The 72089-nt window shown below is 42.3% G+C and overlaps 1 pseudogene; it reads left to right on the forward strand.

Moving 5' to 3' along the window:
- Window positions 1-23773: 23773 nt before the first annotated feature.
- On the forward strand, window positions 23774-52685 carry LOC121677131 (annotated as a pseudogene).
- Window positions 52686-72089: the final 19404 nt, after the last annotated feature.

A 72089-nucleotide genomic window follows, 5' to 3' on the forward strand; every position in this document is an offset into this window, starting at 1 on the left:
TGAAAGGTTTAAAGACTGATGGCATCATCAACATCACCTCATTTTTCCTCGTGATTTTGCTTCTCTACACACACTGGGGCTTATTATTAATTCATTGAGCTATTCTCCACCCCCATCCTCGAGTCTTATCTCTCTCCTCCTTTATCCCTTTCTTCCCTCAGCCATTCCTCTTACGGCCTGCCTCCCTTTCTTCGATACACACTCAAAATGATTAGCACGGATGCCGTGTGGACCAGTCTTAGAAACTGATTGTAGGGCAAAATGCCCTTAATGGCCACTCTGTTCTGTTCCCTGCCGTCGAGCCACGGTACTGTCCGTGAGTCACTGCTCTCAACATTTCAAATCGGAATTGAAACATCAGTTCCCCGAGGAAGCCTTTCATGACCTGCCCCCAATTAGATCTTGTCCCTTTGTTTGTGTTCTCACAACTTACTGTAATGTCTTTCCCTCTGTTATTCGTGGATTGCAATTATATATTTGGGCTGCGGTTTGACAAATGCACATCCCATGCACTGGCTATATGGGCTCAGTGTGTGTGTGTGTGTGTGTGTGTTTGTGTGTGTGTGTGTGTGTGTTTGTGTGTCTGTGTGTGTGTGTCTGTGTGTGTGTCTGTGTGTGTGTGTCTGTGTGTGTGTGTCTGTGTGTGTGTGTGTCTGTGTGTGTGTGTCTGTGTGTGTGTATTTGTGTGTGTGTCTGTGTGTGTGTATTTGTGTGTGTGTGTCTGTGTGTGTGTCTGTGTGTGTGTGTGAGTGTGTGTGTGTATTTGCGTGTGTGTGTCTGTGTGTGTCTGTGTGTGTGTGTGTGTGTGTGCAGATATGAGTCTTTCATTCACCACTGCCTCACTCTCCTTGGTCTTAGTTCAATTCTTGGCTCCTGGCATTGATAAGTGCTAATTCATGCTCATGAGTGCTAATGCTAACCTTATGGTTAGCTTGGTTTTTATTATAAAACTGAGTCTGACTATCGGTAAGATGTTTATAAATTAACTTTTTTATCCCTTCCTTTCTTCATGAATTTTTATTTCACGCATCTGTCAAACAACAACAACAATACACACATACACATGTGCGCGCATGTGTGCACACACACAATGATGATGACTGGAAAAAGGAAAGAAGGATGAAATGGAACTATGGTCTCATAAAAGAAATGTGTCGCTGTGTGGAGGACAAAAGGCAGATAGTACATGATTCTAATTCAAAGCAGAAACTGTCTGCTGCCTAAGAGAAGTGGATTTGGCTTACAGCCTGGAGGAGGAGGAGGGCAGTCTCCACAGAGGAGGTAGCCTGTGGCTGGCATTCAGATTAGGAAGAACTTGCCAGGTTGAGGTAGACGGAACAGTGTTCTCCCTAGAGGGTCACACACATGCAACCGGACAATGTGGTGCGGGAAGGATGCAAACAGAGATGAATAGGAGAGATGGATGCTGGTTGCTTCGGCCAGTGCAGTCACTGGTGGCCTGTGGGAATGGTTAAGCCGAAAGGTTAGTTTGGAAGGTTCACTCAGCTCTCCAGAATTTCAATAGGAATTAAGCCACTGTGTTGATCGTGTGATCTCCAGCATAGCTGTTTCATGGATCCCTGTTTCTGGAGAGAGATCCAGTGTTTGGGGTGGTATGCCTGTAGGCTGGGTTCTTGTTTTTATATGACAACCTCTTTACAGACTGAGCTATGCTGTTCCCCATTTCCCAGAATAGGGACCCTGACCTCTGCTGCCCTGGCTTGGCATTAACTGCTGAGTCTCCTGGATTCTCATTGTCTGTGGTTAGAGGTTTGGCATTTGCATGGTCACTGTTGATACTCCGTCTTGAATGGGTGGCTCATTGCACGTCTTCTGGAGCTGGGACTTCCTATTTCTATTTTCAGATGAGACCAATAAAACTCATCTTATGGCAAAACGATTTCCAAAACTCATTCTTTCCTGTCAAAAATGGAGCTGGCATTTGGCTCGTCATCTCTTTTACTTTTAAAAAATATGAGTAAGTACAAAATTTCCTTACAGCAATAAAGTCTAACGAGGCCTTACCATGTATATATGCCACATGATTGTGTGTGTGCGCATGAGATGTTATATGTGCATGTTTGTGTGCAGGTGTAAACACGCATGCTCATGCATGCAGAAGCTGGAGGATGGTGTAGGGAGTCTTCTTCTCTTATTTTTCACCTTTGTATAAAGTTTTCTTTCTTTTTTTCTTTTTTTTTTTTTTTTTTTAGGGCCACCAGCCAGCTCCCAGATCATGACAGTGAGACGTTTATTAGTTATGGATGCTCGGCCTTAGCTTATACTCATTTCCAGTTAGCTTTTATATTTCAGCTTAAATTAACCTGTTTCTCTTCATCTAAATTTTGCCTTGGGGCTTTTTACCTTTCTTTCCGAATGTCCTGCTCTGTGTCTGCGAGCTAGCAGCTCTCTGGCTGGTACCGGGCATCTTCCTCTTTCTCTCCCTCATTCTCTCCTTTCTTCTTTCATTCCCCTTGAGCCTAGATTTCTCCTCTTATTTATTCTCTCTGTCCACCAGCCCCATCTATTCTGCTCTCTGCCTAGCTGCTGGTCGTTCGGCTCTTTATTAGACCAACCAGGTGCCTCAGGCAGGCAAAGTGAAACAAACGAAACGCAGCTTTACATAATTAAACAAATGCAGCAGAAACAAAGGTAACGCACCTTTACACAGCTAAGGTAATATTCTTCAGCACAGGCAAACGTAACACATCTTTACAGCTAAAATAATATTCCAAAACGTGCCTTAGTTTTTTGAGCCAGGACCTATTACTACATCAGCAGGTCACCATTTCACCTGGCTAGCAAGCTCCCTAGATCTGCTGATGTCCCCCTCCCCCAATGCTGTAGGTTGCAGAGGCATGCAGTCCCGCGTAGCTTGACATGAATCCTGGGGGCTGCACTCGGGTCCTCTTGCTGTCACATCAAGTGCTTTTACCACTGAATCACCCCCTCGGCCTCCCAAGAGTTATTGTATACACCGAACAGCTCCATGACCACAAAAATCTGCGAGGCACAACTACTGCTGCCCTCTTGGTTACAGATCAGGGAACAACCGCGAGAAAGTTTAAGTGTTGTGCCTTCTCATGGAGTCGGTAAGCAGAAGCTGAGTAGAAACCCCGAGTCTCACTAGAGCCTGAGACGTACTGTGTGACAGCATTGTGAACTTTATCTATATGTCTATCACTCTCTCTCCACATATATACACACATCCCTAATCATTGTCCCATATGCAATAGCTGCTTAATAAATTACCCAACACCTTCTTTCTTCGATGCTAACTATATACTGTATACCTCGATTTGCCATCTATGCTTTATTCACCAGATGCTCAGATGTAGGGCATCCCTGACTGATGTCCATACTGCTGTGTGTCTATGCTTGGTCCCATTGCCCTTGCAATGCTGCGGTTCTATGCTCCATCTCTGTTCTGTTGCCCATCACGTCCTACCTGCTCTGTTCTGGATAATCACAAGACAGCATATACTCTTTCGTGCCTACATGTGACACGACGAGTCCACATTGCCACGGTCGAGAGAACTCGCCTTTCATGGCCTTGCCTTTCCTCTACCACCACTCTACGAGATTCCAAAGACTCAGGAAAAGAGTTTTGGAATGGCAAGCATTGAATTTAAAAAACAAAATGAGCAGCCATTGTAGACCTGTGTTGTTGTGCCACGCACTAAGCATTTCACACGCGTCCTGATTAGGAGTCACAGCAATCTAGCTAAGACTTTTCCTCCTGGGTCTACAGAGAGCCAGTCGTTACATTTGATTTGCAGAATCCAAGTGGAAGAGTTGGGTGTATTGGCACACTCTTTTAACCCCAGTACTGAGACACAAAGATGGGATGGTTCCTGAGGTACCGTGGAGAGTGTGCCTTGCTTACTTGGCAAATTCCCGGTCATAGAGAAACCTTGTCTCAAAAACCAAAAAACAGTAGATGGTAGCCGAGTAACAGCACCTCATGGTGTATTCTATACACATATATACAGGCACTGACACAGGTCTGTACCTGTACACACACACAACGCACACACGCGTGTGTGCCTGCAAGGAAGGATGGGGTAGTTTTCTTCTCATTTTATGGGGGAGAACTCAAGCTCAGAAAGTGAAGTTTCTCACAATCAGAAGTTTGCGGAAGCACTACATTATCAAGGCAGACTCTGTAGTATGACTCCAACGCGCTTCTGTCTTATTAGCAGGTGTTTTTAGGGCCTACTGTGAGCCAAGCCTTCTGTTAAGACCTAAGGATGTGCCAGTGCAATAAGATGGCCATGACCCAGCTGCAGAGAGCTCAGGGCACGGCAGAAAAGCACATGATCACTGAGAACACTAAGTGTTATAAATGTCCAGAAAAAAAAGATGAGGTAAGTGTGCTCCTGTGTGTTCCAAAAGTGGTAAATAATAAAAAAAAAAACCTTCTTTAGAAATCTATATCACACTTAATAATTACTCCTTTCCTTTCATCTTTATTCCTCATCTTTTTTTTTTACTCTCATTATTAAGGAGTTATTTGAACAACTAAGGTTTTTAATAGTGTGTAAACCATGTTCTGACTACAAACTCTGAAACTATTGATAGGTACCATCTTAGAGGCTTAGAAAGAAAATACCCATCAATGACATCATGCAATATGTCTAAAGGAAGTTTGCCCGGGTTAGTTTCAATCCAACTGAGTTCCCTTTGCTTGAGAGGGCAGGAAAATCCAGCTCCCAAGCTCTAGTGTGGCAACAGCAGGCTGTGGGCCGTGAGGACTTTGTACCCTGGTTTTGTTTACAGTTTGTCTGAGGCTTCTTGAGCTCAGTCCAGACAGATGGACTCTTCCTCTTAAATATCAGACCTGATCTTTTCAAATAAAACAGCACAGAGCACGTTAAAAGCTTTGATCCAACTGTTTACTTTGCATTTGTGTGTGTTGGGGAAATGGGGACAAAGGAAGGATTTATTAGGCCTTGCTGTGGGTGGCCAGTGCCACCACTGGACATGTGAGGGGGAAATTTGGGAGGACTCTGACCAGGCACATTTTGGCCTCTTGTCGGTATCCGGATGCCTGGGGCTTTCACTAGCATCTGTCAACTAACTGTTCCGAGAGCCTCTTTTTTTATTCCAGCCTTTTTTCCCCTTCACAGAAAATTTCCCCCAAACAGTCCAGTCAACTGATCAGTCCCTTTCTGTGCATCAGGACAGGTGGGAGTGTCAGTCTTAGGACTCATCTCTGGGTGATCCACTTAGCTGTTCACAAGTGACCTCATATTTTCAAAGCACCCAGTGAGATCACCTAGTTGATCCACAGCCTTCTGAAGCAGGCAGTTATGCATGCCTTATGTCTTTCTTCATTATCTGCCTTTCGCACAGCACACACCTACACTCCATGGGCATTTCTATGTTCTGTCCGTGAGAAGGGAGAAGCTAACTGAATCTTGCCCTGTGACCTCAGAAATCCTCTCGTTTCTGCAAAGTGGCTGAGATTTGCCCAAACTGCTGTAGGTCAGAGACGTTTGCAGCTGGTTCCTTGAGTCCAAGGGTTATTATGCATTATCCCGTCACCAAAGGGTAGAGCTGAGCTAAGATTCATGCTATGTGTCTGGGTCCTGAGACACATTTGGTTTGTGCTTCATCTTCCTGGAGTTGCAGGATTTCCAATGGGATATTTGCCCTCTAAGCACCAGCTGAAAGCTCTTTCCTGTACCAAATATCGAGTGCAAGGACAATCACTCTCAAGACACACTCCTTTAGGTCTCCTCTCTGGGTCTGCTCTCTTCTTTATTGGTGTCTAGTAGAGACCAGAAACATCTCTGAGAAGAACTGCAATGAAGATTTTTGAGATGGAGCAAGGGGTCAGAATGTACAACTCTCTGGAGCTCAGCCACCTTCCCCTGAGCTGCAGATCTGATGAGCCCTGACGGGCACTCCGAGTTGGCATCCAGTGTCCGGAGTCTATGCCATCCACGAGGGCTCAACCACCTTCCCCTGAGCAGGAACGGAGATGGGGCACAGAGCTGGAGATTTGATTAGCCCTGACTGTCACTCAGAGTCGGCATGCAGTATCTGGAGTCTACGCCATCCAGGAGGGCTGGCAGTCTTACCGCTCATCTCTAGGTCTCCCTCCTTGCCACACCCACCCGGGCCCCAGATAAAACTGTTGCACATGAAGCCTATGGTCTCTGGAGACTCCAGGGAAGGGAGCATGGAGAGGAATTTAGAAATTCCAGAACAAACTAACACATGAAGCTTAATGAACTGCCATGTTTAATGGAATTAACTGCCTTAAAACAGAAACAGAAACAACAACAGAAACAAAAACCAAAACCTAGATTTTTAAAAAGAAATGAAGCCTTTCAGGGAAAAGAGAAAAAAACACGATTTTTTTCTTTCATGTTTATCAAACGTTGTTTTAAAATTTCTAGTTGATGTGTGAGCGAGTGGGAAGGTATGGAGAGAACTAGGCGCTGTCATTTAATTGCTTGTAATCTAACTTGGCTTTTTGTTCCTATTTTCTTCCTTTCTTTCTTTTCTTCTTCTTCCTTTTTTCTGTATCAGTTAATCTGTTGGTTACATTTTCAGCTTTTCTTTGCTTCTGGTTTCATTTTCAGATGAAAAAATGCTAGGCACACAGGGCTGCTGTCTGGTTGCCATGGTGACCACAGCCTATTATCCTGCCTTGTCATTCATCAAGAAAGAATTGCACTTGACAGAGGCAGAGGGAAATGCCTGCAGTCTGCAGCATAGGAGGGGAGGGGGGAGCTTTTCTTGTCTTCTATATACGTAAAGGCCTTTAATGCCCCTTTAGTTACATGTTTTATTTAGCATTATTTATTACTCGTAACGCTGATAATTGATACCTGTAAAAATACAACCCCTCCCTTCAATGTATTTAACGTGCAATTTGTCCATTTGCTTTGCTTTGCTTTTCCTATTTCAGCCCCATAACCAGTGTTGCACCCCCACTCTCTGCCACCACAAATACCGAGTCCATTCCAGGAATAGAAACAGCCGAAGGATTGCATTCTCCACGGAGAATGGTCGCTGTGAAGGTAGCTAACTGAGCTAGCTCTCCCGACTTTCAGAATCAACAGTTCCTGCATCTTGCTACTCCTAAAACTGATGAGAGCTGTGCATGACCAATGAATAATTGAATCTGACTACTGATTAAATTATTTCTCCAGGTGTGCCATGTCTATGAAATACAGCGCCAGCCAAAGAATTCCAAACTCTGGCACCTCTTTCCATGAGATAATCACATACGAAATCATGGCTGTTTCTTTTACAAATTTGGATCTACATCGAATCCATTGTTCTTCAAAGGCAGGAAAGGGCTCTTGCTTATTATCTGGCTGGTCCTCATTATGACCACCTGAATGAATCCAAAGCACTTCCAAAAATAAAAGGTCTTGTGACTTTTGTATGTGGAAACACCTAGACTTTTGTTTATTTTTTTCCAAGTCTGATATTTTCCACCTCATTATTCAACTCTTAAAATGTTTGTGTCAGGCTGGGCCATTTTAAACACGTTTGCTGATGCCTTTGCTCTCAGGGAACTCTTTAGTTTCCTTGTTAAGGAGAGAAATGTTGTAAAACAGGCAGTATTCTGAGTTGGGTCCTCTAAGGGTGGTGTTTGGACGTCGGCTCTTTTGTGTCTGTGATCAGGGAGAAGACAGACAATGTCTACACGTCACCCTGAGTTGGTAACAGGGCAGCAGTTAGCATAGACGATGCTGGTAGAGATTAAACCACACTGCCTTGGGTATGGGTAGGCAACTGGAGTGAGCAATGTTGATGTCTGAAGTTTCAATTCTGCTCTGTCTGAAGGCAATTTCCCTGCTAGAGGTGGAAGGTAACTAGCACATGCATGTCGCCAGGCAGAATCCCTATTCCACTGCAAACAAAAAGCGGAGACGCACCCAATTATTTGGTCAGTTTGGTTTTTGAGATGGTTCAGATTCTAACCTTCCCACTACTTCCTTAATTATCTTGATAATTTTGGCAAGAGGAGGTTTTGGGGGTGGAGAGGGATAATTCGGAAAGAATTAAATAATTATAGCTGTCAGGAAATCCATCCAGGATTTTATAAATTCCTGCATAACAGTTCAAAATCTCTTGATTTTCATTTCATCTAAGCTAAGCCCACGAGTGCAGGCCTCGCAACATCTGTTAGATACCCAGCCACGGAAAAACTCGGGACCCATGGGATGTGTTTTGTTTGCTTGTTTTTTATCTTTACTTTTAGAGACTAAAAAGCAACAACAATGGAAAAAGAACAGATAGGTGGGGTTTAGAAGCGTCCCTGTTCCTTTCAGGCTCTCAACTTTTCCTTGAACGCTACAGTAACACCACTGTTCATTTCCTGTTAAACTTCAAACCTGCCTTTTGATTTCAAATGTCCCCTAGGCTAATGTTTTCACTGAAGAATGAAATGAACAGGCAGAAACAATTAAGAGAGCAGATACAGTGAAAACGAACACTGCCTGGCGCTTTCACACAACTGGAAGTGGATGAAGGGATCCTGCTTGGAATCCCATCCTCCAGCCGCGGAGCTCCCACCTCCCCCGTCATTTTTCTTTTGCCCCCCGCCCCAATGCACACCACTTCCCCTTTATGGAAGAAAAAGATCGAGGCATACAAAGAAAGGCCTAAATACTCGCAGGCATGGGAAATATTTTCTCTGCCTGTTACTAGGACCGGATAATCTCCAAGAAAGAAAATCCACCTAGACGTTTTAAACCCTGAATGTCTCCCAAAGCCTGTTAAATGTTCACATGTGTCTTCGTGAAATTTGTAATATGGATTGTTTACACAGCTCTGATTGAGGGCATGAGCGCCATTAAAAAGGATCTAGTCGGTTTAGGGACGGAAAATTGTGAAAATCGGGACTGTTACCCACAAGGAGAAGTGTGGATTTTTGCTTTTTTAAAAAAAATAGTATATGGCTCTTGATCTTAGAAGATATTTCAGCAATCAAAAGTGAGCGATTTAAGAGCCTCCAACATTCTACCAGGAATGAACAAGGCGACAAGAAACTCTTCCCCAGACAGATTTGCCAGCACGTGGTGATGGCATCCCGGTTGCTCTATGAGAACGGACACTTTTTTTTTTTTTTTTTTTTTGGAGCCACACTGAGAAATTTTACATGGTAGGAGCTCAGCATTCCTAGTGTGGAGTTTACTTTGCTCAGATGTTAGGCTGTGTTACGAGGGACTGGCTACCCCTCTGCAAGGTGATGTGCTGAAGATGGCCTCTCCTTGCGTGTCTCTGCAGACTGTTCTTATCCGAGAGGAGGCCTGTGGGACTGGTTCAGTCTCAACTTCTTTAGCCCACATGCAATGGGGAGGTGCCTACGATAGACTCAGAATACAAGCCCCCCGCAAAGCTGCAGATAGCCTCTGTGAAGCAATACTACTCCTCCATCCTGAATGAGGAGGGTGGAGGGCCTCCGCCATGGAATAGCTTAACTCTGCATTAGGGAAGAGCTGGCGCTAGTAATGAAAACCAGCTATATACTGGCATTACAATGATTATTATTATTATTATTATTTGAGATTCCAGGATGGGGTAAATTTCTCACTCCCCCAAACAGCTGAGTTCATGGAAAGAAATGGACTTCACATAATAGGAAACATTTCCCTAGGGAAAAAAAAAACAGGCACTTTATATCATTCAAAAGACCAAAAAAGACACACTTCTTCCTCTTGGTTATTTACTTTTTAAAAACCCACAAATAAAACACCTAAGGACTGCGGAGATATGAAGCTCTCCAGTGAGGTATTCTTCCAGAATTTATAAACCAGACCAGAAGCAGCTAAATAAAGGAGTCTTAGGCTGTCTGTGATTGACTTAACCAAAATAGGATTTTTTTCTACCAGGCAGATGACGATCACTTGATCATCATGCTTGTCTTTTCGACACACACTGAAGAGGAAAATCTTAAATGTCTCTGAATGGCTATTTCAACATAACATTAAAAGCTCAAATGGCTAGACAGAAACAAAAGAATAAGAGATACGGCAGGGTGCCAGTAGGCAAAGGGTCATTAAATCTGTGAAAGAACCTAGTGAAGATGCCTATAATGTCACAATTATATGTATGAGTATGAGATTATAATATATTGGTTAAAAAAAAAAAAACTACTGTGAAGTAGATTTCACAGAACCTGAGTCCAGAGTGACTCACCTAAAGATCTATGCTGAGCCCATGATGAGACCTTGCTGGGGAAGATCTTTCTGGATTTAATAATGCGAGAACTCTCAAGAGAGAAACATCATCAATAACGATGGGTGCTAAATCCAGTATCACAGTTCCTTATAAGAGACTGTGAAGGGATAAGACACACACACTGGGGAAGCCATACGGGTGCAGAGGCGGGAACTACCACTAGCCACAAGAGACTGAGAGAGACACACGGGATGGGCTCAGTGTGAGCCGGTCCAGCAGAAGCCACCTCGATTTCAGACTGAGGGCTGTCTGTGTGTGTGACAATGGATTCCCCTTATTTTAAGACACACATTTGTGGCCATTGGTTACAGTATCCCTAGGAAAGCAAGATGGGAGTATCTGAGAATGAGGGTAAAAAGAGGCACACTGACAGAGTTCAAGGAAGGACAGAGTGGCTGAACTCTTAGAAGGTGGTACCTGGAACTAGATCTCATGAACAATGAAAATTCAGGGACCAGTTTTAGCTATAGCATCCTTTCTGCTTCCTTCACCGACTCTGACAGAAAACCAACTTTCTTCCCTCGGTAAGAAATACTCTCTGTTAGCACCTGAGTTTTCTATTTTACAGTTTCTATCATCTCATAAAGATGTATCCCCACCTATATTTACAAGCCCCAGGGGAGGATTATACTGTGCCAATGGGGTCCTGTCCACCTGTAAACTAATCAGCAGAGATTAAGTTATCGAATATGCACATTCCTCAGACGACCTGACGAGTGGTGGATGTGGTGCCATCGCCTGGGTTCTTGTCTGTCTGTAATTATAGAGATGTCTTTCTTGAGGACATTGGCATAACATTGCAGAGATAAGATCTGCATGGCTTCTGAGCTATGTCATTTGTAGGTGGTATGGCATTAGGAAGTCACAAGACCTTGCAAAGTTTCTTTATCTTACTTAAAAAACAATCAAGATAGAAATGACTAGGGATCGAGCTCAGTTCTAGTGTTTGCCAAGGTATGTGAGGTTCTTAGGTTCAATCCCCAGCACTGAACAATGAAATAACAACAACAACAACAACAAATACAGACACAATAGATACTGATCATGTAAACCTGGATGGAATTCAGGAGGCTAAGACAGAGGGTTATGGATTCAAGGCCTAACGGGATGACATAGAAAATTCTAGACCAGACTGGGCAATATGGGACTCTGTCTCTAACTAAAGATTGGGGGTGGTACTAAAATGAAGAAATAAAGATGGAGCTGTTGTTTGGCAAGTATCCTGCTTCTAGAAGAATCTCAGTAGTGTTGGTTAAGGATGATCATAGATACAGAGAGCTTGAGTGGACACAAGAGACAAGCAGGGTCAGTTGCTTTATTTTCACAGAGGGAGATTTCAAGTTTTAAGCTCCTGAGAAAACCAGGACAGGAATTTAGGTTACTCAACTACCAGATTAGTATATTTTTTTGTTGTTATTATACAGGACCTGTCCCCATTTCTGTGGATATAAAATGAGGTCTAACTTGGAAGGTGTCACTCAAATAAGTAAAAAGTGTCATCCTTAGAAAGGATAATAATATTGGACTTTAGGTTTGATAGTGACACAGGATAAAGATTTTTTTTTAAAAAAAAAAAGTTCAAGCTCTCCCCATCCTCCCCTTCTTACTTCTCTCTCCCCATCTCTCCCTACCCCCATCCTGCCCCCACTCCCAAGCTCTCAATTTTTGCCTGGCAATCTTGTCTACTTCCAATATCCAGGAGGATAACTACATGTTTTTCTTTGGGTTTACCTTCCTATCTAGCTTCTCTAGGAGCATGAAATATAGGCTTAATTCTATGGCTAGAATCCACTAATGAGTGAGCACATACCATATTCATCTTTTAGGGTCTGGGTTACCTCATTCAGGATGGTGTTTTCTATTTCCATCCATTTGCATGCAAAATTCAAGATGTCATTTTTTTTTACCCCTGAGTAGTACTCTAATGTGTATATATTCCACACTTTCTTTATCCATTCTTCCATTGAGGGGCATCTAGGTTGTTTCCAGGATCTGGCTATTACAAATAATGCTGCTATGAACATAGTTGAACAAATGCTTTTGTAGTATGATAGGGCATCTCTTGGGTATATTCCCAGGAGTGGTATTGCTGGATCCTGGGGTAGGCTGATCCCAAATTTCCTGAGAAACCGCCACACTGATTTCCAAAGTGGTTGTACAAGTCTGCATTCCCACCAGCAATGGATGAATGTACCCCTTACTCCACATCCTCTCCAGCAAAGGCTATCATTGGTGTTTTTTATTTTAGCCATTCTGACAGTTGGGATGGAGGAAGAGTGGATATGGAATCATGAAAGTATATATCTTAATTAAGGGAGCCATTTGAAGGTAAGCAACAGATTGGACTCTAGAGGGTTTCCCAGGTATCCAAGGAGATGTCCCCAGCTTGCTCCTTGAGCAGCTGAGGAGAGGGGGCCTGAACTGGTCCTTTACTATAGCCACACTGATGATTATCTTGCATATCACCATAGAACCTTCATCTGAAGTTAGATGGAGATAGAGACAGAGACCCACATTGGAGCACTGGACTGAGCTCCCAAGGTCCAAATGAGGAGCAGAAGGAGGGAAAACATGAGCAAGAAAGTCAGGACCTTGAGGGGTACGTCCATTCACTGAGACAATGGGACTGATCTAATGGGAGCTCACCAAGGCCAACTGGACTGGGACTGAGGGAGCATGTGATCAAACCAGACTCTCTGAATGTGGCTGATGAGGAGGGCTGACGGAGAAGCCAAGGACAATGGCACTGGGTTTTGATTCTACTGTATGTACTGGCTTTGTGGGAACCTAATCTGTTTGGATGCTCACCTTCCTAGACCTGGATGGATGGGAGAGGAACTTGGACTTCCCACAGGGCAGGGAACCCTGACTGCTCCTTGGACTGGAGAGGGAGTGGGAAGGAGGATGGGGGAAGGGAAATGGGAGGAGGGGAGGAGGTGAAAATTTGTAAAATTATATAATTTAATAAAAAAAGTTCAAAGCAATAGGTTGGGAGTGGAAAGGTGAGGGACGAGTTAAGTGTCTGCATCCTACTACTTGCTCTGGAACTTATAGGATGCAATTATCTTGAGACAGCATTTAGAACACAGACAAAGAACCCAGGGTGGGATGAGAGCCCTTTGAGTTTTAAGCTGATTTCTTGTAATCCCCCCCACACCACCACTACCATTCTGTTTATTTTCCTTTTGCTTTCTCTCATTATGTAATGATATTTGGAAAGGAACTACTTGGCTCAGTTTTGTAGTGATAAAAAAGAAAAAAAATAGGTATACCTTCTGTGAGCCAGAGTTAGTCCAAATAAGAGCGATCCCCACTGCGTGCGGCAACTACAATCCAGCTCATTTTTTAAACTTTATAATATCAACATGGTATTCAGTGTTTACATTTTAAAGTCCCTATAAGATCAACTATACTTTCAGATTGCAGTAGACCAATCTTGTCACACACACACACACACACACACACACACACACACACACAAAAGCTGTATGCAAGTTGTACAAGCACACACATCCCTTATACTACATGGCATTACTATAAAGACAGTATGCGTTTGAAGGGCCCCATTCCTGTCGCGTTCCTGCTTCAAATGACCAGTCTGAGCACTAGATTTCTTTATCATTGGGCTTTGTGAATGCAGCCAACAAAGGGAAGGGTTGACATGCACACGATGTTATGACAGGATACTCAAGAAAGAAAGGAATGGGATCATTGTACTCTCAAAAATCGCAACTAATTCCATCTATGACTCCGATTATTAAATTCCAGATCTTTCCATATTTTGACATGACAAATGTCTGCACAGCAGCCCTACTACCGCTTGACTAACTCTGAAGTATTTTGCTTTCTTTAGAGACTCTTTTCTGCAGTGTCCCTTGCTGATCTTGGCCTGGGACAGTCTGTGCTGGAGAGACCCTCTGATCAGAGCCTTTCTAAGACGCTCCAACCTCTGGGTCTGCACTATCTCAATGCAATATCTCAGATTTTGTAAATACAATGTCACAGTGTGAGATTTTTCAGGAATTTACTTTCCACAGTGGGCTCTGCAAAATGAATGTAGTTCTGACTCTATTTTTGCTGTAGAATGTCTCCTCTGGTTGTACGCGTGGTAAGGATCATGCTTGCGTACTTTATCCTCCTTCATGGGCATGCGTCAGGTGCCTCCCGACTCACTGAGCACTCCAGGTTGTAGACTAGGTGCTTGGGGTATGTGGCTGCAGAAAGCAACGTTAACTGATTCACAGAATCTATTGGGATCTAAAAGAAGATCGATAGAGATAACCTCATTAACAGAACTTTAAGACAAAGACTTGAGGTCTGAGAGGAAGCCTGGCATTTGAATACACAGAAAGGGTATTCCAGGCAGCTGGAGCAGCCAGTGCAAAGCACAGATGAAAGGGAGCATTTTTGTAGGCCTATGTCCGAATTCCTGGGGTCCTGTAAGAGGAGCGCTGAGATAGGATGGGGTTAAAAGTTACAGATGTTACACTGTTCAATCTGGATCAGCCAGGTCAATCCAAAGTCGTCACAGGCATCCTTATGTTAAGGACTATGGATGGAGCAGAAAATGATAGCTAGCTTTCCTTCAAATGACAGAAATGCACCAGTCACTTTCCATGGGCAAGCAGCTGGAGTCTACAGAATCCAGGCAGGATAATATGGGATTTTCCTGTTACCGCTGAATTCCAGGTCTTCGTACCCCATCCTACCTTCCTTCAGCTAAAAACCTCTGGGCATCAGGCCTTTGGTATCCTGGGGGAAAAGGTGAGGAAACAGGAGAAACAGCTAAAGGAACTGAAGAGATGTGACTATTGTCTTTGAAGACCGAAAGGGGATACGAACAGAAACACGGGATTTAAGCAACCAGCAACAGCAACAAAGAGGACTTTCCAAATAGTGTTCTCATGGGAGCACAGCCCTGAGGACTCCTTGACTGAGCCCCTGAGACCATGTGAGGCTTCTGACTTCTAGAATGTAAGGTGATTAAATGTGGATTCTTTAGGCTACCATGCTTGTGTTAGACTGTTCATCTACAGTAGGAGGCCAGTGAACGAGCACAACAAAGTGTCCACTCACTCTCCTGACCAGGTTGTTTTCTGATAACTATGCAGTATGGTTCATACGTGCCAGGCACTGAGCTGGGGGAGGAGACTCTGGGCTAAACACGCAGACAACTTGAAAGCTTTGATCTCAAAGAAATGACAAATATTTAGCATCTTCAAAACGAGTCAGAAATCTACAATTAAAAGTAAGTACAAAGGCTGGGAGGGCTTCAGCAAGGGGTGTTTAATCAGACTTAGAAGGAGGCAGGCAGGAAAAGTCCCAAGGGGAGTGATATTTTAACTAAAATTTAATGACTGTTAATAATTACTCTGACAAAGACGGGAGATGTAATGTTGTAAACATAAGTAATGTCAAGGTCAGAGAGTCACGAACAAACTTGACATAGCCAGAGAATTGTGAGTAGTTCGGGACTCAGTGGGAAGTAAAATGAGATTCGCCAGAAGCTTAATGCCTACGTATGGATGAGAAATGGGCTTTAGAAAAATGAAAGCGCTAACCTGGTTTAATGTTACCACCAGCATCTCTTACCTGTCATAAAGTGAAGGCTTTAGGGATACAGTTTGGAAAGGTCTACTAAATTTGACAAATGCATCCGTCTAAGCAATACCCGTCAGTTCTGCTTTAAGGTGAATATGTATTTTTGAGGAGGGGATGTTTTAATCAGTTAATGAATTAATTTTGATTCAGAGTTTCATGTAGCCCGAGCTGGCCTGGGACTTACTATGTAGCCAAGAATGATCTTCAACTTTTAATCCTCCTATTTCTATCTTCTCAGTGCAGGGGTTACAGATACTCTGTAATTACAGATAACCAGGTACTCTCATACCTGGCTTTATGTGGTGCTCGGGGTCAAGCCAGAGATTCACACACTCTACCAATTGAGCTACATCGCAGACTGAAGGTTTATTAGTAAAAATCACACTTGCATTGCAAAAATCAAGCCATAAAATTGCCAAATCAGGTTTATGCAAAAAAAAAAAAATGAAGTTGGGACAAAATGCTCAGGGACATAACATGTAGGAGCCTGGCAAAAAGTGAGTTTACATGTGGACGATTAAAAATTTAAAAAACTGTAATAAATATCCATGTTGGGTCTGGCAGAATGCTTACTTAACATGCATGGTGCTCTGATGCCACCCCTACCACTACACAGAACCAGGGATGGTAGGGCGCGCTGGTAATCCTAGCATTTGGGAGGCTGTGGTGGAAGGATTTTGGAGACCAAGTTCATTCTCAGCTACATAGCAAGTGCAAGGCCAACCTGGGCTATACAGATTCTGTCTCAAAAAAAAAAAATCAAAATCTACTTTACTTTGCAAAAGGCTTGCTTTTGTCTTACAAGGAAGTGAGCATTGAAGAGGGTAGTTATTTCATAACAACATGGGTGAGCAGAGAGATCTAGCACAGATTCGAGGTATTGTGTGTGAGAGAGAGATTTTATATTCCTTCTCAGTTGTGTTCAGCTGGGTGCAGCTTCCTGTGGCTCCGAATACTTCTTGCAGATAAAATCATGCATGAGCAAATGAAAACCCCTGCATCAAGCTCAAATTTCTATCAGCTGCATTAGACCAGGTTGACATTTCACAGCTAATACAGCAGCAGGGGAATCTATGTAGGACGTTTCTATTGCTCCCCAAAGATCCTCTTGCTTCTGTCTCCATCAACAACTCTTAATTCCAAGAACAACCACTGCTCTGGTTTCGGCTCTTGCCCTTTTCTGGGGCTTCGGAAGCTTCATGGAATCATGCAGTCTTATAGGATTTGGACCTGGCTTCTTTTGCTCTGGTGCCATTGAAGTTCCTTCCTGCGGCTGGCTTTAGGAACGCCTTTAACAGCCAAGGAGCCGCCACTATGTGAACACACAATCATCTGTGCTCCCGTGTTTCTCACTGGTGCTCATCATGGTAGTGTTCAGTTTGGGACGATCCTATGAAAACCTCCACAGGATGCTTTCTGCACTTCCGTCTGTGTAATGTGACTTCATTTCACTTTGGTGAATACCTAGAAGTGAAGGCGGCATATCATAGAGGAAGAATATGGATGATTTTATGTAAATAATGACCAGACACCTTTTCAGAAGAACACATATCTCTTTTTATTTCTATCAGTAGCTGCTCCACTCCCCAGTAACACCAGGTGTGGCTGATCTTCCAGCCCTCCTACTAGGTGCACTGTGGTAGCACATTGTGACTGAAATTTGCATTTCTTGCAGAATAATGTTATTGAACACTTCTCCTGTGGCTAACGGTCATTCATATGGTTTCCTTTGTAAGGTACCTTGCCATCACCTTATCGGTTGTTTAAAACTATTTCTTTATATTTCATACGTTCCTGGGTCCCTTTTAAGAAATGCATATACATCCCTAAATCTTAATATATTTGCGTATTTGTGTGTGTGTGTGTGTGTGTGTGTGTGTGTGTTTATGAGTGCCAAGGAGCACACACAGTGCTCTCTTTATTTGCCACTGTTATAGAGCCTCTTTTTGCTCACTACTTGTATGCCATGCTAACTGGCCCATAAGCTTCTGTGGATTCTGCTGCCTCTGCTCTCTGCGTCCCATCTTGATATAAGATACCACTCTATCCAGCTTTTCATGGTATCTAGGGCCTGGAACATAGAAAGTGCTCCACACAACGAGCTGTCCTTTGTAAAGTCTTACACTTAATAGAGTTGTATTGCTTGTTCTAAACCGCTCTAGTCAACTTTTATATATAAGGTCTAAGCTTCCTCCCACTTCTTCTTCCTCGTCCAGCCAGCCAGTTATTGTGGTATTATTTGTTGAAAATAGTATCTTTTCCCCATTCAGTTATTTTGACTCCTCCTCTTAATTGAAATCATGCGAAATAGGTTCATTTTCTACTTATCAGTGTATTTGTTAATCTTTGAGACCATGCTGTCTTTCAATCTTTGATTGCTAATATTAGACATCTAATTGATTTTGTGTGCTTTTGAGAATTTATCAACGTTATATATTTTTTAATTCCTTAGAATTCTCTTGGCATACTGTGTACAAGACAGTTCTGGTTTTGCCTTTTCAGTTAGTTCTTGTACTCTTTCTTCCTTTCTTTTCTTTTTTTTTTGTTTTTGTTTGTTGTTATTTATGTTTTGTCTTGTCTTGCTTTGCTTTCCTTGCAACAGGGTCTCTCTCTGTAGCCCTAGCTGTCCTGGAACTCACTAAACCATCCTGACCTCTAACTCACAGGAATTCACCTGCCTCCTCCTCACAGTGCTGAAGCTAAAGGTGAGCATCACCACCTTGGGTGCCCTTCACTTCTTCTTCGTTTCTTCATGTCTTCCTGCACTGCCTAGGATCTCCAGTACAAGATGGTAGGAAGAGTGGAGGATGAGAATCTAGCACTGTTGAATGCTATAGAGAGAGAAATTGTTCAGTTCAGTACTGAATAAATGTAATGTCACCTGTAGTTTTGAAAATCAATGTCCTTCATCAGGTTAAAGTTTGTATCCATATCTAATTCCCTGATAGTGATTGTTTTTATAATTGAATTCAGTGAAATGTTAGTTCAACTGGCAAGATAATAAAATGATTTGTATTTTATCCTTTAAGTCTATAGATAAACATAGGTTTTATTTTAAATATTAAAAAAAAACAATTTCTGGGCGAATCCCTTGTTACATTGATATGTTTATGTATTGCTGAATTTGACTTTGTTTTTTTTTCACTGTGTTTGTGTTAATGAGAGATACTAATTGGTAGTGTTCATAATATTTTTTAATAGTATCTATATTTAGAAAAGTTTCCATCCTTGGTATGTCTGAAAAAGTTCACAGTACATACAATTATTTCTTCCTTAATTATTTGATGGAATTTACCAATGAAACCATCCTTGTTTGGAGTCTTTGTGGAAAGGCTTGAAAAGCTTGAGTCAGTCTTTAGTTTTTACTTTTGATGATTTCATACATTAGTACTGGGCTGACATCATTTTTACTTCATCCTCTTCTTCCAACTCCTCCCCTCTTCACTCCCTCCCAAATTCATCATCTCTTCTTCTTTAATAATTATAGTTGTGCTCGCTCACACAGAGAGACACACAGACACAGACACACAGACACACACAGAGCCCCCTGAGAACATTTAGTGTTGCTCATATGTAAATGATTTTAGGGCTGACCAGTTGGGATTTCATAACCTATCAAGGGACTCATCCCTAAAGCCTGATTCTCCCCCTCTCAGCAGCCATTAATTAATTGCCTGTAGTTCTTCATTTAGGGGTGGGGCCCTGGGAGATTTCTCCCACTGAGGTTGGCATTCCAACTGGAATTGCCATCTCTGCATATATACTGTTAAGACTTAATGGTGCAGCTTACCTGTCATATATAGAAGATACAGTCTCCCAGCAGATTTCCTGGTCCTCGGAATCATTGTGCGTTATCAGGTACTTTACCTTAGTACAGGCTGCCTAGATCTAAAATCAGCCCACCCCATCACAAAGAACACAAATATTTATCATGTGTTTTTGTCTCCCAGTCTTTGCAAGTATCATATCTACATGTAACAAAAAAATCCAATTTATTGTTACTATTTTTATCTTTAAACAATGCATGATTTTTATAAGAAATTAAAGAACAAAGCATGGCTCATATTTACCCATGTGGTTACTGTTCTCAGAGGTTTTCATTGCTTTGTGTAAATCTGAATTTTCATCTGAAATTGGGTGTTTATTTTTCAGCTTAAAAGCTTCCTTTATCATTTTGTCTATGGTAGAGCAGGTGTGCTGGTGTCACGTCCTTAGCCTTTTGTCAAGTCTAGAATTAGCTTATCTGTATTTTCAAGAAATATTTCCCACTCTGCATAGAATTCTGCCGGCTGTTTTCCTTTCTGTCATTTAAAATCTGTCAATTTTCGGAAATGGAGGAAGCCCTACGCAAGTCAAGTCCTGAGTGAATGCTATTGACAGAGGCACGAGGATGTCAAGTACCCCATAGCCTCAGACCAGTGGAGGAAATGGGAAATCCTTCCCCTTGGGGTAATGCTCAAAGGTCAATATCAAAGTCTTTCTCAGAGGGACTGTTGTGGGTGTTGACAGGATGCGCAGAAAATGCCCACTACTGTTTCTCCCCTCTGTATCTTCATCACCTAAAGACTATCTCCCTATTGCCCCTGCTCCTACCAGATGAACTAAATCTGTGTCCCTTATTCAGCTGTATACCATAAACCTGGCTTCCTTGTTTATTTGTATGTAACAACCCCATCCCCTTGTTCAACTGTATGCAATATCCCGGCCTTTGACTTTCTAGGGTGCTGAGGTTTCTTATCCCAGACAATCTTATTTTCTGCATGTTTTTTTCTTCCTTACTTTGGCAACCCCGGACATGTCCATCTCTGGAGCTGTTTAGGATTCCTCTTCTGGCTTCAATCGGACATGGCGTCACTAGTTTTTCTTACGATGTAGTCATTTTTCTCTGACCTTTTAGACATTTTTATTATTACTGATCTTTGCTGTTGAATGATGATAAATCTTAAAGCAGATTTCCCTGGAACTATCCTCTTTGGGATTAATTAAGCTTCTAAAATCTCAGAATTGATGTTTTTCTCGACTTGAGAGAACCTTCAATGATTTTGCTTTGAGAAACCATCTCACTCCCTGGTGCTGTAATTTAAGAGTAAAATTAAATCTTTTCTGAGGCCAGTGAATCCTAACATTTTAGCCTCCCTGCCCCCTGACCCCACTTGTTTGTTTGGATAGTTTCTATTTTTTTGTGTATTCAAATCAATTTATCTTTTCTTCTGATATTAACCTCATCCGATGACTTTTCCATTTTATGTAGTCACTTTTCTGTTTTGGAAGAAAGTCTAGGCGCTGTCTTTGGTCCCTTTATACTCTTTCTACAATACTTCCGCTCTGCATTGTGTTTCCCTACTTGTTATTTTACTTTGTGCTTTCCTTGATGCCGGAGCATTTCAACAGTAGCTGTTTTATTGTTCATGTCTCTTAATGCTATTCTTTTTGTCACTTCTGGGTGTGTTTCTGCTGATTGATTTTCCTTCTGGCTACTGTTTGTACACTTTGAATACTTTCTAATTTGATGCCGAGGGTTATAGATCTGACTGTTGCTCAGTGTCTGGATTTTGTTATCTGCTTTAACAGTGTTGAGCTGTGTTCTGGAAAGCAGTGGAGGACTCAACTTGATTCGGAGTCTTGCTGAATCTTCTTTAGAAATTTTTTTTCCCCGAAGGAATGACTTTTCTGAGTTCTCTAATCAATACTGTGGGCTTAGAGAGACTGCTGGTCTGTGGGCAGTAGAACATGGAAGCCTCATCCCCATTCTACCCCTGGTACTTGTTCTTCTCATTCTCTGTTCCAATCATCTGTGTTCATTTTGTTTGTTTTAAGCTGCTCATTCGACTTCTGGCTCCACATAGGTGAAGCCCTGTGTCAGTCAAGACTCAAGGATCCCCAATATAGATTTCTCAACTTCTTCTTTGAGTTGGGATGCTGACCCATAAATTCTCATCAATATAGCAGTTTCATACTGGCTATATCTTTAGTCAGGGATGGCCAGAATATGGTTTCTTGTTCTGCATTTTAGAAAGCATCCCCCGGAAGATGATAGAATTGACTTCGTTTTGTTTGTTTTAACAGTAATCACCATTGTTCAAAATCTTAAAATACTCACTTAATATACTTTGTCCAGCCTTATTTGTGACATGTAGCCTAGTTCGAAGGTAAGAACACAAATATGTGCATGTATGTAGGTTAAAAAAATGAGGTTTTATTTAGCCATCATTTAGCCTTGTGCTATTTTCTCTCAACACAGAACTTTGTTTCTCCTCAGAAGGGTTTTATTCCCCTAAGGTAGAGACTGGTTCTGTTGATGGGAGGACTAAGTAGTGTCAATTAGACCCAACTAGACCTGACAGACTTTGCATGATCATTTCACATGAAATGCAACATGAAATGAGTTTCTTTTTTGAATTCGTAAGGTTGATTTATTGAGGATCCCATTCTCAGTATTTGAGGCACCAGCTGGAGTATCCAGATCAATGGAACAAGTGAATCTCTTTCATCCACCTGTATTTATTCATGTTGTTGAATAATTAACTGGTAAGCCACTAGAACAAGGACAGAGACCATTATTTTGAACTGCATATTACCTTGTACTATTTTGAACCCTATTTCTATCATACATGAGTCTAAGTATAACTGTTTAGCTGCGTGTCTTAAGGGTTCTTTTGGTATAGGTTGCACTTAAGCTTTGTAAATGTTGAGTGCCCAGTAGCAGCCTAGAGTTCGTAGATCTATGCTCAAAACCAAGGCTGTAGACATGTGGCTTTCTTAGTAATATAAATATGAACATTCATTTAGAATTGTTCATTTTTCTAGGCTTGACACTGATGTATTTTTATTTTTGGTGGACCAGGGAACTATTAAAGTCAGTGTCTTGGACATAATAGGCAAGCACTCTACTACTGAGCTACCCCTGCAGTCCAACTGTGTTTTCAGGACCAAGTAATATGCCAAGTGAACTATACTAGGCATAGAGTGGAGCATATTTTAGGGAAAACCTATGCCTTGCTATGACATAAATACAAACAACCATATTCATTACACAGTGCATAAACGAGGAGTTTGAGAAACTGCCTTTAAATCTTTTAGTCTAGAAACATTGAATGTATCACCTGGCCAATTAGGAAGCATTTTCCTCCAAAAGTGAAACTCGGGCTGGGGAAGTAGCTCAGTGGTAGAATGCTTTCCTGGAAGAGCCCAAGCTTGGGCCCAGCTCAACTCTCAGCATAGAGATGGGAAGTAAGCTTAACAGTAGTGTTGCTGCATATTATACCTGCTGGCCCTAAAGTCAATCTTGACTGGAACACTAGGGTTTGCTCCAACCCTCCTCCTGCTCCTCCTCATCCTCGTTATCCTCCTCTTTCTCCTCCTCTTCATCCTCTTCACCCTCCTCCTCTTCATCTTTCTCCTCAACACCTCCAGTCCTAACTTCTTCTATGTAATGGATGAAGGAGGTTTAATCTCAAGAATATTTTCACTTAATCACACATAGATTGACTCTCCTTCAGTATGTAGCTCCTAAGGTTCCTTGTTAAGCACCTGGTTAATTTCCCACTTCAGTACGTAGTGTATTGCATGGCATACACTTAAAGATCTGAACAGTAGACTACAAGACACTGAAGATTTCTCAGGTTCTTACTATTTTGAAGGGATTCTCAAAATTATAAGAGAACATTTATTCTCACCAGCACTGGCGCCTCTGTCTTCTTGTAGACAGGAGGTATGACACACTGCCTCCTACTCAAAGGCCTCCCTGATGGAGCCCCTGGAACTCAAGTTAGGAGCAAATGCTCATCATTTTCTATGATCCTCGTAAAACCAAATAAAATCCAAGTTGGGATTAAGTGGTGTTTTCAATGCAAGCACCCTCCTTTATCTAACATTATAGCAAGAAAACAGACCTCCTCAAGTTGCTTGTATGTCTGGTCTGAAGGAAACTTCCAACAGATGGCATGTTGCAGACAAAACGAACATGTGTCTTTGGTATGTAACACTTACTTTGTGAGAAATTATGGCCAGATTTTTCAAATATAGCCATAGGTACATTAAATATAACAAGTATAGATAAAATATATACCCTTCCCTTTTATGGGAAATAAAACAATAGATGTAATACATTATTTCCTTTTATATTAAATATACAACATTAAGAACAAATATATGTTCTTTCAGAAATAACTCCACGATATTTAAACACACACACACACACACACACACACACACATATGTATACATATAAAGTGTATGCACACACGCATGGAAATATAAATGGATAAGCTTTAAAATTTGGCTAAATATTTATTTGTCCTTGAAGCTGCATATATCCAGGATACGTTATTACAAAATAAAAGAAATACAGTTAAGTGTAATGTGGATGTTTTAGTAGACAGCTTAATTTGTATGATTTCATTTAGCTAATTTTTTTCATAAAACTCACCAATTGTTTTGACATCAGATAGACGTTTTGAAGAAATGTGTTTGCTTATAATTGTTAGTGATTAACTTTGTAAGTAACATATGTTAATTTTATATTTTAAAAATCCTGGACTGTTAAAAGACAACTTGTGAAGTTATGCATGCTGTTGTCACATAAGGACTTCCTGGAATCAGCCAGAGCAAGATGGTAATGGCACAGGTCTTCAGGACAATGAGGAACAGAATTGCTCCAGTTTGGTGTACAGAAGAGAGCATCCCAGAGACCCAAAAAGTTCCATAGATCCTGAGTTGGTAAGAGCTATGTAAAAACACTGAAATCAAGCACGTATGATGTTTGATTTGGGGCTATTTTATTCAGAAAAATAAAGGTAGTTCCAACAAAATAAAAGGAGGAAGCTGACAGGAAAACACTAACATCTTTGAAAATACCTGGACCTAACTTTGAGAGAGGCAGGCAATAAACAGTGCATAAACACACAGAGGACACATTGTGTCAATTTAGATTCCTCTCGCTTGTTTTAATTAAACATTTCCATAATGTTCTTTGATTTGAAAAAAAGTATTACTGCTTAGGGCTGGACGAATGGCTCAATGGTTAATAACACTTCTTGCTCTTCCGGAAGATCTGAGTTTGCGTCCTATTGCCCACGTTGGGTCTTTTACAACTTGCTGTAACTCCAACTCTAGGGGATCTGACACCTTTTTCTAGCCTCTGAGAGTACCCTTTTATACATTTAGTATGCACATACAGACACACACACAAATAAAAACAAACATCTAAAGTACGTTACTCAGCATAAATGAGATGCTAACCTGAACAGCATCTTAAGTCACATAGAAGTTATGAAGACAGCCGGGCGGTGGTGGCGCACGCCTTTAATCCCAGCACTCGGGAGGCAGAGGCAGGCGGATCTCTGTGAGTTCGAGACCAGCCTGGTCTACAAGAGCTAGTTCCAGGACAGGCTCCAAAGCCACAGAGAAACCCTGTCTCGAAAAACCGAAAAACCAAAAAAAAAAAAAAAAAAAGAAGTTATGAAGACATATTATTAGGGTTCTTTTAGTTCATCCACAATCCATAACAAACATAATCCCAGCTCAACAAAAGTATTTTACTTACTACAACCTCACAGACATTATCTATATCTATATCTATAATCTATACATCTATATATATATATATATATATAATAGTTTTCAATTAATTTCTACCCTCTCACTTTCAGGAGCTGCTCAAAAGTGTTAAAATATAGTGATTATTATCAGTGTTTGTGACTATTCATATATAGTGAAGAATGATCAGTCATCCATTTCTAGAAATGAGAAATCTTTCTGCGTGACTTGGAGTGTGAAATCTAGGAGGTTCTTAACAAATCGGGATGTAGGGGAGTGGATATTCCTTCGTAAAGGATGCTACTTGAACTGCATGGTACAGATGCAGCCATCCTTACTGAGGGCTTCAATGTTAGGCATGGGATCCAACACTCAACTTTGGCCTTTTTCATTTGATCCTCATGACATGGCGGGGTGGGGGCAACAAGGACGACTACTCAGGCTCAGTGAGTCGTGGAGAGAGACTTGTAAGCGATGAGAAGGAGCAGCGAAGACTGGTAAATGACAGCTGAGGGCGGAAGTGCATGGGCTCCTCTGTGACACACAGGCCCAGCACTTCCGGAGTCAGAAGGCTGAGGGCGGCCTCCTCTGCTGTTCAGCTACGCTTGAGACCTCGCCGGAGCTCATACTTTAGATTGACAACTGAAGGCTTAATTTACAGGTTATGAACTATTCTACACGAGTGGTTTTCAACCTTCCTAATGCTGCGTTGCAACCCTTCAATCCAGTTCTTCATGTTGTGGGGACCCCCAACCATAAAATTATTTGTGTTGCTATTTTATAACTATTTTTGCTACTGTTATAAATCATAATGTGATATTTTAGAGATATGGTTTGGCCAAAGGGGTCAAGAGACCCACAGGTTACTTTTACCTCTCTCTTCTATTCCTTCAAGCAAGTTGGAAGTCCATATACTCAACCAGGCAACTGATATTTTCTAGGTTAAGCTATAAAAAGAAGTAATGAATAAATAAAATATGACAAATACGGCAGGATACTCTTATTCACATATGCTCATTACACACAATGGATTTCCTAAAGGCATCTTCATTCAGGTACATCATGTTCTTTGACCTTTTCCCATATGCACTCCCCTTAACTCTCTCTTGTCTTCCTCCCCACTCCTGCTTACCTCTCTCCTTTCCCCAAATAGCCCGCTTTCTGTTTTCATGTCACACACACACACGTGCACATGTGCATGTATATATGTAGTAATTGAAGATCCATATATAAAAGAAAACATAGTTGTCTGTCTGAGTCTGTCTTATTTTGCTTAAGATAATTTTCTCCAGTTCTATCCGTTGTCCTTTTCCCATTCTTTGTGGTTGAATAAACACATTGTGGATATACACTACATTTTCCTTTTCTGTTCATCTGTGTTTCCATAGCTTGGCTAAACACAATGAAACACAACTCATCGTGGAAGAAGGAAATTCTGACACATACATGAATGAACGTGGGTAACATTATTCTAAGTAAAATAAGAAGTCAATTACAGAGGAACAACAACTATATGACACCATTTATATGAGTTGCTTGTCTTGGACAACTTCCTTGGGTCAAGGTGAAAGCAGCCGCTGAAGGATGAGGACATAGGACGTGATTGACTCCTGGATACTGAACTTCAGCTAGAGATGGCAGGAATTTTGGAGATGGTTGGCTTGGTGGTAGGACAATAGTTAGGATGCACTTAATGCCACTGAACTGTACCCTTGAGAATGGCCACATGTTATATGGATTTCACCACAATTTCAAAGAAGTAAGAGAAATGGAACCCAAGTGTCTGTAAGTGTGCACTATTTCTGGCTTGATCTTGTCCCGACAATGGCTTACTAAGCCGTTAAGCAACTCCCTAAGAAATCTGGGTTTTCGTTATTGTTGTTGTTTGTTTAATTATACTTTTGCATTTCTCATCTGTAAAATGGGTGTGTGGGGGACATCTTATGAAAAATTTTCTTTTGAAGTATCTTTGTTTTTCCTCTCTTGAAACCCAAGTGAATAAGACCGTCTCTTCTCTTCTTTACCTGCTTCTCTGATCTCAAAAGGTAAAAGAGTTTGATCACAGACCCCAAACCTAGCACAAGGTCAGACTCACCCTTCAGCACTTAGGCCCTGTGAAGGGTGGCTGCAGAGTAGGGTAGGATGGTATAGAAGATCCACTAACACTCATGCACGTGTCCTCTCATGACCAGGACAATATAAAAGGGCCTTCTTCTCCCTGCTGAGAGACTGAGAAAAACTGGTGTGCTAGTTATATTCCGATGTGATTGAAAACACCATGACTTGAAGTCATTTATAGAAGAGTTTATTTGGGCCCATGGTTTCCGAGGTCCACAATTGCTGGAGATGGTATCTTCAACCACACACAGCGAACAGAGAACTGGAGTGGGATTAGCTGTTAAGTCTCAAAGGCCATCCCTATGATGCACACACACCAGAATGGTTCTGCCTTCAAAGGCTTTCTACAACCTTCCAAAATAGCACCACCCCCTAGGAGACCAAGTACTCAGATATGTGAGCCTGCAAGGAATATTTCCTACTCAAACCACCACAGTTGGGATTCTCTTGGAACTACCGACCTCATTTATTTGCTTTAAGAAAAGTAAAATCAGTTCAAGTCCCTCCATCTGCATCCAGAGTTGAGACACAGAATGTCAATGCTTGGTCGAGAAACAGATGCAACCAGTGAAGACACCAACGTGTCCTGGTTAACAACTTTGGAGATAGAAAGGGATGATTCCACCCAGCAGCTTTGGGGTCTGTCTATCATGTAACTAAGATTCTTTTTTCTTTCTTTCTTTCTTTCTTTCTTTCTTTCTTTCTTTCTTTCTTTCTTTTATTTTTTGAGCAGGATCTCACTATATAGCCTAGGTAGGCCTAGAACTCACTAACCTGACCTCAAACTCACAAAAATCTGCCTGCTTCTACTCCCAAGTTTAAGATTAGGGCCTTGCATTGCTCACTTATGTTCCTAGCAGCACCATAATAACCAGAACTTGGAAGCAACCTACATGCCCCTCGACTTAGGAATGGATAAAGAAGATGTGGTACATTTACACACTGGAGTACTATACAGTGGAAAAAAATAATGACATCATCTTGAAATTTGCAGGCAAATGGGCAGATCTATAATACATCATACTGAGTGAGGCCACCCAGATCCACAAATACAAATATAATATGTACTCACTCATAAGTGGCTTTTAGACATAAAGCAAAGAAAAACCAGCCTATAATTCACAATCCCAGAGAACCTAGACAAGCGAGAGGACCCTAAGAGAGACATACATGGATCTAATGTACATGGAAAATAGAAAAAGACAAGATCTCCTGAGTAAACTGGAAACATGGAGATAATAGGAGACGGTAAAAATAGAGGGGAGAGGAAGAGAGAGGAGTAGAGAAAAATATATAGCTCAATAAAAACAATAAAAATTATTAAGGTCTTGGTTACAATGCTCAGTGTAACTAAAACTCTTAAGACTTGATGTTTTTAATCACATACTTGCTTGAAAGGTGTAGTGTTGAATTCATCAAACTATAGAACACACAGTATTCTATAGTTTGTAGAAAGTATTCAATTTTTGTTAACATATATTCACTAAGACTGTGGTCCCAGTAGGAAAATGTAGGCCAAGAAGGCCACACAAAAAATATTGTTGATGAAAATGTAAATAAATATCACTATTATAGAAAAGGAACGTGTAGAGGCTTCAAAAATTAACAATGGTTCTCCCAGTGGTTAAGCAATGTCACTATGTAACAGGTTTCTAATGGGAATTGCAATCAGGACATCCAAGGGATGCCTAGCCTCCAAGATCTTCTGCCGCACTCTCCACAATGGCCAAGACACAGAACTGACCTGAGTGCTTGATCAGCAGATGAAGAGGCATGGAACCCGCACGCAAACACCCAATGTCCACTACTCAGACTTTCCAAAAGAAGGAAATCACAAAATCATTGTCTACATTGATGAAGCTACATTGAAGAACATTATGCTAAGTGAGATAAGTAACATACAGGGTGACAAACACAGTATAAATCTCACTTCTATGCAAAAATATAGAAAAGTTGAACTCATGCAAGCCAAGTAGAATAGTAGTTACTAGGGACTTGGGGAGGGAAATTAATTCTTTCTCCGGCAGGCTGCTTTTTATGACTAACGACTTTGAACACATAAGGGGCCGACCACTGTGTTTTCATTCTGTGCCTTGGGTGCCCTAATGCTGCTTTTTCTCTTCTTGCCTTTTCTTTAAAATGAACCCTTGTGTTTCACGTTCTTTACCCTTGAAAAGTGCTACCCAAGGTTGTGGTGAGTCACAGCCGTCTGGCTCGAGAATGATCAACATAAGATACCCAAATATAATCCAGTCCCATGCTCACCATGAATTATTCATATGATCTGATGAGGACATCGAGAGCATTTGTAGTCAAATAGCTTGTCTCCAAATGATGAACCACCCATCTGAAACAGTTCACCATGGCCTCACTTGCAGATGGGGACAAGTGGCCTGAGAACACACAATGACTGAGCAGCTCTGAGCAAGCAATGAGGAATGTAACATTGAATGCTAATACCAGGGCTCAAAACTGAGTAGGAGATCTCTACCCGCCTCCTTTCCTGTCCCCAGTTTCTTGTAGGATGCATGAGTTTATTTTTAAGAAATGTGCACAGGTAGAAGGAAAACACACACACACACACACACACACACACATACACACACACACACACACACACACGTATGAGGACTTTCATTAACTCAACTGTGCTCAGCTTCAGGTATTGCTGTACCAACAGAAGTCCAAGTGGAAGCTAAGGCCAGAGTCTACCCATTGCTTCTTAACTTGGCATGCATGACCCTCTGTGACCTGGTTTCACCCAACACTGCTGGCATTGGCTGGCCCACCCACTTTCCAACTGAAAACTGAAACCTCGAGTAACATTTTTACTAAACTCTCCCCAGCCCTGTATCCCTATCATTGACCCCAACACTCTTCTCTTCCCATCATCTTTCTGCGTTCTTTGGCCAAGCCTCCATTCCTCCAGGAATACTTTCCATCTTTCCTTCATTCCTCTTTGGATACAGAGTATGTGATGCCTTTTATAGTCATAGAGAACATCTATGCTAGTCAATTTTCATTGGCAACTTTACACAGTCTAGACTCACCCAGAAAGGGAGTCTCCATTAGGGATTGTCTAGATCAGGTTGGCCTGTGAGCATGTCTGTGGGGAACTGTCTTGTTTGCATTAATTAAGATCTGTGAAGACATATCCACTGTGGGCGGTGTCATTCCTTTGGTTTAGGTCTTGACTATATAAAAGTGGAGACTGTGAGCTGAACGCTAGCATGTATGTATGCGTTGATTCATTGCTCTCTGCTATCGACTGTGCATGTAATGTGACCAGCTGCTTCAAGTTCTTGTGCCTTGGCTTCCCTGCAGTGCTTGACTGTGATCTGGAATTGTGAGACAAGTCAGCCTTTCTCCCGGACGTGACTCTTGCTAGAGCATCTTATCACAGCGGCAGAAAAGAGGCTAAGACAGCACGGCTCATCCCACAAGGCTCCCATCACCTGCTCCCAGTAGCAGTAGCTTCCTCACTAGGCCCTCAGTTGAAGGATTGGAGTTTGAACTCATATAGAGAGTTTTAGATAAATGCTGGCTGAGTGAACGAATCATGTTATTATCTATGTAAAATTCCCATGCTAAGCTTTCTGTTTCTTCCATTTATTTTTAATAACTTCTGGTGAACATAAGTAAAAAAAAAAATTCCAAGACTGGAGATAACTCAGAGGTTAAGAGCTTTTGCTGCTCTTAAAGAGGACCAGAATTTGGTTTTCAGCATCCACATGGCCTTATAACTACCCAAAACTTCAGTTCTAGGTGATCAACACTTTCTTCTCACTTCTTTGGGTTCTTGCATGTATATGGTGCACATAAGTTCACACACACACACACACACACACACACACACACATTCACATGAAATTACACATACAAAATTTAGCCCCTTACCCACTTTTAAATGAACAGATTTGTGATATTAAATATATTCATAATGTAGGGCCACCACCAATGTTCCAGGAATCTATACCACCCTTCCCTGCTGAAATGGCAATGGCCTGTAATGACCCTGCAACAGGGAAGGGTGGGGACTTTCCTTTGTCTCTTTATATGATGTAGTCCAAGGTGAAGAATGAAGAAACTGGTGTCAGATTACACATCTTTACCAGAAAACCCAAGCAAACACAAAAGCAACCAAATACATGACTCAAGAATAGGCCAAGAGTTACAAAATGAATGTCTGACCTTCTTAAGTGACTTGTAGGGCGGATGAACTCAGGAGCAGAGCAGCCCAGATTTATTAATCTTTACCCACTTTTGAGTCAGAGAGATTACTGAAGCACAGGCTTCCTAGCTCCTGCTTCCAGGGGCTGAGAAGTCTGAGGAAGAGTAGTTAGTTAGCTCATGAGGGTGTGGCCACTGCTTCTCAGAAGGTGCTGTGATATTGCATCGGTGTAGAAGAGGGGAAGGAGTGACAAAGAGGGTCTAGCTAGCTCCCTCCAAACTTTTTATTGGGTTTCAAACCTGATCTCTCCTGACTTCTCAGCATTATCGTCTTGGAGTTTCAGTCCATCCATTTCGGGATGGGCACGAACATTAAACCACAGCAGGAGAAAACACACTACAGTTCACATGTGATGACTTTTGATGACCCAAAGGAAGATGGGAATTGAGATGCATGCAATTCTATGATATGATCTCTGGAACTCTGAGACTCACCTAATTCTCCAAACAGCATCTCGTGGCATGCCAATACATATTCCAACACTTCACCACGTGAGACTCTGCTATTTCAAACAGCCATTGTGCAAGGGAACGTTGACTGTAGAAGCTTTTCTTGTCCCGTTGAATCAGTATTGTCTCTGCCTTTCTTCTGTTCCGGTCACAGGTGCCCATGGGAAGATGAATCTTGGCGCTCCCAGCACCCTGCTCCAGTGCTCAGCTGTTGAGGGTTCTAGCATGCTTTTCCGTACTTGAAAACTTTTATGAAGTTTTTTATGCTCTTCCTTACGTGGTATAACTTCCAACTTCTTCACTTTCATGTTTTCCCCCCTGAAAATCCTTCCTTTTGTCATTCTGTTCTTTAAGTGTGTTCACTAGAATGAATTTATAGTCTTCTTCATGCTCAGAACTTGAAAATTCTGGGGGGAGGGCGTCACGGTTTTTTCAAAGTGAACAATGGACAAATTTTCTTTCAGCCCCTGTTTCCATATATGTGAAACAGCAGAGCAGAGAGACAGAGCAGGCCAGATTCATTTGTCTTTATCCACTTCTGAGCCAGAGAGATTACTAAAGCACAAATTCCCATAAAAGCATCCTTTCCCCTTCCTTCCTTCCTTCCTTCCTTCCTTCCTTCCTTCCTTCCTTCCTTCCTTCCTCCCTCCCTCCTTCCTTCTTTCCTCCCTCCCTCCTTCCTTCTTTCCTGCCTTTTCCTTCTCCATGTTGTAAAATTGTGTGCACTACTGAGTGCAAGCACCCGCCTCAGGCCTCATTCAAATCCTAGCACCAAGCACAGGCCACCATACCGTTCAAGAGTAAAGAAATCCCAAATAACAACAAGGAAGAAAAGAGCTCTAAATCTCATCCCCAAACCGAGAGTAACACCCCTGTGTTGTGAGAATTGATATGAACTGGATGGGCAGTTTGGGGCAGATCTGTGCAATAGCAAAGAGGTCTTATTGAATTATTCTTTTTCAGACAATACAGACAAAGCCCAAATGGGAAGAACTAAGGCATGCCCAAACCTTAGATTTATATATGCACAGAATTAATCAAGAAGAAATGGACAACTAACCACATCACCGGTTGCTGTTTTTATGGTTTTTCTTGGAGTTTCAGCCATCTCTGCCACAGAGAAAAGTTCATAAGCTCCATGGGAAAGGCTGGCCTGACCTAAACTGTAGCGGAAGCAGACGGTCATCTGATCTTAATAACAGTGTTTAAACAGAGCCGGGCTGCCATTAGTGACACCATCAACAGCTGTTTATGTAGGAAGCATGGCATAGAAGCTTTCAGCCCCAAGGAAGTTTTTTTCTTTCTTTCAATGTTTGTGATTGTCTACATAGCAATGAAAACATCTGGATGTAAACAAATCTTTCAGTCCATCATCCACAGGGCTGGCACACTCAATATTAAAAAACCAAATGTTAGGGAGGCAAAATGCAACTAGCGGAGTTTCTTAGTGTTCTTTCGGAGTACTCGATCAGAGGATGACTAGGATAGACAATTCAGTGGGACAAGGACGACTGATTAAAGTCCCTCAGGTCTGTGTAGGCCCCACTTGGGGCCTTGTTGCTTACAGATGCACAGCCTGTCACCTCTCCTCAGCTGAGACTACCCTTCAATCAGTGAACCATCCCGTTGGAAATCACACACATGGTGTGAGGATTCACAGACGCTTACCAGGTTTTCACAGTGTCAGCCATGTCTCTGCTCAGATACATTTCTGACTTTGTTGTTCCCTAATTCTTGGGTCTGAGAAACTACTACACCCATTCATGTTCTAAGATAATGTTAAGACATAAACTTTTGTGCTCTGGAAATCCTCTCTGGGCTGCATGGGGCGCAGGGGTCCACTTGCCGCTTGCAGGTACCATTTGAGATTTGTTCCCGCACCCACATAGTCATCGTTTGTACCCACCTCTCTTCTGCCACCGAACAGAAGGCGAGCCTTTCACAGCTTTGACTTCCTCGCACAGAGAATAGTGATGGGCTTGTAATTGCTGTTCTATTATATTTGAATTAATTAATTCCAATATAAAATTCTTGGATGAGAAAGTTTCTTTTTAACTTTTAAATTTTTCTTTTTTAACTTGACAATTCAGAGTTCATATGGGAAATAGCTAAAGGAATATATCTCAACCCAATGTTGACAGGATTACATGAATTTATTCTATCAACTCAAATTCATTGGCCACATAGTTGGCATTTTGGATTTTGATGTAGCTGATTAAGACACATGTTTTTCTAGTATTCCTGTTATGATTCAAGCAGCTACATTTCTACACATGTGTAACTATGACAGTCAACTTGTGAGGGTGCCTGAATTCTCTGGGGAGCATTTTCAAATCTCTCTAGAATGCATTGTACCAAAAAGGTCCCAGCAAATGTTAAATCCTTAGTAACATTCCCAGAAGTTATGCTTGTCAAAGGTGTTAACTGTCCCATCCACCAACCCAGCTCCAGACATTTGAGAATTTTCATGTCTTTTTTGCTTTATACTCTGTTACTTGGTAAGAAAAGGAAGTTCCCCAAGTTATTGTTTGTGTGTGTGTATATGCTAGGAACCACAGTAGGGCATATATCTGAAGTATGCATATTATTTAATTGTATGCAATTCGTCAACGGGGAAGAGATATGCATATCTCTATATACATATGTATATAATTTTTATTTAGTAAAATAGTAACAAAAACTCCAAGAGAAAATTGCTTCATCCCTCAACTTCACCCACAGCCCCTTAAAACATGCAAGTATTTTTCATCTCTTCACACACACACACACACACACACACACACACAAAGCCAAGGAACACGAGGATGAAGAGGAATATGGGAATCCTTTTTCTGGGCTTAAGGGTATGAGATAATGAACCTAGTTCCTGGGATAAGCATATTTATTGAGCTTGTTAGGTATCAAATGTAACAAAAGTCGAGGATCTGAAGAACGCCCTGTGTGGTTCTTTTCACACCCTTTGATCACACAACTCCTCTCTAATTCAAATGCGGTAGAGCTTAAGTGGCTTCATTGATGTGTTAAGTGTGGAATGATTTTTTTATAAAATAAAAAAAGGCTCCATTATGTGTCTAGAAAAAGCCTGTGTGCGCTTGTTTATTGAGACAGGAAGTCGGTTTCCTGCACAGAGCGAGGGTTCTGTGATGCTGAAGCATTGTGTCTAAAAAGAAGACTGAAGGAAACTTCATTTTCTACCTGGCAGAGATCAGCTCCTGGAGGAAGGGGCAGACAATGCCATTGGACTTCAGCTGAATGAGAGGACTTGATTGATTTTCAGAAAAGGTGCGATGGATAGGGCAAGCCCAGGCCACTTTTGTTAGAAAGAACATACATTGTATAAGAGAAGCCTGGTTTCTGTACCATGTTTAAAGTGATGTCTCCCAGTGAGTACCAGCTATCGTGTCCCCATTTAGGTGGGGAAAAGGGAGTCTTTTGCACAAACTCTAAAAGTTGCTTTGTCATTTAGTTTTCCCTGAAGTCAGCTACCATTTACTATTTGCCTGCCTGCCTGCCTGCCTGCCTTCCTTCCTTCCTTCCTTCCTTCCTTCCTTCCTTCCTTCCTTCCTTCCTCCCTCCCTCCCTCCCTCCCTCCCTCTCTCCCTCCCTCCCTCCCTCTCTTCTTACTACCCTCCCTCCCTACTACCCTTTCTTCTTTTCTTCCTTCGCTTTTCTTATTTTCTGTCTCTTTTCCTTTTTGTTATTGTCAATATTCCTGAGATTTTCCAAGGCAAAATTAAATAAATCTATCCATAGTGGATATAATTCCTATATGCCAGAATAGTTCTTGATCTCGTTATAATACAGGGCATAAGCCCTATTCTGTGTGGGGAAGAAGCCAGAATCCAAGCCAGTTTCCTCCTCCCAAGCCCAGTCCTTCCCATCTCTACCACATCTAATTTAAACTATAGGAAGTAGCTTCATTCCAGCCATCCTGTCGGAGGCTATTGCAGTTCCATCACCTGCCACCGGGGTTGCTGTCATTGCTGTCTTCCTCTTCATCTTCATGATGGACCCTCTAAAACCCTCTGCTTCTCAGCTAGGAATTACTTACAAAGAACATTTTTATACAGTTGCTCCAATGAACCATTTTATAAACATCCAATAGTGAGATGGCCCAAAATGAGAGGAAGGCAGGGCGAAAAGGATACGCTTAGGCCATGTTTCCGAGGTTACCATTTATCCTACTGTATTTTAGAACATGCAAAGTTTCAGGGTGAAAAGCTTGTAGAGGTGTAGTCATAGCAGGTTCAAATCAAGCAGACAATCCTGGGTCAATGGGCGTTGGGCATGGAACAGCAGAATCGCTCCTTGATGAAAGTTTGAAAAAGGCAGATGGTGCAAACACAGCCCCCATATATATTCTTTTCTCCCTGTCTGTCCTAATTTTTAAAAATACCCCCCCCCGTACATGTGTGTTTCTCTCTTGTACACCCACCAAGATTCCTTGAAACTGAAATTATAAAAGTGGTTGTAAGGGTGGTTGTGAGTTCTCCTAGAAGTAGGTGCTGGAAGCAAACTCATGTCTCTGAAAGAGCAGCAAATACTCTGAACTAAAAAAAACAGAGAGAGAGAGAGAGAGAGAGAGAGAGAGAGAGAGAGAGAGAGAGAGAGAGAGAGAGAGAGAGAGAGAGAGAGAGAGAGAAGCTCTGTTTATACAATAATTTCACCACCAGGAAATTTTAATGAAGAAAGTATTGGAACAGGAAAAAGAATCTTCCTTAGAAGGTCTCGAGTGAATTAGAACAGCCGCTAACTTCCTCTCTTCCTGTGCGGAGGGATTTCTTATCCCTATTCCCTTTACCCTCTGTTTTCTCACTGCATCCTTGCTATCTAATGCTCCTTCCTCATAGCTTCTCACCCTCTTTTCACACGTGTCTCGTGAGACCCCATTTCTCACCCAGCCCTTACCCTGCTTATTCCTGCCTTTTGATGCAGTAAAGGAAAAGTCTATCCCGAAATATGGCACCTTGACCCATTTTCATGATGGAGAAAAACTGAGGCCACAGTACCAGCTGCACACTTCTGGTCCTCTCTCTTAAGGATGCAGGTGGCTGCCGCACTGCTCTGTCCCAGAAGATAAGGATGTGACACAAGAGGCTAGGAAGAGCCTGGAAGAACAGGCTTTACCAAGTCCTTTGGTTGTGAAGTCACGTACCCTTCTGTCCACACACACTTCTATCCTGAGTGCTGTTCTTCATCAAAGCAAGCACGGGCTTCCTTGTTTGCTGTTTAGGTTCAATAATAAAAGTAAAACCAAGTTCCCAGAAGCAGGTTTACCAAAAAAAAGTAGGAAATCTCTACCATGAAAAGTGAAAAACACAAATGAGAGGAACTGAAGAGGATACACATAGATAACAAGACATCCCATGTTTATGACCCCCAAGAAAACCAGTCTTGTTAAAATGACCATGGTAATGCCCAGAGAACCTTATTAAATTCCATGTAATCCCCATTGTAATGGTTTAAGTAAAATACTGCAGGTCCCTGAGTGGCAGCAGTGGGCAGCAGGCCATAAGACCACACCACAGGTCCCCGAGTAGTGGCAGGTAGCACAAGGTCCCAGGCAGGAAGCCACTTGGTGGGTGAGACACAGAGACAGATAGGCACACCATACAGAGTGAAGTTGGATATTTATTTTAGTGGGTTATGGAAGGGAAGGGGAAAAAGGGGAAGAGCAGAGAAAGAGACAAGGAGAGAGAGGGGGGATGGAATGGGAGAAATGGAGAGAAAGAAGAGATAAAAGCTGCCTCTTTGAGAGAGACAGAAAAGGAGGGACTCAGGCTGGAAGCTGATGATCAGCTTGGGGAGGTAGTGGGTGTGGCTTGTCTCTTAAAGGGACAGGACAGACCATTACACTTGTCAAAATATAAGTGACATTATTCACACAACAAGAAAATGCTAAATTTGTATAGAATAATAACAACAACAAGATCTGTTAATAGCCAAAACCATTTTTGGAAAATGAATAAGACAGAAGTAGTTGCCTGCCTTCAACAATTCTCTTGAACAGTAATCATGAGAACAGCCTGGAAATGGCATTCAAAACAGGCACAAAAAAGTGAAGCAAAACAGTTATCTTAGAAGTATAGCTGCAAACATATAGATAACTAATTTTGAAAAACGTGTCAAAAACAAGTGTGTCGCTGAGAGAGCAGAAGTGGTGCTGGGAAAATTGCATACTCACTTGCAAAAGAGTGAATGCACACCTCTGTCTCTCACAGCTAGAGAAATCAACTCAAACTGGATTAAAATGTAAGTCCTAGAGCTGAAGCTATCAAAGTCCTATTGGAAGAAAAAAAATAGAAGAAATACCACAGGACACCGAAATGAGCAGGGATCTGTCCTAACTCTCCAAAGCACAGAAAACAAGCAAAACACACACCCGGGGTTCCAGCAAAGGGGACAGTCCCCGGGTGAGGAGACAGTCTGAAGTGGGGGAGGGAACAGCTCTATAGGTGACAAGAGGTCAATATGTAGCATACACAAGGCACTCTAAATATTCAAGAGCAAAATGTTAAATAATCCCAGTTCTTTTTTTTTTTTTTTTTTTTTTTGGTTTTTCGAGACAGGGTTTCCCTGTAGTTTCTAGAGCCTGTCCTGGAACTAGCTCTTGTAAACCAACTTTGGCCTCGAACTCAAAGACCCGCCTGCCTCTGCTTCCCGAGTGCTGGGATTAAAGGCGTGCACCACCACCGCCCGGTTTATAACCCCAGTTCTTAAAGTGGCAATAAACCTAAGAAGACAGGGCTCAAAAGAAAACAGGCAAATGAACAATTGATGGATGAAAACTGGCTTTAATGTTGCTAATCAAGCAGAAAGTGCAGATTAAAACCAGACTGAGATACTCTCTTCTTCGTCTAATAAGAGTGAATATTATCAGAGACAACGGCTCTGGCAACCAACATGTATGTCTGTATGTAAGTTTTGTATGGCATGTCTACAACCTTGGGGGTTTTATGTTTTATGTTTCTTTCAATGAAAAAAATAATTGAAATAAAAATTATGCAGTTTCCTTGGGTCTCGGGAGTTTTCTAAAAGATCAGTAGGCAATGAGAATATAAATACTCCTTTTGGCTCAATTCTACAGTGCACTTCTCAGGACATTCAGACGGCTGGAGGTATGGAAGAGAGAGCAGGAGGGCTACATTTGGCTAAATGTCGTTAAGAAATTTCTTAACTGAAAAAGAAAATCTCTCCCCCCATTTTCTCTCTTCTTTTAAAGTTTGTATAAGTTGCCCTAAAACAATCAAACATCTTTGCAATGCAAGGCATACTTTCTGTTCCCTCTGGTCTTGGAGGCACTATCTGATTTTAATCAGCGTTGGTCCGATATGATTCAAAACAGCTGACGCTAAATTTCCCTTTTAAAACTCCCTATCCTAAACTTGAGCTGTTGGGGTACCCCCACCTAGTCTAAGGACCTTCCCCAAGGCAGTCTTATCAGGTGCAAATATTGGGGGTTATGAGTTTTACCCCACAAACGTTTCAATGTCCTGCGGAGCTCACCGGGATTTTAAAGTCTTGTTAAGCAGAATGCAGCTCGTTCTTGATTATCTGCAAAAGAGGAAATGAGTAATGGAGCAGATAATCCAAAACAGAAAAACAATCAAAAATGTTTCTTACATTTACTCTGGAATGCTTTGTATGGCTTTTGGGGATTCAGGCTTTCCTTCCCCGTGATGCTGTGCTCAGGAAAAAGTCAAAATGAGTTTGCATTCCCTAAGCCCACAGCAAATAGCTAAGGAGGGGGGGGGATGTGGGGCAGCCACATGCTGGGTGGCTGGGAGAAGGCAGCCTGAAATCCGCGGGAAAGCATTCCATTGAGACTGGAGATGTGGAAAATGCCTATATGAATAATTAAGTGCTGGCTGGAATGTAAACCAGCCTTGCAGATGAGTGAGGGGTATTTTTCTAGCCCAGGTTGCATAAAACATTAGGTTATCTTCTTTAGGGCTAGTAAATTGGTAGGAAAAAATGATCTCAAATTCTTGGCTTCTCATGCTCAGCTGATGCTGATGCTGTGTGTAGTCAGGACCTTTCACTAAGGTCTCGAGGTCGGTCCACGGCCAGCAAGCACAGTCTAGTTCTACCCTACGGCCTTCTGCATTTGGAAGTGTGTAGCTTTATCATGTATCAGCTTATATCATTGTCTTTTTTCTGTTGGTAGTCATTCCTATTTTATGCATGAGAAAACTAACAAAAAAACCAAGTTCACAAAGCTGGTCACTAGAGATGTTAACTTTGAAGTTAGGATGATTATTTTGGTTTGGGTAACTAAGTTGTGAGTCGAAAGTTAAGAAGCTTCATTATTTTGATCAGAATGAAACTTTTACTAGAATTTTAATCATTGTTTTGATGTTTATCTTGTTCTTCCCTCAATGTTTTTAGGAGATTAAATCAATTAAATTACTTTATTAGTTTTAAATAGGTTGTTCAGATAAATTAGCAAACTAGATGATGGATATTACTGATATTGTATTACGACCCAAAGCTTAATAATGTTTACACATAATCTTTTTCATCTGGGAGATTTCAGTTGAGAGCAGGGTGAAATAGAAGAGAAGAGAAGAGAAGAGAAGAGAAGAGAAGAGAAGAGGAGAGGAGAGGAGAGGAGAGGAGAGGAGAGGAGGGGAGGGGAGGGGAGGGGAGGGGAGGGGAGGGGAGGGGAGGGGAGGGGAGCGGAGGGGAGGGGAGGGGAGGAGGGGAGGGGAGGGGAGGGGAGGGGAGAGGAGAGGAGAAGAGAAGAGAAGAGAAGAGAAGAGAAGAGAAGAGAAGAGAAGAGAAGAGAAGAGAAGAGAAGAGACAAAGGAAGGGGAAGGTAAAGGAAGACAGGGAACAAGAACATAAATTGAAAAAGTGGGTAAGAAGGGGAGATAAGGGGCAAAAGAGAACACAGAAGAGGAGAAAGAGAGGAGAGGAGAAGCAGCATAAGATAGTTAGATACAAGAAAAGACAAGGAGAGCCAAGTCCCATCGAGATGGGGCAAAAAGCAGAAAAGACTTCAAAGGGGGATGAATATTAAATAAACAGATGCAGGTCAGTGGGCAGCTGAAATGTCACATGTACGATGCTCCTACAGTTACCAAGTACACAGTGCTGTTGAAATAGGCCATAACAATTGGAGATCATCTTATTGGGGCCTCTGATGTGTGTGGGATTGATTGGTATCTTAGTTTCCAGTTGCTATGGTGAAATGCAATGATAGAAAATTGTGGGAGAGAGGAGGAAAAGACGACTAATAGGAACGTCATCTTCTGGCCAGGACACAGTCACTCCAATCATAAACTCAATAGAACTGTGCTTGCCCACGCTGAGTCTGCAGAAGAGTGAGCCTGTCAGCAGCTACCATGGGTGGGAAATACTGAAAGAAGTAATGACCACTCCATGTGCCCTACCTGAACTAATGGCATCTGTAGTGGGGGGGCTGCGGGCAGGCCTGCTTTTCATCCTGCCCGGCTCCCGGCCACCGGCTAGCTTATGCCCCGAAATAACAACACACAAACTGTATTCTTTTAAACACTGCCTGGCCCCTCAGTTCCAGCCTCTTATTAGCTAATTCTCACATCTCTTACTTTAACCCATATCTAATAATCTATGTAACACCACGAGTGGTGTCTTACCGGAAAAGATTCAGCATGTCTGACCTGGAGGCTGGCTTCATCACAACTCTCTCAGAGAGGAGAGGCAAGGCAGTCTGCCTAACTTAGAAGAGGTGTGGCATCTGACTGAGCCTTCTACCTCACTTCCTTCTTCCTGTTCTGTCTACTCCACCCACCTATTTTCTAACCTATTAGGCCAAGCAGTTTTCTTTATTAATTAACCAATGAAATCAACAGATTGATAGAAGATCCGCCTCCATCAGGCATCAATAGATTCTGGGAATTAGGGAATCATTGTCATCGGTTGAGTAATTACTGATGATTCCACCAGGCCTCATCGGTGAGTTCCAAAACCATGGTCACACGGAAAATAAAGCAATACAAAAAAAAATTAATATGGGAAGAAGATTTGTATAAAGGAGATGGGGCTGACAGGAATGGGAGAAAAACAAGGCAGGTAGGTGGTAACATGAATCAGAATGTATTGTGCATATGAATAAAGATGTCAAAGAACAGATTTAATTAAAAAACTAAATTGCATGAAAACAAATACCCTGACAATGGCAAGTTAAGAGAGAAAGGGTTTATCCAGTTCATAATTCCAGGTTACAGTCCTTCAGTGCAGAGGAGTCTAGGTGTTAGGAAGCTGATGCAGCTGATCATACCACATCGATAACCAGGAACAGGAAACAATGGATTAATGCATGCACCCTAGTGCCCAGCTTTCAGTCTCTATTTTGCACAGTTCAGGAATAGTGCCACACACAGTGGGTGGTACCTCCCTTCCACATCAATTGCTAGAACTCCCTTACAGACATTCCCACAGGTCAACTTTGTCCAGAAAACCCCTGTAGAGATGATTCCCTTCCTGGGTGGTTCTAGAGTGTGTCAAGTTAACAATGAAAACTAAACTCTCACAAACAGGATTCCAGGTGGTGGAAAGACTGCAAGTGCAGGAAAGAGAACTTTAGATGTGTTCAGAGAACCACAAAATGATCTGAAAGTGAATTTGCCCAAAAAGAATAAATACAACCAAGAATTAAAATAATTACAGCAGCAAAGGTGTTTCCACAGCCTATTTTTGACATAAAAGACACCATGTTGCTTGGGCGGGGGGAATACAATGAGATTATAAGAAAGGAGAAAGGGAAGTCATTAATACCTGCCCGTGATTGCAGCTCAATGACAGAGCACTTATCTAGCATGTGCAAGGTCCCAGGTTTCATCATCTCCAGCACTGATGTTGAGAAAAAAGAACTCTCTGTGTAATTACCCAGTTTAGAAACTACAAATGCTCACATTGTCATGCATCTCAGGACAATGAATAACTTGAGCCCCAAAAGCAGTTGAGATGAATAGACACAAAAACTGATTAGATTCAGATCACCCCATTGGAAGTGGATCCTGAAACTCATGTCTGCTGACTTCGGGGCCTGCTGCTAGTTACCCTGGCTCTGGGGCATGTCATCTTCAAGGCCAAGATTTTGAAAATATTCAGATTAGCATTTAGAAAGAAACCAGAGATACTAACATGCTTGTAATGGACACTGGACACAGCTCAAAGCTTATAGATTTCAATTAATTCTGGAAATTTCCACAGCCATCTGAGCAATATCACATTCCTTTCACATGCAGACCATTTCTGTCTTACTTTGAGTAGTTCCTTCTCTTCTAACACCACACAATGCTGTCACCATCTCAAACCTGATTCTACCCATACCATACATGTATGTATGTATATTATATAGAGATATTGTTGGCAGAGGCTGCTCATTTGTTCATTCCTGGCCACCCAGACTCAAAATAGGCACACAGAAACTGTATAAATTAAATCACTGCTTGGCCTATTAGCTCTAGCTTCTTATTGGCTAGCTCTTACATCTTAAATTAACCCATTTCCATTATTTTGTTTTTTACCACAAGGTTCGTGGTTTACCTGCAAGGTTCTAGCACACCTGTCTCCTCTGGCAGCTACATGGCATCTCACTGATTCTGCCTTCTTCCTCCCAGCATTCAGTTTAGTTTTCATGCCTACCTCTACTCTGCCCTATCACAGGCCAAAACAGCTAACCAATAAAAGGAACACATATATAGAAGGACTTCCCACATCAAGAGATGTAGTTGTTCACCTCTACATGTACTTTATATCTCTTGGAATGGTCTCTTTTCACTGTGTTGAACCTTAGGCATCCTTGGGTTCTACTCTTTGGTCCTGTGAATAACATTGTATCACTATGATCATCCCCTTTAAATATGGCAATAGTACTGTGTGTTCTCAGCAAAGAATTGTGCTATTCTTTCTTATTCAGACATGTGGCATATTACCTATTTCTGTACCAAAGTTCTTTAGTTTCCAGGAATATTGGCATCTAAGCTTTCTGAAGGCCTTCCCTATTAATTGCTCTCTAATAAAGAAAACATTCTTTCCTAAGGTCATTTCTACCTCCAAGATTTAGTTTCCACAAAAGACTGTCCAAACCCATAACAACATTGCCAAAACTGCCCTGGGAATTATTTTATTCCTCTCATGAGTTCTCCCTTTTCCCTGTCTTGCTTCTCTTATTATCTCCCATGTCATTCCTAAAAGCATTTGTAATAAACCCCTGCATACCAATCTCCATCTTATAGGAAACTTCCCATAAAATGACTCTACTGTATCTTCTATGTTGTTGTTGTAGAAGACTATCATATCACAAAAGAAAAATTATGAGACATTGAAGGTATCCATGGTCCAGAAGAAGTCACTGACCAAGCTGCCCAGCTTGGCAATTGTCTTACTTCTTGACCTTGAATGACTGATTTATCTTTTCTCTGCACTTCTCTCCTTTGGTTTACATGTATAATGAGGTATATGATGGAATGATGGGAAAGAAAAATGAACAGAAGTTGAGTTCTCCTAAATGACCACAGAACATTATGAGAACACAAATTCTGTGGTTAAAAACCCTCCATCTTGAGTCCTATAGATGAGACTACTTCCTTGGGGGTAGCTAGCACATGGCCTTTGCTTGTCATTTTGTGGACTATGTAACCACAGAATTCCTTTGGGGACTTAGCCACACCCCAAAATCGTAGCCTAAATCCCCAAGATTGACACAGATTCATAGGAATTTGGCAAGGAACTTGCCCAATTTTCCCATCAAATTGGATCCAAATGTTGCCTGAGTTGGCTGAAAGTTTAGTCAGAAGAGAGTCCAGGCAAACCAACTGCTAAATGGTGATATTTGAAACTCAAAGGAGCTTGGCTTTACTTTAGGGCTAAGAGGGAAGTTTCGAACCACAGCACAGGATATAAAACTTGGCCCAAATCAAAACAATTCCTAATTTTGTGGGTGATTGTTTCAGCATTGCATCTGACTCAACTCCTGTACACTATACTTACTCCAGATGTCAAGGTCAATAGGAGGAAACTCTGATCTCTGGTAGGGTTGAAGCAAAGAAGGGAAGCCGCTTCTCATTGTCTGCTACTTCAATCTCCCCTACATATCTCTTAGACATAGGGATAGCCATAGTCTTTGACAAAGACTGGGTGACCCCACTAATCTGAACCCTGTGAAGAATCCAATAAGCAGTATCTTTAGGGATCAGTGTTCTGGTTGACTCTCCCTTTTTTCACTTGGTGGGGGGGTGGTCTAGAGGACCTGATAATTTTTTTCTAGGAGCAATGGCTTTGTCTCAAATGGAGGAGTGGTTTAGATGTAATTATAAAACAGAGAAAGTTAAGTTTGCTACAACATAAAGTTCTTTTACATGGGTTCTAAAATAATTTTTTCCATTCTTTTCTGCATCCTTCCCCATTTCTATGACTTTGGATGTTATGCTCTAATTCCCTAGTACTAAAGGTTTGGTCATTAATCTGAGGGATTCTTAGGAGGTGATTGAAGCTTCAGGAGTTGGGGCCTACAGTGGGAGGAAGTTAGGTCATTGAGAATATGTCTTGGAGGGGTGGCTGAGACCTGGTCCCTCTTCTCCTTCAGCCTTTCAATTGTCAGCTACCAAGGAGTGAGCAACACTGACACACCCTCCACTCTCCACCAGGACATTCTTCTCCAAAATTCTAAAATATGGAGCCAATAAACCATGGACTGAAAGTTTCTGTGAAACCATGATTCCAAATAATCTTCCTCTGTAAATTGATTATATTAGGTATTTTGTCACATCAATGGAAAGTCGACTATCAGACCCTTTCCTATTCTGTTCTTTCCTTCCTCTTCTCATCTTATCTTTCTCCTCTTGTTCATCTCCATCTTTGTCCCTCTCCCTGTCTTAGTCACTTTTTGATTGCTGTGAAAGACACCATGACCAAGGCAACTCTTACAAAAGAAAGCATTTAACTGTGGACTAGCTTCCAGTGTCAGTGGGTTAGTCTGTTATCATCATGGGGGTGAGGCCATGGCAGCAGACATGTCAGGCATGGTGCTAGAGTAGTTTAAAACTAGAGACCATTCCACAGTGGGCAGGGGGACTAAATCCACTCCAAGTAATACACTTACTACAACAAGGCCATGCCTCCAAATCCTTCTAATCCTTTTGAATAGTTCCACTAAAAATGCCTAAGCATTCAAATATATAAGACTATGGGGGACATTCTTATTCAAACCACTATACCTCCTAAGAAGTTATGGCACCATTTGTACTGTTTTCAAGCCTTATTTAATGTTTCTAAAACATTTCTCTCTATCCCAACCTTCTACCTCTAAAGCAGTTGTATTCTTTGTATTTCTACGCCTGCATCAGAAAGTCCAAACAGCTATGTCCTTATTGAATCCTGTAATCACCCCACTCTCACATTCTAGGATTTATTTCCAATAGATCATGTTTTCTAAAAATCCTACACTCTTAGAGACAACACAGTAAATGTATCTATGGAGAAATTTAAACATAAAGTATGTTTGAGTCTTGGTTTTGTTAATTATAGGCCATCTGGCATCTAGTAAGACATTTAAACTTTTTAAGCTTCAATTTCTTCACCTCTTAAATACAGATAAAAATGATTACTTTATATAGTTCCAGCTTAAATTTAATTTCTATAAGGAAACCAATAAACTTCTCAATCTTCTAACATATGATTAAATGCTCCCCATCCCCCACACTGTCACTGTCATTTCTTATCATAAAGCTCATAACTTTGCATCCTAATTTCTTATATACTTTCTGAGTTCCACTAAAATGTCCCGAATGACTATGGCCAAAGACTATAGCTAATCACCCTTGAAGTCCAGGGTTGATTGCAGGGTCTAGAACTGATTGTTACTGAATGAATGGACCATCTCTGGAAGCATTTGTAAATGGTGGTGGTACTTTTTCCAATGCGGCATACATACATTGGAAAAGCATCCCTTTTAGACCATGTCTTTACTAGAAAGAAAGATGATAATGGAAATGTTAGGAGTAGGAAGACATTCTGGCATCCATCAAATAGCTCTATATAGGTGACCTATTGTTCTCTCCAGACATCCAGCTGGTCCTGGGCCCACACACCTGAAGTTTCACACCCAAAGCACTGTATTTCCCAATTCATCTTAGTGACACCAGTTTGGCTCAAGTTTCCAAGCTGGAACCAAATTTTTTCCAACTGAGGAGGGAACAATAAAGATGCTGCATCCTCCTCTTTGCATCATCCTGTCTAATAGTTTTCATGGAAGCTTAGCTTACACAAGATTCCCAAGAGACAAACCCTATTCCATGGTCAGGCCAGCAGCCTCCACAACTTTGGGCTGTGATACCTCTCTAAACAGATAAAAACAAGGATATCACATTCCTGACCAGAGGCTAGAGCACCAACACAATGGGAAAAGATGATAAGGAGGAAGATTCGGGGAATGTGGGATGTGTGCAGTGCCCTCCTTACGGGTTAGAGGCACTTGAAGAAAATTCTTTCTAGGGATCAGCTTGGGAAGAGAATAGGAAAGAAATGGCATGTTTCTGCTCTGCCTTTTTGAGGCCAACTTTCCATGTGGCTCACATTTGTATGTCTGGCAAGCAGAGGCAGTGGATGCCTTTGTTCTGGGCTTCCATTTCAAGGATGTTCCATAGCGAATAGTCTTGGGAGAAAAGGTTAGAATGAAGTTTGGGCCAGGTATACTTTCTGTTTCTCATACAAACCTTGTATTCCCTAAATCCAGGGTCCATCTCTAGTCATACACCTTACAGGAGATATAAACATCACTGATTCTCTCCTCATTATGCTGCAGAAACAGGGTCCAAGGAAGCAGTAAAAGAATTGATGTTCATCTTGCTTGCTGTGCTGCGTAATTCAGCATTGTCTCAGAACCCAGACTTTTTGGGTCTGTCAGCATCTGTGAAACCATGAGGTTATATTACTAGCTTCGAGTTTCTAACAGTTCTTCACAAAGCTCTGTCCTCCTAGACTAAATGCATCTTGCGAAACAATTCAGCCTTTCTGGGACTGGGTGAGCCCTACCTATGAGGAAAGATAAAAAAAAAAAAGAAGAGGGAGAAACAGCACATTTTTATTGAGTGTGCTTTGTCTGCAGAGATGTGCTGGACATACACTGTCTCTTTAGTTCTCACGACAGCCCTAGGAGAATACATTACTCTATTTTTTTCAAAAAATAGGAGTCCTAGTACCTATAGGTGAAGTGACATTCTGAGGTCACACACAGGGTTCAAAATTTAATGAAAGCCCATGTGTTGAGGGTTTTCCCGGAAACTCAACCCTTTCCATGTACTGAGAAGGTGAACTATCTAAGACTGATGTCTTGATAAGCTACCAAGCTTGAAATAAATTTTCCTATGGCTTGATTATCTGTTTCATGAGTCTTTACGGCTCTCTTCTTGGATATATTCTGGTTCCCAGCTCAATAGAAAGTTTCTGTTTTCATAAAATCCTGTCTACTCTTTCTGCCTTCCCCTTTCCATCTTCTTAACCTCGAGTGTCATTCCAATTGCTTAGCTTTGGCCTTCTTGGTCTTGTCTACCACCCAGAGTTGTTTTTGTTTGTTGTTTGTTTCCTATATGAAAGAGAGAAGATAGAATGCATTCTGAGATGCTTCCCCAGAAGGAAGAGATTTTAGAGTTGTTAAGAATTATGTTCAGTGTTCAGAAATGACTAGAGTGATTAGCTTAGACTCACCATCTGCTGCCCAGGAATTTTCCTCCCCTGAATCCTCCTGCTTGCTCTACCTGCTGCTACTATCCCTAGGGACTTAATACCTCTGCTACATTGTATAAAATGTGCTTCAAGAAATTATAGAGATGCATTTCCCTAGTCCAACTACTCAACCTAAATGCAGTATAAAGCTGACATTGCCTTGTGGGAAATGAGCAAGGAATAACCTCTTTTCCGTGTAGTACCTGTTTGCTTTCTAATTAAGGGGGTCTGTAGTACTCCAATTATTTCCTTTGCACTCCTGGAACAACCTTGCTTTTCAACTTCAATTTATATCAACAAAATGCTGCCCTCCTAATTAATTCAATTAAGCATCTAACCATTGGTAGAATTTTCACTGGGTTTTAAAACATCTAAAGATGCTAGCCCTATAACTATTCCCTCTATAGCTATGCCATTCCATCTAGCTCTGAGCAATTAGAACTCAATGTAACGACACGTCATCTCTAGCCTTCTAATTGTCTTCCCATTAGGTTCCATCTGTATAAACAGGCATGAGTATGGGAAAGACCACAAAGAGGAGCCCATTCCATCAAGATAAGGAGCTTTCCACCTTCGATTTCTGAAGCAACATCTGTATACTCACAGTATGAATGGACCCATTACGAACAGCTGGCACAGACTAATGCCATTTTCTATAGAAGCAAATTTTGAAATACAAAGAATGATGGAATGCAGGCCATGCTTGTTGGAGTTCATAGCCAAATTGGAGAAAGAAACAGTAACCAATGAAGATGAAATCACACATCACAAGAGTAGCTAACAGATGTGTCTGACACATATATGACCTGGCAGCAGATGCCATTCTCTGGCTCTTACAAGTATCACATCATCCTCTCTTCTGAGATGTTCTCCCAACCTTAGATGTAGGGGATAGGCTACAGACATATTGGCTGGGGCTGGGCATCCCACAGTCATCGGTTCCATGTGTTTTACCAATGTAGTTTTCCGTAATGGTCAGGGAAGTTTCACCCATGAACTCCCAAAAGGACGATGGTCTAAAGAAGACCTAATAATGACAACACCAAGTGACATGTCAGCATAGATGGGGGAAGTTTTATGGGCGTTCACACCTAGACGAAGAGCTATGGGCAATTAATGAGTGTCCCAAGAGGGGAGGACTCAGTCTTCTCCAGGGATATGCTCCCTATATGGCTATCCCATATCATGTAGTTAGTTCTAAAACCGTATGCATATAAGCAACTGGACAGCTGGTTGCAGATATGTATATGTAACAATAATAATACATTTTACAAGATACATTTAAGCAGCACAACCATAAAATGGTAGCCTGGGTCCCCTAGTTATGGAGACGAAGACGTATGGCACTATCCTCAAGTCCCACGGCTACTTCATTCCCGCACAGCCTCCTTCAGAATGCTTCTCACAGTTCTTTTTCCTCTTCTCATGACTAATGCCGTAACCTTATTTTAAGTCTTTATCCATCTGTATTTGAATTTTAAAAACTCTTCACTTGTCCCTTGCCTGAGGCCACTTCCTACTGTGACTGGACTCCCGAGAGCACGTATTGAAACTCTGGAAGCACTGCTTTGATCTCTTCTCTCTCGGTGCCCAAACCTTCCAGGATGCTTACTTCTGATTAATGGAAACCTGATCAGTGACTTGAAAGTAGAATACAGTTTGAGGTTGCTGTGATTACTGATGACTGTAGTCTCAACAGAATCTGGGATCGCCTAGGTATATCCATGAGGGGTTATTTAGATTTGCTCCGCCTGTAGGTACACTTGTGAGGGCTTATCTTGACCTGGTTAATTGAAGTGGAATGACTCACTCTTTAGGATGTGATACCTTCCCTTGGGCTCAGGTATTGGAATCCATAAAAGAAGAAGAAAGCAGCTGAGTGCTCGCATCCCGGCCTACTGCTTCTTGACCTCAGATACAATATCATCAGCTATTTCAAGCTCCTGCTACTTTGACTTCCCCGCCGGGTGGACTGCGCCATTGGACCAGTTCTTTCACTCATTGAGTTGCGTTTGTAAGATTATTTTATCACAGCAACAAAAATGTAATGAAGAGGAAGATGATGTGGGCGCCATCCCAGGATGGGAAAATTTAAGTCCAAGGGAGACTGAGTGTTTGGAATGTATGGGGAGTAGAGAAGTTGGTGTTCCTGAGAACTGTGAACTGGGCCTGGAAGACTGGGAGGACGGTGAAAAGCAAATGTGGAGGAAGGGCAGGTGGGCAGAACAGGATGTTGTCGGGGTTGGGAGACATGTAAGGCTTTCTCAATAGACATACCGCTCCGCATGCACTTCATAGAACAGGGACGTTCCCAATGGGTATCTGTTGGACACATGAGTGAACAAATGAATGAGCAAGCCCTTTATTTCCGTTACACTTATCATCTCATGTTTATACGCTAACTCCTGGGTCCTGGACCTCAGCAGCTGCAACAGGTTAGGTCCTTTGTCCCTACTATATCAATGATAGAGGAGGAGCCATGGCATAAAATAAAGGAAAGAGACTTAGTCGATGTGGGCACGCTGAGAAGTGTAACAAATGAAGGATTCCAGTGACCACAAGCCCATTTTCAGGACATTCACATGAGATTTCTTCCTCAAGTGAAGATGGAGAGAGTGGCATCTTCTCAGCCAGTGCCAGGCTCATCCCTAAGACACAATGGAGAAGGTTGGAGTGAACAGATTTGGGCATAGTAGGCACCTGGTTACCAGGATTTTTTTCATATCTGGCAAAGTGGGTATTGTTGACAGCAACATAACTACATGGTCTGCATGTTTCAGTGTGACTCCACCCATGGCAAGTTCAACAGCACAGTCAAGACTGAGAACAGGGAGCGTGTTATCAACGGGAAGGCCATCATCATCTTCCAGGAGCAAGATCCCGCAAACATCAAATGTGGTGATGCTGCTGCTGAGTGTGTGGTGGAGTCTACCTGTCTTCACCACCCTGAAGAAGGCTGGGACTCACTTCAAGGATGGGGTCGAAAGCGTCATCTTCTCTGCCCCTTCTGCTGATGCTCCCATGTTTGTGATGGGTGTGGACCATGAGAAGTATGACAACTCATTCAAGATTGTGAGCAATGCTTCCTGCACCATAAACTGCTTAGCCCCCCCCCCCCCCCCGGCCAAGGTCATCCATGACAACTTTGGCATTGTGGAAGAACTCATGACCACAATCCATGCCTTCACTGCCACCCAGAAGAGTGTGGATGGTCCCTCTGAGAAGATGTGGCACGATGGCTGTGGGATTGCCTAGAGCATCATCCCTGCATCCACTGGTGCTTCCAAGGCTGTGGATGAGGTCACCCCAGAGCTGAACTGGAAGCTCACTGACGTGGCCTTCTGTGTTCCTATCCCCAATCTGTCTACCATGGATCTGACATGCTACCTGGAGAAAGCTACCTACCAAGTATGATGAGGGTGGTGAAGCAGGTATTGCAGGCCCACTGAAGGACAATTCTGGTTTACACTGGGGACCAGGATTCCTCCTGCACCTATTATAGTGACGCCCACTCTTCCGCCTTCAATGCTGGGGCTGGCATTGCTCTCAATGACAACTCTGTAAAGATCATTTCCCGGCATGACAATGAATTCGGCTGCAGCAACAGGGTGGTGGAGCTCAAGGCCTACATGGCCTCCAAAGAGCAAGAGGCCCTGAACTACGCACCCCAACAGGAACAGGAGATCAATGAGAGGCCCTTGGCTGCCAAGGAGTCCCTGGGGAGCTGGAGTCTCAACTCAGACTCCAACACTGAATATCCCTCCTCACAGTTTCCAACCCAGACCTCCAGAAGAAGCGGAGGGAATGAAGGAGCGCTACTCTCTTGAATACCATCAATAAAGTTCACTGCACCCACAAAGAAAAATATAAGTTTTAGTGTTTGAGAGAAAAGACTAATATTTCGTATTTTTAATCAGTGGAAATCACATTACTGACTGAGCAAACTCCTACACTATGTGGCCAGCCCCAAGAGAAGGTTTTAACAAATCTAAGCACAGGCATTAAGTCAAAGGCAGCATTCAGCACAGAAGCGAGTCACCTTTGAATGACTTAACGTAACTGTATGGATAGTTTCGGTGGCTTCTGCAGTTTCCATTGTTCAAAGGGGTTCTCAGGATCATCTTGTTCTTTAGTGAGTGAGATCATAGCGTGGGTTCTACAGAGCCTTAGACCAGACAACAGGCGGATAAGACGGAAACACAAAGGTTCAAAGGGGCAGAGGAATCCTCGCAGTGTGTAAGCTGCAATGAAATGAAGGTGAGCTTTGACGGTAAACGAGGTTTGAAATTTGTTTGTGAGAGTCTCAGAAAAATCACAGGCTTACAGCTGGGAGAGGGATAAGGATACTCACAAGTCATAAGAGTGACTGCTATCTTTAATTTTCTTATTCGAATAGCTCCGTAACAATTACTTTTCTTTTTTCAATATAAGGTATCTTCCCAGTGGATAGTGTTCACTCTGTCTAAATTCTCAACTTTCGGATGAGATTTCAACCAGGCTCCAGGGTGAGGGATTCCTTTGTCTTCCTATGCTTCCCTGCTTAATTCTCCATCCTGTCTTGTGGGTAAGTTACAAGGGTCAGAGAAACAGCTGAGGGACTTCACTATGTGAGGTGATTGCTCGCAATCAGAGCTATAGCTGTAATTGAGAAAGCAGAGGAATAAGGGAGACAAAAAAAATAGATGTCTTTGATCTTCACCATGGAAAATGCCACCATTTTAGAGATAAGAGCAGGAAGAAAAAGCCTGCACGGAAAGGAGAGGAAAACCAGGCAGGATTTTTGTCAGTGAAGGTACGATTGACAGACTCACTGAAGATGGAGGAAGCTCTTCCTCCCTCACAGGAGGCAGTGAGGCAGTGCAGTGTGTGGGGCGGAAGATCTCGGAGCACAGCTTGTGGTGTCCTGACTAGAGCCAGCCTGCTCTCACCCTGGGCACCAAAGGAAGAGAAGAGAGCTTAGCGCTTCTCCTGCCCTTTTGTGAAGGCCAAGGCTGGCTCTCCTATAACCGAAGGCAGATAAAGGGGAAAGACAGAAGGTCTGTATAACAGAGTTTTACATAACACAGAAGCCTCGGAAGTGAAGAGCTGGAGACTAGGGAAAACTGTGTCTTTATGTCATCTGAATGTAGGAAGACAATGTTGTAGAGAACAGGATAGCTAGGCTAGTACAGACCCTGGCCATCAAGTCTGATGACCAGAGCACAATCTTAGGAACCTATATGGTGGAAGAAGACACTGATAGCCCTCCCCCCTACTATCCTCTGACCACAACACACATGACATGGCTTCAAGGTCCCTCTACTTTCTGTCTTATGAATTTGACTAGTCTAAGTGCTTCACAAAAGTGAACTCCTATGACATTTACAATTTGGTGGTTGTTTATTCCACTCCCCATGCTTCAAACTTGCCTTCTTTTGTAAGGCTGAATAGAAAGTCAATGTGTGTGGTACCACATTTCATTTATCCATGCATCTCTTGGTGGGTTTATCTTGTGTTTGCCTCTTAGCTATTGTGAATAATACTTCTTTGAACATTGATCCTCTCTAATTTTGCTTTCTAATATTCTGGATATAGATCCCAAAATGAAATTTGTGAGGGTTCACATGACAATTCTATTTTCATTTTTCCCAAAAACTCACCATACTATTATACATAGAAACTAAACTTCTTTGCATGGTGATGTGTAGAAATAGGAGTCCAAATGGACACCCAAGAGCCAGCTCCACCATCTCAGTCATCATCCTATGGATGCAAATGGAAGGCTTTGCTTGTCCATCAATGCCCTTGACCAGTACCTAAAATTGTTTCTTGGATCAATTTTAGTCTGGTAAATCTATGGTTTGTGTTTTTTCCTTTTTTTGTGTATGTGTGTGTGCATGTGTGTTGAATGAATGAGTGATGTCATACACACCACAGCTGGCATGTGGAGGTCAGAGGACAACTTGGCAGGTTCAGTTCTTTCCTGTTCTCTTTATGTGGGTTCCCAGTATTGAACTCAGGTCTCCAGGCTTGCACAGCAAGCCCTCACTCTGCTGAGCCTTTTCACTAGCCCCTCTTTTCTTGTTTAATCTTATTCTCGCCCTCTCTTTCAATTATGATTTTTTTGTTCCTCTGCTCTTTTTCTTGTTTTCTCTTCTTACCTCCTTCAGTATAGATTTTGTAAAAATCCTATTTTTTAAGCTTTATCTCAGATACAGGTCATAAACGCTGGATGCAAATTTAGAGAAAAATATTACAGCAAAAAAAAAATAAGTGAACTCATCCAAGCAAATATTGAGGCTGCATCCCCAGGTTCAGGGCCATTGGGCTTCAGATATGGTTTGAGTTAGGTCATGTCAACCACGACTGCAAGCTCAAAGCATTCAAAGCAACCCTGCAACAAAGCTCTTTGGTTTCCTCCAAAGGAGTTCTCAAAGTGTTGTTAAGAGCAGAGCTCTAGAATGTAAAAACACAAGGGCAAAGTGTGGCAAGCAGGTCATCTTCCTGGTCCCTGGGAAGGAGGCCTTCAGACTATTCAACGCTTACTTCTCTTAGCAAAGTTGCTTGGGGGATCGGTACTTATTCACCCCTCTGCCTTACATCGGTAAGGCTACTCAGCTGGAAGTGAGCTATGCAGACACAGCATCTGTCCACAGTCCATTGACTCAGGTCGGATTTGCTCTTCTTCCACACACGATGCATAGCACTGTGGTGACCTACCTCCTAAGAGAACAGAATGGACTATAAGGTTTCAGGGCATGAAGATTTTTCTGAGGAGGAAAAAGATGTCGTTGCTTTTACACAGAGTAGATAGAGAACATACGAAGGACTATTTCACAAAGGACTAAAAGAAACCTGCCCGAAACAGGGTATGGCTGAATTATTCAATAAGGAAATAGGCTGTCTCTCTCCCACAGCCCTGAAGGCATCCCTGGAGGGAAGCACAGCGTCCACACTGAGGTTTCCCATGCTCCTGCCCTTCAGACAGTTATACTTCTAACACCTGGGCCACAAAGTAGTAAAAATGAGCCACTCTGGAAAAGTCTCTTCTGCAAAAGCCACTATGTCTTCTTTGGTCAGTATGCCAGTTAAGTGAAGTATCAGACCACATCACACTCTGCCAGCATATTTCATTACTGTAATAGTGCAACTTTATAATTAAGAGCTTATATATTCATTATCATTCTAAGCAAGACAGGCTCCTTGTCAATCAAGAGCTGCCGCTGCTGATGCTACTGGCAATGGGGATGATGGCGATGGTGGTAACAGTGATGATGGGAAGAGCATCATAGACCCGTTGGGAAGACGAAAACAGACCCACAGCTTACAGTGTCCTGTTTTCTAAATGTTAAATAGGACTCCTGCTGTTACAGTCACTACCATCACCTTTGCTTATACCACTGCTGTAGACGGTCTACAGTCCCTGAATTCTTACACCACTGCCGTAGACAGTCTATTGTCCCTGCTAAAGTTGCGTGCAGGGTCCAAAGCTGTGCCTTATCATTTGTCATCTGTATAACTTTGGGAAAGTCATTTTCCTCAGTTTTCCTACTTGGGAAGTAAAGATGATGCTCTATACTATCATCTCGCAATTTTCTACCTTTCTTCTCCCTGCTATCTACTTATCTGTCTTCCTATCTATCTTCTATCTACCTAGCAATCTTTTATGTCTATCATTGATTCATCTATCTGCATGCCATGCTTTTACCACCTACCTACCTACTATCTATCTATCTATCTATCTATCTATCTATCTATCTATCTATCTATCTATCTATCTATCTATCTACCTACCTACCTACCTACCTATCTACCTACCTATCATCTTCTAAAAATCAGGAACAAGACAGGAGTAAGCCTTTAAGCAACACTAACTTTAACTCTTCTTTTTATATTTTTTAGTGTGTGTGTGTGTGTGTGTGTGTGTGTGTGTGTGTTTGAATGTGCACATGCCACAGAACAGCTCTTGTGGAGATGAATCTTCTCCTTCTACCATGTGGATTCTTGGAATCAAGCTCAGGTTATCAAGCTAAGCAGTAAGCACCCTTACCTGCTGAGGCATCTTACCAGTCCCTTTATTTTTTAGTTAGCACGTGCTATTTACACATGTTATGGAATGTTCTGTGATGTTCTAAGAAATGCATACACCATCATAATCAAATCAAGATATCTAGCTAATCTATCACAGCAAACATTTATCATAATAATACAATTGCTTGTTTGGGTCTCTGTTTAAATGTCTAAAAATAGTTTTCCAAGTATGTTGTGAGACCCTAGGTGACCTCTTTTTCAGGTAGCTCATGGAGACCAGAACTACTTCTATCAACACCCTGAAGGGCTGTGTTACTTTTTCTCTATGACAGATTCATGAGTGTGGTGTCACTACAGAAAGAACACAGCCTCACTCCGGCTTCTTCTAAAAGATTTGTAAAAATGTGGACTAATGCTCCTCCCTAGTATTTTGCAAAATGCAATGGTTTTTATGGAAATGTGCCCTGTAGGCTGGATGTGGTGGTGTATATCAGTAATTCCAGCAGCTGGGAGCTAGTCATAGGAGCTTATATAGCAAATTGAAAGCCAACCTGTGCTATGGTGAAGCCCTGACTCAGCTACCATGCTTGTGTGTGCATTCCACACGTTTATGGAGTGTATTGGAACTATTTTTAAACAAATCATTCATTTTCATCTCTAACATGGAAAATACAATAGAGATAATCCACAGACATTTACTGGAAACCCAGAGTAAGTATGGGTACTATGGTAGTAAAGTTCAGGAAAGACTGCCTCAGCCCACTAAGATCAGAACTTTTCATCATCAAAGTTATCAATCAGCTGGAAAGGCAATATGGACAGTTTCAAGTTTCCAGGCAAAGTTGTTTGTGACAGACCCAGTGGCCATTGTAATACTCCCCACCCCAGAGCCTTGGCACATTGATATAGGAGTGGGGCCAGCGGTCAGAAGTCCCTTTAAAAGTTTGTCACTGTTGGAGGGCCCTATATCAAAAGGTCTTAGAAAAACATCCCTCTTAACATGGTTTTCAAGGCTAACAGACATTTCCCTAAGTGACTCATCTTTGAAGTACCAAATTCACACAATGCTATTTGGTGACTAAGACAAAAGACCTGGGGTTAAAACACTCAGGTTCTTATTTTAAAGCCCAAACCAATTCCCATCCCAGGTTTTCAGCCTCCAGTGTCAAGCAAGAATTAGCGCTTGTTTAATAGGTACTTGAAATGTGTTTTCAGAAGTTCAAAACCCATCCCCAGTACAACTAGGTCAAGTTCTTCCAAGCCGTGTCCTCTCATCACAGAGAGGACTCATTCTCAAGGAAATACTTAGAGCTGTAAGGACATACGTAAAGGAAGGAAAACAAACAGGCAATGTTTTGCAAAAGCATTTGATAATTGAGCACATCACTGGAACAAACTGCCTTTAAGCAGGCAACATTCTGACTGTGGGTTCTCACCGTTTACCTTGGTGTAACGTTGACACCTGCCACGCTATTTAAGGCCTTTTGTCTTGTCTTGAAGACTTAGGGTTTTTTCCATATACATACATTTATAAATTATACATGCATTTATAATACATTTGATTGGGTTGGGTTGGGTTGAGCTCTTTGGTGGTAATTTGGAGCTTGGCTTCTGGGGCGATGGCACAGGTTTGCATGCATTATGCAGAATTTTCTACTAAATGCAATGGGATTCTTGTAAATGAATTAGTTTATTTCAATCCATGCTTGTTTGACATAAATGTCACATTTATGCTGAATAACGCTATCATTCTTCTGTTTCTGCTCCAGTGATGCTGATCTTTGAGATGTTACCCCAGACAGGCTCTGACAACGGAGTGCCAAGTGGCCATCTTGAAATAAAAAAAATTGCTCTAGCGTCCTGCTTCCAAATCTTTAGGAAGATGGAGTTCAATGACTTGAATACTGAACTATTTTCATCAAAACTGAGATGTCATAGTATGGCAGAAAAATAAAACAAAACAGTATTAACACAATCCTATTCCATTATTTTTACTTCATTTAATAATTTCAACCAGATGATATCAGACCACTTTGTGGATAGAACACAAAGTACCAAGCAAAAGAAATTACCCATTTTTCCTATTGAAATAATGTGGAGGGAAGACCCAGCCTAGGGAGATACATAGGACAAGGTCAAGATGAAAGGCTTTTCTGTTCTCTCTTCTTGGTGAGTCTGGGCAGGAATGGCTGTCTGCATCAGCAGGCAAAACCAATTTTCCTCACAACACGAGGCTGCTGTTGTAGGAGCTCCATCAGGACAGCACTCCGACTCTGGAAGGAAGGATTTCAAGGTGGAAGATCCAGTCATGAAGGACTTCTCTGTTAGACTCCCTGCACCCTGATCCCCAGGTGGGACTTCTTCAGAGTGGACTCTCCATCCAATGGGCATGCTCATCCATTCTTTCTAGATCACAGCCTGATTCCAAGACCTGGAAATTCAGACTGTGTACTCCTACAACTCCTATAATCCACCACTTCTGGGTTCTGGCTTATTGGTCCTAGAAAAGTACCTAATTTAGGGATTCTTGAGATAAAGGTCCACACACGCCATTTTGGCCACCATGAGCACAGTCTTATAAAACCTAGCCAGACTTGGGATCGCCTCTCTAAGTTGTTGAGTCATTTAAGGATCCTAAGAAACCTCTTTGTCTCTCTGTCTTTTCTAGAGTTTGCCTGTGTATTTCTCTTTCTCTAATCAGATTTCCAGCATTCAATCAGAAGTTCAAGGTTAACCATATTCTGGCAAATTCAGGGAAAAAGTCAGTCATATCCTAGTCCTAGGCCCTACTTTCCTAACTGATCACTTAGCCAAAGGAACGACAACAGGGACTCGGGTTTAATGAACGGTCTAAATATTTTAAAGTTGCATCACCTTGGGCTTTGTTCGTAAGGTATGAAAACAGAAATCTCAATGAAGCTTTTAATATAAACAGTGCTGGTAAGTTTTCAGTAGAATGACCATGCTCAGTTCATCCTCCTTGAAGACACTGAGAAATTGGCATTTTACACATTGGAGCAGCTTGAGGCAGCACATGCGATCTCCAACATGCATATGTGGAGTGCCCATTTCAGAAAAATGAGAGCTCAGTGAAAGATATAGCGTAAAGAACTCATAGCCTAGGAGGAGTCAAAAATATAAGCATAATTTCCTATTGGCATGCGGCGCACTTCCTACATGTGGAGTGCTTAATGGATACAGAGGGCAATGATGTTTTCCTTAGGATTGCCATTGGCAAGCGCTCAGTATACATATATGTAATAATATGCATGTTGTTTATATATACTTCATGTTGAGTACTCTGTAGAAAAAGCCTATAAATCCTGGGAGCTGCCTTGTTATTTTTTAATTCCGTTTCCAAGGCTGTGGGATTAATCTTCAGCAAAGCTACAGTTTAGCACCTGTTGCGCGATATTAGAGGCAATCATCTGTGTTGCAAGTGGAGAATATGTTAGGGAGGCTGGACCCGAACGGATCCAGGTTTAGCTCTCTTTCTCCTTCTGTTTTAGCAGACAAATAATCTGTTGCAACTTTGCCGCTTCTCTTCCATGGCTTGGCTCTGTTCCCATGCACCATTTTGTTCTAGGGGATGCCTAAACTGATTCTTCAGTGTTAGCCAAAACAAATGAGGAGCTTGGCTCTCGGTCTGGTCCCAGCAGCTGCTGTGATTGGAGTTCTCTGCACCTAAGACAGTGGGGCAGCTTTTCCCCTTGACAGATGAACACATTTTCATAACTAGGGAAACAGGAAGCATGGCATACTGGGTGAGAGAGGGAAAAGGGAGGGAGGCAGATTTGGGAAGTGGCTTTGTTCTTTCTTCTATCAGTTATGGTTATTGTTCAGCTGAAATGTCTGAGGGGAGATTGGCAAGTCCAAGGGAGATATCTATATTTCAAGCTCACCATCCCTTCAGACTGTGTGTAAGCGCAGCTGCCTCAGCCAGAATGATCCTTTGCAGACCTGTCCTAGGAGGCAGTTTCTCTCCATGCAAGCAGCAAAGGTCACAGAGAGGCCAGGAAGTCCAGGGAAGCCATCACACAAAAGAAAGGCAAAGAAACATAGAAACATGTGTTGGTTTCCTTGTTTTTTAATGGCCATACAGAAAAGCTAACCTGGAAAGTGGTTGTTCCAAGGTCCCCAGAGATATTCATGCTGGTTTGGGTGTTGTAACCAGCTCAACAACAGGGAGTGGGGACATAGGTTCTCCAGAGAACAAGATGGAACTCCAGTGAGCCACCTCATGGTAAATTTTTCTTCCTCGCTGTTTGCAGTCATCTTTAATCAAGATGGTGGTTTGGAAGGCTCCCTTTATCCCCAAGTTTGGAGAATGCCTAGACAAATGTGGGTCCTGGTCACCATTGTGGGCAAGTCAAGAGCAGAAGAAACTAGTAGTAAAGAGACAGAGGAAACTATAAGAAAACACGTAAACCTAAAGCGTAGAGTTGCAAAAGAAGCGACAAAGTTAAATGTAAGTATTGAGTCTTCAAGGATGGGGAAGAGTCTGGAGTCCTCACTGGTATGTGACTTCTAGAAATTCATTTCCCATCATGACTACAACACAAACCTCTTGTCTACGCGTAAGGGTCAGAAAAGGTGAGCCTGCCAGTCAGAGGCTAACATATCCTATCATGCGTCACTTCTGAGAAATGTGCCAGTGGGCATTTTTATTGTACAGTTAGAGAATGATTAAAATTAAGATGGCTATAATGTCACTAGACCATGTCATCTGATGGGACCACCATCTTACAGGAGGTCAATTCAAATGGAAGCATTATTTTGCAGTGTATGACTACTTTTAATAAACTACCGTTTGCCAGTTACAAAGACAGGTACTTTATATGAGGACATTCCTATAACTGTAAACACAATATGCTAAGAATATTTGCTATGTATACCAAGAAGACTGAGACTTGGATTTTCCATGGTTATATGGTCTAGAAACAAAGGAAGATTTTTAATACAGTTCTTAGAAACTTCAAAGGGTTTTGGAATTTGAAGGACTGCTTCATGTATGACCCTGCCCTTTGTATTCTATGTCTATTTTCAATAGTAATAACTCCCAGATCTCTTTCCTTCTTGGCCTATACAGTATCTCAGGCACCTCCAAACAAGACCCAGCCCAGGCTGCTAACATTTAAACAGTTGGTACACAGAACAGACACTGTGTTTTTACTAATGTGTTGGAAGGAACAGGCCTGCTTGTTCATCCCGGCCGCCTGGCTAGCTTACACCCGAAATAACCACACAGAAACTGTATTAATTAAAACACTGCTTGCCCATTAGCTCTAACTTCATATTGGCTATCTCTTATATATTAATTTGACCCATTTCTATTCATTTGTGTATTGCCACATGGCAGTGGCTTACAGGGAAAGATTCGGCATGTCTGTCTCTGGCAGTGGGTCCATGGGGTCTCTCCTACTCTGCCTTTCTTCCTCCCAACACTCAGTTCTGTCTTCCCTGCCTACCTAAGTTCTGCCCTATCAACTAGGCCAAGGCAGTTTCTTTATTAACCAATGAAAGAAATATATAGACAGAAGGACCTCCTACACCACTAATGGGCCAATTAGGGAGAAGAGGAGTGAGTCCCACTCTGTTAGGTATTCACTGAAGGTATATGCCATACCATGCATTGCTTATCCTTACCTATGTCTCTGTTATGCTAACTAGTGGTTCCTGGAGGACTTCCTGGGACCATATGTCTTTTGCATCCTCTCCCTTCATGGGCACAAGGCTTACCCTCTAGACTCCAGCTTGCTTATTTACAACATCTCTACGTTCCTTCCCATCTAGTATTTCTTATTCACACAAGCTTTGGGTGAAGTCTTTCTGTGGTTGTGGTGGTGATAGGAAAAAAAGGGACGGGATTTGGTCAAGGTGCTACACTAACAGCGGTCCAGCTTCATTAGTCCTAATGAACTATATACCAAGATTTCAATCCCATCTTGCTTATTAAACATGCTACATCTGGTATATTTTTATTTTTATTATTTCAATAACTTTCCCCTTTTGATATCTTTAAATTCTGCCTTTCTTTATGCTATGCCAGTGATTTTCTTCCTATGTACAACCAAGAATATTTTGTAAGTAAAGCATCATACGTCAAGTTATTCCCCAAAAGAGGAAGAATAGTATATACTTAATCCCTGATTTCTGATTTTCTTAATAGTGGTATGAAATGTTAGTATTCATTTTAAATACCAGAAAACAACACATCATCAAACTTCTCGTCCTCAGTCTTTCACAGTCTTTCCTCCCCCTCTTCCTTGATGTTTCCTGAGTCTGGGATGTGGTGATAAAAATGGCCCACACAGGGCTGAAGCTCCTTTCCTTGGCCATATCCAGTCTACAGACGAGCCCAACAAAGACAGTCTTCCTTTGGGGAACAATATCCATGAGTTCTAGCATCTCCCCCTGCTCCTTGTCTCAGAGTTTCCAGCGCTGCTTACATTCCCCATCTGTTCTTTCTGCACTCTCTTTGGAATCTTCTAGGCCTTGGCACTCCTGCATTTCAAGTCAGGAAGTGAAAAAGTTATTTTCTATTTCAAGTAGTTGATTCTTGGAATAAAAAGGCATGATGTTTAAAGATTATTTTCCTAGCTTCAGATTGCCTAAAATCTTCATGAGGGTTTCAAAGCCAGGAATTTAACTCTTTGTTTGCTATTAACCAATTGAAAAGGGAGCATTTTGGTAAACTCTCACTCCCCTTCCAGTGTGTGTGTGTGTGTGTGTGTGTGTGTGTGTTTTGAGGATTAGACCCATGGTCTCCTGTACTCTAACACAGAGCTACATCCTTAGATTGTACTAAGATCATGGTGTTGATGAAATTACTAGAGAATGAGAAAGATGTCTTGGTTTTTAAAGGCATTTATGAAACTTATAACATAAAACTTGAATTGCACTGATCCAGAAACCAAGACATAATAACCCTACCTAAGACTGCCTATAAGACAGTAGCAATAACCCCATTCTAACTCCAGACATCAAATACAGACTCACTTAATGTGCAATTTAGTCATTGCTTTACACGTTGTTAGTCATAATATAGATAGAAGGGAACCCCGGTACACCCCACTTCTCTTCAAAAGGCAAAAATTTGTTACTATACTTGGGGTTGAAGAAGGTATATGATCTGCTAGCTCATCAGAAACCCTGAGGAGAAGGCCAAGAGTATACTCCTGGGCCAGCACATAAGTTTGAAGTCCTGAGATGAATGAAGCCTTACAGCCAAGCCAAATAAAATCAAAGAAAAACATAGGAGGAAAAAAATGTTAATATATATTATGACACTCTAATCTGCACTTCTGTTTCTCTTCTTTGTCTATGTTGATTGCACAGTGTCTCCATGATCTGTTTTAGATAGAACTGTTATCACCCATAATGCTCTGTTGATATTTCCAAAAGATTCACATCTCCATTTTGGCAATAGCCCCTGTCACCCGTGTGGTACCTATGACATAATATTCTTGAATAAATGGACAGAAATAGTGATGTATTCAGATTTTATATTATTTGGCTGCTCTGTATATGTCTTGCTTAGTTTAAAAATACCTTTAGTTTATATATAATGTCAGGGCCTGGGCTTTCTGCCCTCAGAGAAGGGCCTTGTTCACTAAAGACTTTGTCATCCTTTTTCAAAGTGGATTTTTCTGTTCTCACGAAGGCCAATGTGCAGGTCCATGGATTTTCTCCTTTAAACATGCTACGCCTCCAGCTTCTGTGACTTTGGGGTATCATAGGTAGCTTTACTTGTCAACTCAACACACCTTGGAAGAGAAACTCTTCTCAGAGGAATAGCCTCCATCCGATTGGCCTACGGGCATGTTGGTGGCCAGTTTTCTTGATTCTGATTTGATGTGAGAGTGCCCAGCCCACTGTGGGCTTAAACAGATGGACCTGGGCTGTAGAGGATAGGTGTCTGAGCATGAGCCTGGAAGCAAGCAAGTCAGAAGCACTCCTCCATTGTCTCTGCTTCGGTTCCTGCCTCAAGGTTCCTACCTTGGCTTTCCTCAATTATGGACTGCAGTCTATAAGCCAAATGGTTCTTTCCTCCCCCACGTTGTTTTTGGTAAACATGTTATCACACTAATTGAGAAGTGAACTAGAACACCTCAGGACTTGAACTTTGGCTCTGCTCCTCATTTCCGGTCTATTCCTGTGCAGCCATTACCCTCAGCATTGGGGTGGGCTTATGGCCCTACTGAAATTTGACTTCTGGAACAATCCTACTTCTCCCATGCTATCTTAGTTAGGGTTTCTATTGCTGCAACAAAACACCAGGGCCAAAAAGCAAGCTGGGGAGGACAGGGTGTATTACGCTTATACTTCAGCATTGCTGTTTATCACTGAAGGAAGTCAGGACAGAAAATCAAAACAGGGCAAGATTCTGGAAGCAGGAAGTGATGCAGAGGCCACGGAAGAGAGCTGCTTACTAGCTTGTTTCTCCTGACTTTCTCAGCTCACCTTCTTATAGAACCCAGGACCAGTAGCCCAGGGATGACACCACCCACCATGGGCTGGGCCCTCCCACATTGATTACTAATAGAGAAAATGCCTTACGGCTGGATCTCATAGAAGCATTTCCTCAGCTGAGGCTCCTTCCTCTGAGGACTCTAACTTGTGTCAAGTTGGCACACAAAACCAGCCAGTACACATGCCATTAATGCATGGTCTTGCATAGTAACCATGGCATTTGTGTTCCCTGCGTAAACGTCTCTGGTGAGTGCTGCCGTCCATCACCAAACACCATTTGGATTCTCTTTACCACCTCACTATCACCTCTGTTTGAATTACGTGAAGAGCAGCGGATTCTAAGGGTTGTCATCTACGAAGTGGCCCCACTTTGACATTGTGTGGGGTACAGTCCTGCAAGCACCCCATGGATGGCTGTTGCCCTCTGACTGTCTGTGGCTGTGGTTCCCTACAGGCAAACTGTCCATGCTGGGCACATAAAGGTTTCATCAAGGAGTTGGGAGAGGCCCATGAGGTTCTGCCTCTTCCTGAGGATTTATTGGTAGTTAATAGTTGCTAGGGTGGAGTCCCAACCCCCCCCCCCCCCCCCCCGCAAGGTATATAGGCAGTTAAAAATTACTGGAAGAGACTTCTTTTGTAACATAGTCACCTGTAAGGTGCCCATTGTCCTGTAAACCCCCTCTTACCCACATCCCCTTAAGGATTAAATAAACCTGTTGGTCCATTTAATGGTGGAATCACTTCCTAGTTTGTGTTGTTGACATCCTGTTCTGGGTGAGTAGATGGTTTGTTCGCATTGCTCCCGGAGAGTTCGCACAACAGACATTTAAATTCATTCTGGAATAATAAAGACGATGTGAGGATCTTTAATAGAAAAATAAAAGCTTTAAAAAAATAAAAGGTTGAGTAGGGCATAGCCCAGAATAGAATAAATATACAATTTTTCATTAATTTGGTACTGAACATTTTTGATGTCACAGAACAGTTATATTCAGTGCCAACCTCAGTATCTCTTCCGGAGTTGATACTCAAATACTTACTAATAGACTAGCAGAGATTTCTTACAGACCTAGAAAAATTCCCAGGATTCATAAGGAAATATAAAAGACCCCAAATAGCTTAAAGTCCAAGGCTTTTAAGGAAAGGACTAAGCAGAAAGTCCAATGCTGGAGACAGCACTACAGAGCCACAATAACAAAAGCTGCATGGTACTGGCATAAACCAATCCATGGAGGCCAGTGGAATAGAGTAGAGGACCCGGGAACACACTCACACAGTTCTATCCCCTCAGGGATACGAGGCTGTCAAGTGTCTTCTACCCATGGCCTCTTATTCTCCCAATCGTTTGTTTTCCCTAAGTGTTTCTGATGTGGGCTGTCTCTATGTCTACCACTTCCTCACATTCCTCTGTTTCATCTATATTGTGCTTTCAGAAGGAAAGCCTGTTCTCATTTGAGGTCCAAGATCATCACTTCCAGAATTAAAAAAAAAAAAAAATGTGTTCAAATCACGGACATTCATCTGCCATTCTAAAATGCTGCTAAGAGTTCTACCTGGCTGCAGCTGCTCAGAATTTCCTTTCTCCGGTCATTTCAGATTCTCCAAGACTACACAGGTGACGTTTAAAGTGTGGAATCCAGAACAGAACCCATATTACAAGAGGGAGTGGATCCAGCTTTCTCTTAGCATGCAGTACATGTAAATCCCATTTTGTGTGTGTGTGTGGGGGGGTGGGGTTTAGACTTTTAAGCTAATGACAGGTCTCTTGATTTAAGCATCACCTGGAAAGAACACTACATTCAGGCCTAAAGGATTAACAAACTTCCAGCTTATCTAACACAGGACAAACATCAATGTATGATAGAATCAAAAATCAAGTCACTCCTCCACACACACTTAGCCCCTGCCGCCTGTGGTGGGCAAGGGAGCTGATCCTCCCCCATACCAGCTACAGCACTCAGGAAAGTTAAGGCTGCACCTCTCCTAGGAAGCACAGTAGAGCTGACCCCATTGTCTGAGGTGTGGGAGAGCAGCCCCAGTTCTGTGAGCATGGGAGAGCTGTCCCGTTAACTCACCTGTCATGTGGCGGCATGGGCCCGGAGAGATGCTCCCTCCCCCCATCAATGCCTGAGGCAAGCGGAAGAGCTGACCCTGAGGTCCTAAGAGTCGGAAAGCTGTCTCTGTCTCTCTTCAGCTGCAACACTCCACAGAGTGGCCCCTACACCTCGCCTGAGCAACATAATAGAGCTGGCCCTGAGGGTGTAGGTGTGCGAGAACCAACCCTGAGGATGTGAAAGCCAGAGAACTGGCCCCATCTCTTGCTCATCACTTCAAGGGTGAACTAGCCAGGGCAATGCTGGAGAGCTCACCATGGGGTGGTGAAGACAGGGGAGAGAGAGCTGATGGGCTGACCAACCCTGCAACTACCCAGGCCCAGAACCAGGGTCATGTGTTGGCCCACCCCATCATCCACCCCATCTGTGATCTGCTGGAGCAAGGTTGGGGTGGAAGTGAGAAAAGTTGGTCCTCTGGACCCTGGGATGTAGGCTCTCCATGACAGAGAGCAACAACAGGATATCCAGGAGGAGTCCAATGAGGGCCCAGCATCAATGGTATAACAGAGGCCAGGGGCCTCAAGGCAAACCAATGACTCATTGTGATGAACGCCTGCACGTAAATATGTATGGATTAAGGGGCTTACTGTGTGACTCACTGTGTCACACTGCAGCTTCCTACTCCCGAGATTTTTCTCTTAGATTTTACTTTGTTTTATTTTTTGGGGTGTGTGTATGTGTGTGTGTGGCGGGGGTAGGAGACATGATGTGAAAGACACAGAGAATAAGTTAAAAGAAAGTTAAAAAAGGAAGAGTCGAGTCACCCCTGGCTACCAACCACAACTCCAACACTTGGTGAAATCCCTGCTACTGCTATGGCTACGAAATGTAACACAAATAGTTCATAATGACAATATTTATCTTGTCATATGCCTGCCATCCATTACTTCCCGCAGCACTGGGTGCTGAGTTAGGAGCCCGGTGAAAGTCAGGCAAGCATTACTCCCACCCACTGATCACCACAGCCTTTTATAGTTAACTTCTCAGGAGTGGACTGGGGAAGGGACCTGCTATGCTCCCTCACTACCCAACTGAATCTTCAAATTTTTCCTCTAAATTCACCGATATTAGCATTTCTTTGTGAATGAGAGAACCAGGTTCAGATAAAGACAAGGTGGCACATGTTTTTAATAACCGTCAGAGCAAGAATCAATACTGAGCCGATCTAGCCCAAAGCCCACAGCTTTTCCATCACAGCAGGCTTCCCGGAAGGTTGCCTGTGGGAAGTGAAAACCATATTCTAGATATAGCATTTACAAACCCATTTGTGCACACAAAGAGAAACAGAACACAAAAAGAATATGCTCCAGTGGAAAGAATTCGCGATTCTTTATTTATGCAAAGATTCAGAGGCAGCGTTTTATAACTTGCCATGGTATTGCTAAGTGGGTATCATTGACTTATTTCATGCACGCATTGTCTTGTGGTCCTTGTCTGCTTTCTCTACGATGTGTATCTTACAAACTCTCAGTGTCTGAACAGACAGCTTTGCATCCGGAGTACTTGAAAACCCATCAGCCATTCTTTTCCCCATCCTTTTTGACCATAGAAATTCTTCCTTCTTGTTACAGAGCAATGGATTCCCTTTCTCCTTTTCAGCGTCAAAGGCTTGCTGGTAGCACAATGGCATCATCCTTGTAAAGCAGACGGAAAAGCTTGCCGTAAGTGTATAAGAAATCATAGATATTAGAAGTAGGAGGAATTGTTAGGATTATTTACCCAAGTATCTTATTTTCTCTCCCTTGCCTCACAGACTCTTGCTATGTAGCCTAGGTTAGCCTGGAACTCATGCTGATTCTCCTGTCTCCGCTTCCTGAGTGCTAGAAATGTAATCATGAACCAACAGACTGGAATAGCAGTTCGTTGTTTGTCAGGGAGGGAACAATCAGGTATACTGATAAACAAAACATTGCAATTATCCCTTCTCTATGTGATATGACTTTGTCATGTGTTTTTCCAAATGAAGACACTTTTGAAAGTTAAAGGAAGTACCAACAGGATATGTCTGTGGGGAGCGGCACTACTGCTGTCCCGGGAAACCAGGGATGCGATTGTTCTAGTCTCTACCTTTATCAGCAGTGTCACCTTAAAAAAAAAAATAGTTACTTTCCTATTGCTGTAAATAAAACACCATGATCAAGGCAACTTGAAAGAAAGTACTGAATTGAACTTACAGTTCCAGAGGCCTAGCATCCAGGATAGTGGAGCAAATGCACCGTGGGAAGGACAGCTCAGAGCTCACATCTCAAACTGCAAGCAGATGGAACATACTGGGAAGGACATGCGTTTCCGGAAACCTCAAAGTCCACCCCCAGTGACACACTTTCTCCAATAAGGCCACTGTTCTAATTTAAAAAAATTTTTTTTAACTAACTGGGGACCCAGTATACAAATATATGAATCTATGTGACCATTGTCATTCAAACCACAGCCACAACTATGGGAGAGAACAGTCTTAGGAAAAGTGCCTGGAGGAGAGACACAGGATCATACCTAACAATTTCTGGTTAACTTCATCTCAAAGCCCAGTTGCCCAGAGCATTCATGGAAGGGATGTGGTGAAGTTCAGCTTTTTCTAACTTTGAAAGTCAGTACCATTAGCACCAAGTGTCACAGATGAAAACACAATAACAAGCCTTTAGCTCTTACTTTGTTTACTTTTTAAATTTTGTGTGTGTCTGTAACAGTGAAATCTATCATCATCCAATTTTATAGAGTAACCAAACTATCCAGTTTTTTGTAGTTTGACCAAATTAGCTTATTAAGACAGAAATGTATCAGCAGAAAACTGTGCAGACTGATCGTTTCTGCAGGAGGGAAAGAAGTATCAAAAGGAGGTGAGAAAGGGAAAGGATGAAGGATCGGGATGCTGAGAGAAATTGTCTCCTAAACTATGATGCTGTGGAGCATAGTGTATTCAGGGAGATGCCACACTTTTTATATGAAATGGCTACATCCTAGCAAGGAAGTTAGATCAAGAAAAAATGATGAACTTCAAATAGCCCATCCTATCGTTTTATCATGTAAAATCGGTGTCCATATCTCTGTTTGGTTAAATCCTTACGTAGTGCTGTCTGCTTTCAAGGTTCAGTATTTCTCCATTTTCCCCTGTAAGAAAAATGTAATAGTTATTCCTTAACGTAGGACACAACATGAGGAAGCCTGAGTGTCCCTGATTGCAGCACCGAGTTACGAGCACCCAGGAACAGTTAAAAGGAAAGGCCTATAGAAAATACTGCTGAGCAGCACCAAGCTCTACAAATTTTGGTTCTATTTCCATACAAAGAGGCAGAGGCTTTCCCTTCTGAACTTGCAAATTCAAGGTGTTGGCTGTCTGCATGGCACGTCTGGCAGAGCTCCATCCCTGGAAAGACAGGACTTGGACCACTCCTGCCTTGCCATTTGCCTGACAGCAATGAAATTTCCAGTGTTATCCAGGCTGTGAAGCCTGGACTCACGTCTGCTTCTGTTTTGACCTTTAACTACTTCCTACTCTGACTGACTGGCCACCGGCCAGTCCCTTCTGCAGGCTGGCTGAGCGCTAAGAGCTGGAACAAAGGACTCACCAGTTAACCAGCATGCCAACATTAAAAGGTCAGTAGAAGCCGGTTTTCACTACAGCTGGGTGCCATGTCACCCCCAGTGTGTGCGCGAAAGGTAGCAAGGAGAACCTCAGTAGAAATACTCCGCTCTGAGTTTACGGAGATAACACAACAAGGAAACAGCCACGCCCCTGTCCAAACTGATGTCAGACGAACTGCCTCCTGCTATGTAGGTCAGCTGTCTAGGCCATGGGGAACGAGAGCTCTGAGTACCATACTCTGCTCTGAACGTCCTTTCGTTGTTTGTTTGTTTCGTTGTTTTTTTTTTTTTTCAAGACAGGATTTCTGTGTAATAATCCTAGTAGTTCAGGCTGGCCTTGAACTCACAGAGATTTGCCCGCCTCTGTTCCTAAATGCTGAGATTAAAGGTGTGCGCCACTACACTTGGTTGAGCTGCCTTCATCTTAAATGTGTGCTGTGTCAACCTTAAAAAGACGTTTGTTCCCTCTGTTGGTGTTGAAATGGAAACATCGCTTCTGCTGCCTGTGTTGTGGTCTGAATTTGTCATATGGAGTCCCACCCCGGCTAGAAGGATGAGGGATCACTTGGATGTTCCTCTAGCAACAGATGTCTCGGCCCATTCTATGCATCCTAGACTTGGCATATTTATAATTTCACTAATGACAGTCCAGCAGTCATCCGTCACTTCCTGCTCTGCACCAGGAGTGGACTCCTGAGACCTGCGTTGTTCATCTGAAACCTGAAGCTCCTGAAGGGTTGTAAGTCACTTACAGCCATTCCTGAAGCAGCTGCCATGCTGCAGAGAGAGCTACAGGAAATTAATTGGGGGCATCCTCCCACCCTGAGAGGTTCAGGGGAGTTAGAGAAGGTAAACACCGACAGACGCTATGCCATGGCACCAAAGCAAAAGGCTGGGGAAAGAAAGAACCAACCCGTGACTGTTGAACTGGGGAAAGACACCAGCCCAACAGAGCACAAAGGAAGATGCACACCAGAGGAGCCCCCATTTAGAAATGGCCGTGCACTGGTACCCATACAGTGGTACCGATGCACTGGTGCCTGTGCCCTGGTC

This window comes from Arvicola amphibius, chromosome 3, assembly GCF_903992535.2.
Source record: "Arvicola amphibius chromosome 3, mArvAmp1.2, whole genome shotgun sequence".
NCBI lineage: Eukaryota > Metazoa > Chordata > Mammalia > Rodentia > Cricetidae > Arvicola > Arvicola amphibius.